We start from the raw sequence: 60,948 nt of genomic DNA on the forward strand, positions 1-60,948 counted from the left end.
CAAGAGACAGAATAGATGTTATACTGCAGAGAAGGATCATTCTGTGGCTACTAAAGCAAATAAAGTTCTTGTATAAAAAAGAGCATTAACTCAAGGGATGAAAACATAATTGTGTCTCTTTATAGGTCCCTGGTGAGGCCTCATCTGGAGTATGGGGGCAGTTTTGGACTCCAGTCCTTAAGAGGGATATAAATGAGCTGGAGAGAGTGCAGAGACTAAGTGCAACTAAACTGGTTAGAGGGAGGGAAGAGTTAAATTATGAGGGGAGACTGACAAGGTTGGGGTTGTTTTCTCTGGGGGAAAAAAGGTGCTTGTGAGGGGACATGATTAGACTTTACAAGTACATTAGAGGACATTATAGACAAATAGCAGGGGACCTTTTTACCCATAAAGAGAATCACGTACCAGAGGCCTCCCCTTCAGACTAGAGGAAAAGAAGTTTCATTTAAAGGAACAGAGTAGGGGGTTCATCACAGTGAGGACAGTGAGGTTGGGGAATGCACTGCCGGGTGATGATTCAGTTAATGACTATAAGAGGGACTTGGATGATTTCTTGGACAGACATAATACAAAGGCTATTGTGATACTAAACTCTATAGTTAGTATAGATATGGGTATATATCATTTATGTGACAGTAGGGAGGGTGTGTGTATGGATGCTGGTAGTGATGGTCCAATTAATTTGTCTGGCGCGAATTTGCATATAATTTGCACGTTTCAGCGCCGGTGAATGAATGCGCAAATTTGCAGGGGAAATTTGCGATGGTTCCGGTGCCAACTTTAATGCCGGCGCTGATTAACAGACGCCTATTGATTTTAATGGGCACCGGCGTAAGTTTTGACACCAGCTCCCATTTTGACGCAGAATTTTGCACGTTTCCCACGAAATTCGTGAAACTGGGGAAAAATTACCGAAATGTCTGAACCTTCCCACACGAACTTGCAAAATTTGCGGCAAAGTGAAACGGGACAAATTTGCCTATTACTAGATGTTGGGTTTCATTTGGAGGGGTTGAACTTGATGGACTTTGTCTTTTTTCAACCCAATTCAACTATGTAACTATGTAACTATGTAACTATGTAACTATGTAACTATGTAACTATGTAAAAGCAATGATCTACAGACAAATCTCCAGCCTCAGCTTCAGGTTAATATTACTTTACAACAGGTAGGATCATCCACTGAATGGCTTTAACAAACACTCTAAGGGGGGGTTATTTATCAAAATCCAAATTTATCTCATTATTTTCTGAAATATACTCCGACCACATCCGCACGGGTTATTTCCCCTTATTGATCAATACATTTTCCCGAAAAATTAAATTTCAGTAGAAAAGTTGAAAAAAATTTAGGGAAATTCTAATTGCACAAACTTTTTGGATTTTCCACCCAAAAAATCTGATTTTGTTGAATCTTTTCCTGAAAAACGCGAAATCTTTGGATTATTGCACAAAACCCAGCGCAGATCAGAATATCTGGAGGTTTATTTTATTCAGATGAACTGGGACCATATACCAATGCACCAAGAACTTTGCATGAGGTTTCTAAATTCTGCCTTTTTTTAAAAAAAAAAACAAAAAAAAACTTATACCTTATTTCCAGTTTCAACATTTTATAGGTAAACCACAAAGCCTAATAAATAACCCCCTAAGTGGCAGATTTATCAATGTTTTAATTTAAAAAAAATTGTGCTAAAATGTGGGTTTCCAAATGGTTGATATTTGTGAAGTGCAAAAAATTGGAAAACTCAGATATAAATGTTCAGCATCTAAAAGCTTGCAAGTTCATGGAGAAGTCAAACGATTGCAGCCCATCGTGTTCTCTGGCTGGAATATGTTCAAAGGAAAAACAAATCTATACTAAAGTCAACCACAAACTCAATCATCATTCTGGCTTTCCGTGGAAGGTTCGGAGATACCAATCATCCAAGAATCTGCTTTCAAAGCTTTTTGTTTTATCTTTCAATATAACTGCCCCTGCCCAAGCGAGGGATCATTCTCTAAATAACCTGAATAATTGTGGGTAGATATGACCTACTACACTGACAGAAGATAAAGAAGCAGGGCTGACCGGCACTCAAACGGATCCACAAGACCAAAGATGCTCAGTTAAAAGATAAATTTATTGGTAGAAAAATTAAAAATATAGCTTCATCTCCATCCACCCTACGCGTTTCACAACCTTCAGGGTGCTTAGTCATGGGCTGACAACTGACAACCTTCTGCTTTAGTGAGTAATCTGGATTGTTACATGGATTCTCTCATCTCTCCAAACTTCTTCACCCTGTGGGATTTCTATTATTGTTTCCTTATCCAGGGGAAGGGAAAGGGAAGGGAAAGGGAAGGAGAAGTTCTAGCTGATTACTGTGGAGCATTTCCTTACCTTTAGTGACCTCTTCATCTCACCCTGAGGAATGGGCAGCTGTCTCTTTTGGCTCCTTTGTGGAACATTATTGGCAGTCCTTCAGATCATGAGGATTAACAATTCTGTGGAATTTCCAGTTGCTTCTGCACCTGCTGTAATTGTTATGCAACGCTATGAATACTTATCCATTGTGTTCTTAGGAGATTTTAGCTCTGTGTGAACTTATCCTGTACCACCTGCCCGATGGATCAGTGATTAACCAAGTAAGATTCATGAACATGTACGTGACTGAAGGGTTTAATATGTTATTCTATAGATTTTTTTATATTCAATTTTAAAATCTGACGTGGGGCTAGACATATTGTCAATTTCCCAGCTGCCCCAAGTCATGTGACTTGTGTCTGCACTTTAGGAGAGAAATGCTTTCTGGCAGGCTGCTGTTTTTCCTTCTCAATGTAACTGAATGTGTCTCAGTGGGACCTGGATTTTGCTATTGAGTGCTGTTCTTAGATCTACCAGGCAGCTGTTATCTTGTGTTAGGGAGCTGCTATCTGGTTACCTTCCCATTGTTCTTTTGTTTGTTTGCTGGGGTGATAAAGGGAGGGGGGGTTGATATCACTCCAACTTGCAGTACAGCAGTAAAGAGTGATTGAAGTTTATCAGAGTACAAGTCACAGGGCCGGAACTAGGGGTAGGCAGAAGAGGCAGCTGCCTAGGGTGCAACGATTGAGGGGCGCAGGGCAGCTACCTCTTCTGCCTACCCCTAGACCTGGCCCATGACAGTATCCCTTTAAATATATCCATTGCTAATTTCTTGTGTGTGAGTCACATTTCACTCAGCATATTTCAAATATTATTATTCTTATGAATAAGTCAATGTTTGAACAATTTGAGAAGTGCTCTTGAAATTCATACAAATATGAGTACTCGCCAATTCATGTAAGTGATCTAGGTGACTAAGCCGAGAACCTGTATCTAAGGGTTGTATATCCGAAAACCAAAATCACTGAACCTTCCCACTCTTGTGTTTTATACAAGATTTCTACAAGGTTTGGTGGATTTGACAGTGCTCTAAACCTTAAGATATATTAAATTATCATTTGAATGGCGCACACAACGGGCCAGAACGTCGAGGTGAATTTTCAAATGAAAAAAATTTCAATTTCTAGCTATTTTTTATGTACTTCGACTAGGGAATAGTCCAAATCCAATTTGAATTTGAAATGTGAAAATTCGAATATCGAAATTGATCATGTACTGTGTCTTTAAAAATTCTACTTCGACCATTCACCATCTAAAACCTGCCAAATTGCTGTTTTAGCCTATGAGGGACCTCCTAGAACCACTATGGAGTCAACTGGTGGACTTTGAAAAATCAAAGGTTTTTCTTGGGAAAAAGTTTGATTCGAATTCGATCAAATGCCCTATTCCTTCGATTTGGCTGAATACGGACCTAATTTCAGTTGGTCTTTTTCAATTCGAAATTCGACCCTTGATAAATATGCCCCAACAAGTAAATTATATCCATTTAACAAGTGAAATCTAACAGCAGTATTATTTGTTTTTACCTGAAAATATAGTTTCTACCATATCACCTATTTATCACAAACAATATTCAAATCAAAATGTTGTGTTTTTTAGACTAAGGGGCAGATTAATTAAGGTTTTAAATAGTAAATTCAAATTCAAATTTTTGAATTTTGTTTTTGATCAAAACTCACAAATTCTAATTTTAAATCACCAACTTAAATTGAATGTTAGATTTATTACACCTTGACCCCGGAAAGTTTTATTAGAATATTCGCCACCTCAAACCTGCCGAGTTCATGTAGAAATCAATGGCAGAGGTCCGTTGAACCATTTGAAGATGTCAATTGCCTTCCTGACGTTCCAGTTTTTTCAGCGGAAACTCGATTTGAATTTTTGATCATTCGTATTTGATCGAATATTAGATGCTCGAGTTTTTCCATAAATAACCTCCCATTCGAATTGTGAGTACATTCAAATTTATTAGAGTTAAAAAATCAGCCCCTAAATGTTTTTGGAAGTGATTTTTTTCCCCCACTGGTTGAAACTTTTTTCCAATATACTATCGTCCAAAAAAGTTAATCTTTGTGTTACAACCCATTGTTTTTCCATGAAAAAAAATATTTTTTAAATCTAATTCTTCAGCACTGGTGAATCAATCAATTATATTTATCACCTAATTTAAATTTAAACAAATTTGCAGAGGATGCCTGGCCAGTAGAGTTCAAGCTGTTTTAAACTACAAATGCCAGCGACAAAAATTAGGGACATTAATCAAGAGGTAGAAGGTTGAACTCAACTATTACCATTCTACGTATAACACAGGGAGCTGATTTATTAAAAGTTGTATTAGAGGTTACATCATATTGGCTATACCTAGGGGCAGATTTACAAAATTCGAGTGAAGAAGTCGAATGTAAAAAACTTTGAATTTCGAAGTATTTTTTGGGTACTTCGACTATCGAATTGGTTAAATTCGTTCGAATTCGAACGATTCGAACGATTCGAAGTAAAAATCGTTCGACTATTCGACCATTCGATAATCGAAGTACTGTCTCTTTAAAAAATACTTCGACCACCTACTTCGGTAGATAAAACCTACCGAAGTCAATGTTAGCCTATGGGGAAGGTCCCCATAGGCTTGCCTGTGATTTTTTGATCGAAGGATTTTCCTTCGATCGTTGGATTCAAATCCTTCGAATCGTTCTATTCGAAGGATTTAATCGTTCGATCGAACGAAAAATCCTTCGATCAATCGATCGCAGGATTTGCGCAAAATCGTTCGACTTCGATATTCGAAGTCGAACGATTTTAGTTCCCAGTCGAATATCGAGGGTTAATTAACCCTCGATATTCGACAATTGATGAATCGGCCCCCTAAACTACAAAACAAAAATAAGGTTTTTTTTTGGATATTTGAGGGAAGGAAAGGATAAATACATAGCTCAAGAAATTAAAAAACACATGGAATTTCCCTGAACAAAACAACAGGGAAAACATATTTTCAGAAACTATTCAGTCTCATTCAGAATCTATTCAGAATGTATTCATTGCACTAATGTTGAACAAGAGGGTATGCTGAATCTTTAAGTGAGAAAGATAAATGACAACATTTTCAGATGAAATTTTGAATATTGACTGTTAAAAATAAAAAAAAACTTTTTAGATTAAGCAGTTTAGAAACATTGGTTAGTAGGAAGTCAGAAACCCCCTCAGGAAATTCTGCTGATAAATTGGCTAAATAATTTATTATTTCTACATCCCTTCTAACGAATTGCAATTCAACACTATGTAAAAAGCAGGAACTTGAAATTAACTGTTTTTGCCCAAAATGCAAGGAGACTAATATAAACTTGTTTCTTTAGCTTTCATCCCTGGATCCACGATTCATGGTTTGAATTAATAGAGATTTCTTCCAGATTAATTAGATACTACTGTAAAATTCTTACATCTCTTGCCCTGTTGGGTGTTCATTGTAGGAACACAATCCCAATTTATATATCCAAAAGACTGAAAGAAAGATTCTTAAATTGACTTTAATTATGGTGGTGTCTAGAAAGGAATATATATTCTTCTAAATGGAGGATTCTCCTGCTTTTATCGATATTTTAATCCTTCTTCACCAACTGAGTTGGCAAAAAAAACATGAAAGTAAAGGTGGACAAAGTAAACTTTTATTTATCATTATATTTATTTATGGATACCAGGTATTTCTATTTTAATAGACTTGACCCTGCAGACAAAGCAAGCATTTATAAATGATTAAACATCTAAGACACAAATTACCTTTCTAATCATTTCATTTAATGAGTAAGTAATTGTACACCAGTAAATTTCTGTTCAGAACTCTGTATTGTTCCACGGGGTGAGTCAAGGTTTATTGATGGTTGTATGTTACTCACTTTCTGCTCTTGTTAGTGCTTGTATCTACAATGTTGCTTCAGTTTAAGCTAAGCAACGTCAGCCTACTTATAAAACTGTCATCAAATGTGATTGAAGTCTAATTGCAAATATTCAATAAAAACGTATTGCTGAATAAAATGGATGGAAGTACTTTGGAAGATGACATTTCAGCATCTGCAAAATAATGGGCAATTTTGTTCTTTGGATTTGGCTTGAGTTCAGCACACTCATTTATATGTTTTGAGGATTATCCAAATACCGTTCTTGATTTATTTCTTTCTTGTTCATATTCCTATTTGGGTTTGGGTGGGGTGCAACAGTTGTTCCTCTTGCAGGAGTGTGAGTATGTGATACAGAATGTCTGGGAGGGATTAGCTGCTTCTTCTTAAAAGCAAACTCTCTGTTAGACTTTCTGCATTGTTGGAGAAGACAACTGAGCAGGGAGCTGTTGCCATTGGCGGCTGCTCGCCCTTGGGAACTGAATTGGATAAAAGGTGCAATACGCCAGGTAATTAAAACAATAAAATAAGCAATAAAATGTTTTATGTTGGTGATTTGATTCAGCAATGGAATTTGCTAGCCTCATGTTTATTAGTGATCAGTATGGCAATAACAATAACAATAATGTCCTGTTTCTCAGGAAGGTACAGAATGGAATGCCATTGCAGAAAAACACAGTCTATAAATAACTAAAGAACATTGTAGTGGGTATGTGCTCTGACACAATTAGCTGGACAACGAACAATATAATTACATATTTATAATGGTTCAAGTACAGCACCCAATAGTGCAAACAAAAATATGTTTTTTTTTAATTAAACGTACGAACAAAACCCATTGCATATTTATAAATATCCACAGTGCTGCACAATGGCTGGGTATGTACTGTATTCCTAAGATATAGAAGACATACAACTATTAATCAGTACAAGAGGTAAAGAAGTCCTTGCTCAATGGAGCTTACAGTCTAGAAGAAGAAGGGGTAAAGTGATATATGGTGGAAAGTTTGTACAGATTTAGGAACTCAGTTAAATTGCTATGGATTACTTGATAGCAAATATGCAACTTTTGCTTTTCAAAAATTATTTCATAATTAAAGCCATTTCTTTTCTACTATTATGGTAAAAAAACCATAAAACAGCAATGCTATTTATATGTAGGGATGGGCGAATTTTTTCGCCTTGTTTCATCGCGGAAATGACGCCCATAGGCTTGTATGGTGGTGTGCATCAAAAAAAAAAGACGCACGTCAACAAAATTTCGCCCATAGTCTAAGGGCGTCGGCAACAATTCGCCGTCGGAGAATTTTTAACAAAACCAAACGGCTCAGATTCGCCCATCCCTATTTATATGCTGTATACACAATACTCATAAGCAGACATGTACAAATGTAGGAGTTTCCTAAATCCATTTGAATTTATTTTTATTCTAGCACGGCATGTTGGTACAAAATACATACAGTATTGTCAATGACCCAACTCAATGCATTCTCTGGGAAGAACTAGAATGAGCCCATAGATACAAGAAGTATTTATGGCAAATTCTTCCTATTAATCTACTTGCAGGTTCAGTTTCTGGTAGAGTCGTCTACTTCTGAAATCTGATTCATGTTACAGATGTTTGAGCAGTGAAATTATATTTTATTAAATAGAAATGTATTTGCTTTTTAAAAGATATGTATTGATTTACTTCTGCCATCATTATCACTGGGATACTTAATTTACCTAGTACAGAGGCATTATAGAGCTTTTCATAATTCAGATCAGTCTCAACAGAATTGGGCATAAACACAAACTCCCAACTATTTAGATCAATTACAATCTTGTTAACACTCCATAATAGTCAGAATAATCCATCAAATTATTAATCCGAATAATAATAAATTACTAATCCAAAATAGTCATCATATCTACACGGAGAGTGAACACTTAGGGGCCGATTCACTAACTTCGAGTGAAGGATTCGAAGGTAAAAAACTTCGAATTTCTAAGTTTTTTTTTGGCTACCTTGACCATCGAATGGGCTACTTCGACCTTCGACTACGACTTCGAATCAAAGGATTCGAAGTAAAAATCGTTCGACTATTCGACCATTCGATAGTCGAAGTACTGTCTCTTTAAAAAAACTTCGACCCCCTAGTTCAGCATCTAAAAGCTACCAAAGTCAATGTTAGCCTATGGGGAAGGTCCCCCATAGGCTTGGCTAACTTTTTTTGATCGAAGGATATTCCTTCGATCGTTGGATTAAAATCCAAATTAAGATTGAATTAATCGTACGATCTCAGTATATACGCTAAATCCTTCGACTTCGATATTCGAAGTCGAAGGATTTTAATTCCCAGTCGAATAGCGAGGGTTAATTAACCTTCGATATTCGACCCTTGATGAATCGGCCCCTTAATAAAGAATGAAATCCTAAAACACTTGGGGTGCCAATGTCGTAGTCTCTATAAGAACTGGCAGCCTACAGAAGCTCCTGGTTGGAAGTACACCTGGTTTGTATACAACCAGAACTTGCCTCCAAACCAGCAATTCAAAAATAAGCTCTTGCTTTGAGGCCACTAGGAGCAACATCCAAGGGGTTGGTGAGCAAAATGTTGCTAGTGATCCACTGGTTGGGGAAAGAAACTGCGGTATTGTGCCCAGATAGATATACATGAATGGATACATGGGATCAAATGGTGGGTGACAGTCTGATGGAAAGTTCAAGAAGAGGTTAGCTGGTTCAGGGTCAAAAATAGTTTACATTTTACTCATAATAATAATTCGATAATGCCCGAATAAAGAAGATCTTCTTCATTCAGGGTATTTGCGCAATTTATTCATGTATTAGAAGCAGGAGCACTTTAACAGGTAGCTGTGTTTCATTTTGTCTCTGAACTGAGAGAGAGAATCTCAAACCACAAGAAACCATCTTGGAGGAGACCATTTCACAACTTATACTTAGTTTAATATGGAACTATTTCTGTAATGTGATTCAATTTCCAGTTGTGAATTGATATTTTCAGTTGAACATCTTTGCATTGAGATCTATATCTCATTATACAGTCTGCATTGAGATTGGGCTTTGAATAAAAGTTTTTGAATTTATAAAAAAGACCTGATAAGTGCTATACTTCAATCACCTACAGACTAGCATTTGCATTTTTATTAGCATTAATGTAATATATAATAGCAATTCCCCTGTTTGTGTTGTTTCCATCTTGCAAACAACTGTGATCTTTTGTTTGGCTGAATCAATAAATACGATACAAATTATAGGGTGGTGCATCATTCATACAAGTGAGTCCCTGTTTTAATTGATTTTAATTGAATCATCAAGTTAATAATCAATGAAATAGTTCCTAGCCTGTTTCAAAGTCCTACTCAGTTCTTTCAAAGACCTTTGTTTATTAGATCTCCTGTAATAGGATGGGGAATATATTCATCATCCAGAGTCATGAAATTGAACCCTAAAACACTGGGGTGCCTATACTGTATGTTAGCACCACCAGTGTCTAATATTTCTACCATTTTAAACAGGGTTGGAATACCTTTTATTCAAATATGCACTTTCCCTGGGAATTTCTCCAGGATCTCTTGATGCTCAAATTCTTCTAAAACAAATTCTTTCATGTTTCAGTTAACAAGATGTTGACAATCAAGCCCATGGCTATAATCTGCTTCTCCACATTGTGTTTACTTCTCGTGGACTGCATCATTTCTGAGGATCATATCGTCATTACCAAACACGGAAAAGTAAAAGGGGTGCAGATATCAGTACCCTCTGGTACAGTTACAGCTTTTCTTGGAATTCCATACGCAGAGCCCCCAGTTGGCGAATTAAGATTTAAAAAACCTGAGCCTCCAAAGTCATGGTCAGATGTGCTGCATGCTTTAAACTATAGAAATTCCTGCTTTCAAATAGCAGATGAAACATTTCCAGGCTTTTCTGGTTCTGAGATGTGGAATCCAAACACAGAAGTGAGTGAAGATTGCCTGTATCTTAATATATGGGTTCCAGATCCACAACCAAAAGGTGCAAGTGTCATGGTTTGGATATATGGTGGTTCCTTTGAAACCGGGACATCTTCTCTTGATGTGTATGATGGCAAGTTTCTGGCACAATCTGAACAGGTCATTGTGGTATCAATGAACTACAGATTAGGTGCCCTGGGATTTTTGTCATTTCCTGGAAATTCTGACGCTCCAGGAAATGTTGGCCTCTTTGACCAGAGATTGGCTCTTCAATGGGTTTATGAGAATATTGCAGCATTTGGTGGGAATCCTCAAAGCATAACCATTTTTGGAGAAAGTGCTGGAGCAGCCTCAGTAAGTTATCATTTGCTTTCTCCAAAAAGCCACACATATTTTACAAGAGCCATTATGCAAAGTGGTTCTGCTAACGCTCCTTGGGGTGCTGTAAATAAAACAGCAGCCAGGCACAGAGCTTTGATATTAGCCAATCAGCTGGGTTGTTCTTACAAGACTGATAACAAAATCATTGCCTGCCTTCGTACCAAAACTCCCAATGAGATATCTGAGAAAGCTTATTCTGTTATTCCATCCAATGAGAGATCAATAATAGAAATTACTTTTCCTCCTGTCGTTGATGAAGATTTTCTCACAGAAATGCCAGAAAAGTTGTTAAAACTTGGTCAACTTAAAAAGAACACAGATATTTTAACTGGAGTTAATAAGGATGAGGGATCATATTTCCTTGTATATGGAATTCCGGGATTCAGTAAAGATCATGAGAGTTATATAAATAGAGCACAGTTTGAAGAAAGTGTCAGATTATCTTTCCCAAAAGCAACAAAACTTGCAGTAGACTCCATCCTGTTCCATTATACAAACTGGGAAGATGAAGAGGATCCGGCTCTTTATCATGATGCCATGGATGACATTGTTGGAGATTCCAATTTTATATGTCCTCTACTGGAATTTACAAGGAGAAATGCGGACCTTGGGAACAATGTTTATCTGTACTACTTTCAACACAGATCTTCCCAGCTTGCTTGGCCTGAATGGATGGGAGTCATGCATGGCTATGAGATTGAGTTTGTATTTGGAAAGCCATTGGAGAAGAAACTTAATTATACCAAAAAAGAGGAAACACTGAGCCGTACAGTAATGAGACAATGGGCTAATTTTGCAAAAACAGGGTGAGTGCTTTGTTTTTATTATCATCATTAATATTTGTATCCTTATAGCCAAGCCTACAATTAAAAAATAAATTAGAGTTTAAAAATGAATGGCAACAGTGGCTTAAATACACATTATAGTTAATATCTAAATTCTGTGCAAATGAGCATATATTTTAATTTGTGGGGGCTTTGGGGGATGCTTCTAATAAAAATAGGGCAAAATGAAAAACAGACTGCAAAATGGCAATACATTGTATGGAATCCTAGAGATGTGTGTACTTTGCATCTTTTGCCATTCAGATTTTCTGGTTAAATCCAGAGTTGCAACTCTCTGTGCTTCTATACCAAGCACAACATTTGTACCCCAATCTATATCAGGAATTCCCTATGTATGTGCTGCTCTAAGGACTACATCCCAGGCAATGCATCTACTAATCAGGTACAGGCATTTGTGATCTATGTATGGGTCCTAAAGTGATTATTTTTTTGACCCAGTAACGTTCAAGCACTTGCACCAGGAGTATATAGTGTATATTTATCCAGTTTGTTATATGTTCATAGCATTGTTTCACTTAAGTAATTATTCGGATATATATAGAGATTTATACCAGGGGATATCTCATAGTTTGGCAAGTCAGATATTGAAAATGTAAAGAATCAGAGCATGGTACTCAGTTATCATGGGTGAAAAGCTGCAAAATGCCAAAAACAGGTTCAACATACCATGTTATTGCCTACATTGAACCTTTACGCTTGGGTGGTTGTGTCTTCCATTGACATGCAGAACTCTTTGGTGGCCCAGACTGGAGCTCCACCACTTGAACCTGTTTGTCTATGTACAGCTACATTTGCATGCCCGAACTGCATACAGATGACATAGTATATGGGCAGAATGTGGACATCTTCTCATTTAAGGGGACAAGAAAGGAACATGAGGCAATGATAGGGGTTTGAGGCCTTTTTCAAGTGTTACGTAGTGTGCTCACTTGTGCCTGTGATACTATGTCTCATAACATAATCTTAGAGTCAAGGTGAATAACTATTTTCCAGCCTAAGCTATTTCTACATACTGTATAAGAGTTGGCTTTGGACTTGGTCTTCAGATACTCAGATCATGTGTTACTGCACGATAATCCAGAGACTCCCAATGATGAAAGAAATGGAGCAAAATGTAAAACTTTGAAAAGGAGTCAGAAAGATCATAGCTAGGTGTAGTTGGATGGACTGGGTCAGAACCAGATAAACTACCATAGAAAGAATGGTTATGCAAACTTTAAACAGGAACCAAGACCAGGAGATCAAATACAAATGGCTGGACTAGGGTAAAGGAGGCATCAGGAACCAATAAACAGAACACAGAACACCCAGGTACCAGCAGACAAAGACAAATGACAAAGAATGAGCTCAGAGCTAGGCATTAATGATGGGCGAATTTGCGAAACGGCGAAAAATTCGCGAAACCTCGCCGGCGTCTCGTTTTTGACGCCGGCGCCTGTTTTTTTATGCCCCCGGACGTTTTTGATGCCGGTGCCCGTTTTTGATGCCGGCGAATTTTTGCTGCGAATTTATTCGCTGCCGGCGAATCGCGCAAATTCACCGCGAATTCGCGCCTGGCGAATAAATTCTCCCATCACTACTAGGGATTAATGGTAAAATTGGTTTACAGGGTCTCATGGTAAAATTAGAGAACCTAAAGAGAGATTATTTACAGCTGAGCAGACTATGATGACATGAAAATTCAAGGACAAAAAAGAAATGATCCAGGTACCTATTGGTATGTGCCATTAAAGCACAGGTATTGCAAACTGCATAGTGAGCTACTTTCTGAACCTTCTGATTGGTTTTTAAACCAGGTCAAGGCACAAATTACAATTTATTTGCACCGCGCTCATAGTAAGTCAGATTTTACAGCTCCTTTGATGCTCTAAACTTTGAAGTTTTCTTGGTGGGTAGTTTATTTAACTCCAGTTTCCAGCTGGTGGATGCAAAAAGTTTAGTTACCTCTGGTCTGGTCACCTCTGGTAGGACTGATATCATCTTCAAAGTGTTCATGCTCAAACATGATATTTATAATGATATGTAGTTGTTTACAGTTGTCAGAGTAAGATAATAAGGATTCCATGTATTGTCAAACAGTGTTTTCTTTTCAAATACTTTGGCACAAATTACAATTTTCAAATATTTGTTGACTCAAGTCATTCTAATTTCTCCCACTTACTTTCTGATCTCTACGAGTTAATAATTAATTCAATGTTTTATATGCATGGCAGGTTTTTAATCTTCGGACAGATTTCATCCAAAGAGTTCAATTTTGTTCTCATCTGACCAGACTATATTCTCCCAGAATTTCATTTGTTTGTCCAAATGTTATGCAACTTTCAATTTAAGCTTCAACATGCTTTTTTTCCAGCAATGGAGTCTTGTGCATAGGGCCATGTCAGTTGAGTGCATTACTTAGGGGCAAATGTATCAAGGGTCGAATATCGAGGGTTAATTAACCCTCGATATTCGACTGGGGAATTAAAATCCTTCGACTTCGAATATAGAAGTTGAAGGATTTTGCGCAAATAGTTCAATCGAACGATCGAAGGAATAATCGTTCAATCGAACGATTAAATCCTTCGAATCTAACGATGAAGGATTTTAATCCATCGATCGAAGGATTATTCTTTGATCAAAAAAAGTTAGCCAAGCCTATGGGGACCTTCCCCATAGGTTAACATTGACTTCGGTAGCTTTTAGGTGGCGAACTAGGGGGTCAAAGTTTTTTCTTAAAGAGACAGTACTTCGGCTATCGAATGGTCGAATCGAATAATGATTTTTAGTTCGAATCGTTCGTTTCGAAGTCAAAGTCGTAATCGAAGGTTGAAGTAGCCCATTCGATGGTCGAAGTAGCCAAAAAAAAAACGCTTCGAAATTCGAAGTTTTTTTTCTTCTATTCCTTCACTCGAAGTTAATGAATTGGCCCCTTGGTGTCTTGGCTTTCCATGCCTTTTTGCACCTCATTTTCTTCATTTGTTCAATACTTATTCCCTGTGTCATTCCACAATTAAGTTACAGATAATGTAATCGATGGACTTATTTGTTTTGAGTTCTGGTGTAAATTTCATGTAAATGTCAGTAGTCCTAATAGAAACATATTTACTTAGAAAAGCATCGATGTGTTCAGTACTTATTTTTCCTACTGTATATGATTACATAGAAGTACTTTAATAGTCAACTAAAAGTATTGAATTTAAGTGCATGCAGTAGTGATGGGCGAATTGCGCCGTTTCGATTTGTTTCGATGGGCGAAACTGCGCCGGCATCTCGTTTTTGACGCCGGTGCCCGTTTTTGACGCCGGCGTCTGTTTTTTCGATTTTTTGCCGCAAATTTTCACGGGCGTTTTGCGAATCGCGCAAATTCGCTGCGAATTCGCGCATGGCGAATAAATTCGTCCATCACTAGCATGCAGCCCCATCTTCTGAAAGTGGGATCAGATGGTAGCAGATGTTCTATGTTCTAATATTTTTCCTCTCTCTTATTTGTCTCATTTTTTAGGAACCCAAATGGGGCGGAACCGTTGCAAAACCAATGGCCTGCTTTTACTCTTGATGATCAACATTACACAGTGATAGACACGGAGGACGTATTGACAAAACAGAAAATGCGAATCAAACAATGTAAATTCTGGAATGAATTCTACCCCAAAGTCTTGCAAATCAGAGGTATAATCTTGAATGAACATGTCCTGAATTAACATCCATACGGGAAAAGCTGATAATTAGAAAAAATAATGTTATTCATAATTGATTTTAAAAAACGCATCATTTACAGTATAAATATCTCAGAAAGGATTGTTTAGATACAGTATCTATATCTTGATTTTTTGACTAAATTTTGATTTTTTTTCTATTTCCTTTGCTTATAGATCCTGTTCACTGCTCTGCCATTGGTATCACTGTTACCAGAAGTTTGTCCTTGGTTACTATGATACATTTGCTGATAATTAATATGATGTGAGTTGACCAATGCTTTGCTTGTTGGCTACTCTTCTCCATGGACAGGCCATCCTCTGCTTCATGAAGCCCTTATAGAGACTGTTAATACATTTTGCTGCACATTTCAGTATGGAAGACTTCCCTAGTATATGGTTTGACTTTGCGTTCATTGTCCGACTTGTGGCAACACAATGGTTTGATGGGCTTAACTTTATACTATAATTATTTTGTTTATACTAACATACTGTATGTACAGGAATATGAGAAAGTAGGTACAACTCCATGTAAAGTTTCTTCTTCTTTTGTAATATGTGGACATCAATATTTTATCTTCATCCAAACAGTATATAAAGATAAAGATGATGTAACTGTTCAAAAAAAAACCAAGACGCATTTGCAATAATTCAATAAAAAATTTCCAGCTATGACATTTCATTGGCAGAAACCACAACCTCAAGTAAGCATCTCATATAACTGTCTATCAGTCTCTGACATGAACTAGGTGAAGACTCGTGTCTTTCCTCCATGCAAAATGCTTTCAGCTGTGTGTTGGAGAATGTCTTGCATATACAGTCAGCCTATTTCAAACCCTTCCTCAACATCTCAATGGAGTTATATCCAGGGTTACAGAACCCTTCATTTCTCTTTTTTTCAACTATTCATTGGTGGGTTTACTGGAATCTTCAGGGTCATTGTCATATGCAAGGTTCACTTTTGTTTAAGCCTCTATCTTCTGACTGATGGTCTCACATTATCTGGTACAATTAATACTGTACAGTGCAGTTAATGATGGTGAGTTGTCCAGGACCTGATGCAGCCCCAAACTATACAACACCAGGCTTTACTGTTGGTATCAGGTTCTTCTGATGTTCAAGTAGTCTTGAATGTTTCCTAGATGTTAATGGGCAAATTTAACCTTGTTCTGATGTTCTTTCTGGACAGCACAGATTCCTTTCCGGAACACTTCCCACGTAGCTCTGTGCTGCCCCTTTATAAGGGTAGACCCATTCACTTGGATACTAAGGGGGTTATTTATTATTTATTAAAGTCCAAATGCCAAAAACCCGAAAGTTTTTTTACTATAAAATCAGAATTTTCCTGGAAAAAAAAACCCTCTACATTTTCAAGATTTATTATACCCCAAGGATGAAAAAAGTCCAAATCCGAAAATCCGGTATCTCAGACCTACTGAGATGTATATAAGTCAATGGGAGATGTCCCCATCCTATTTGGAATTTTCTGTGGTTTGTGCTGGAATTTGCCTAAAAAAATTGAGTGATTCAGGATAAACACCCAAAAAAATAGTATGATTCGGATTTTTGCTCAATATTTTCAGGTTGCTCCCCAATCTGTGCTTTTTTAATGATAGATAAGGTTCAGTCATGGATTCTACATTGGTCTGACTTTTTAAATTAAAATACTCAGAAAAATTTATATTTTGATAAATAAGGCCCTGATCGCGGGACCCTGTCAATGAACAGATGTGGTCTGTGATCCGACGAGATTTTCAGACCTGCCCATTCAACATCTCGTCAACTTTTGTCCAGATATCGATCAGAGAAGCCCGTCGGAGGGCCCCATACACGGGCCAATAAGCTGCCAACTCAGAACGGTGGACATTTAGTAATACACTAGGCTGGTTCTGCTTCCAATAAGGATTAATTATATCTTAGTTGGGATCAAGTACAAGCCACTGTTTTATTATTACATAGAAAAAGATAATCATCTTTACAACAGGTATGGGACCTGTTACCCAGAATGCACATGACCTGGATAATGGATTGTTCTGTAATTTGGATCTTCATACCTTAAGACTATTAGAAAATCATGTCAACAATAAATAAACCCAATAGGCTGGTTTTGCTTCCAATAAGGATTAATTATATCTTAGTTGGGATCAAGTACAAGTTACTGTTTTATTTTTACACAGAAAATGGAAATAAGTTTAAAACATTTTGATTATTTGGATAAAATGGAGTCTAAGGGGCAGATTTATCAAGGGTCAAAGTGAACTAGAGGGAATTTTCAAAGTAAAAAAATTCGAAATTCAAAGTAATTTTTTGGATACTTCGACCATCGAATAGGATACTACGGGGCACATTTACTAAGCTCGAGTGAAGGATACGAAGTAAAAAAACTTTGAATTTCGAAGTTTCTTTTTGGGTACTTCGACCATCGAATAGGCTCCTTCGACCTTCGACTACGACTTTGAATCGAACGATTCAAACTAAAAATCGTTCGACTATTCGACCATTCGATAGTCGAAGTACTGTCTCTTTAAAAAAAACTTTGACTACCTACTTTGCCACTTTAAACCTACCGAGCACCAATGTTAGCCTATGGGGACCTTCCCCATAAGGTTTCTAAGCTTTTTCTGATCGAAGGAAAATCCTTCAATCGATGGATTAAACGATTTTTCCTTCGATCGATCTAAGTATTTGCTGTAAATCCTTCAACTTCGATATTCAAAGTCGAAGGATTTTACTTCGAAGGTCGAATATCGAGGATTAATTAACCCTCGATATTCAACCCTTAGTAAATGTGCCCCCAAGACTTAGAATTTACTTCAACTTCGAAAGTAAAAATCGTTCGAATATTCAACCATTCGATAATCTAAGTACTGTCTCTTTAAAAAAAACTTAGACTTCGAAACTTCGCCAAATGAAACCTGCCGAAGTGCTACGTTAGCCCATGGGGACCTTCTACAACCATTTTCTAAGCCTTTAGCGGTCGAAGTAAAATCCTTCGATCGATCGAGCAATTTTTATTCGACCGCAGGATTGCCGAATTTGTTGAAAAAACTTCAAATTTGATATTCCATGGTCGAATTTCGAAGTTTTTTGTACTTCGAAATTCGACCCTTGATAAATCTTCCCCTAAGTGAGATGGCCTTTCCATAATTCAGAGCTTTTTGGATAAGGGGTTTCCGGATAATGAATCCCATGCTGTAGATATAGATAATTCACATAAATTTTCACAAGGTAGATATTACAATATCTTTCTGTTGGAGATTTTTCATGCAGAATGTACTTTCTTTTCTGTAGCGTGTTCTCCTATTGGAAAGCATTACCTCCTCACATACTGCACCCCTCCTCTGGAATTCTCTCCCACAGTTGTGCGACTTTCTCCCAACCTTTCTGCTTTCACGAAATCTCCTACAACGCACTTCTTTCGAGAAGCCTCCCCTCACTCTTCTTAACTACCAAATACAACACCACATACAATACCACATTTCTCACCCACTTAATTCTGATCCTGCCCACTCCCACACCTTGGGGCAAATTCACTAAGATTCGTAGTTGCACCAGGCGTAACTTCGCCGCACTTCGCCGCGCTTCGCCAGGCGTAGTTTCGCCAGCGCTCCGCAAATTCACTAAAATCCGAAGTTGCGCTCAGGGGTGGCGTAAGGTTGCGAAGTTGCGCTAGCGTTGATTCGCTAAGTGAAGTGAAGTTACGCTAGCGAAGGTTAATTTGCATACGGCGCCAAATTCAAATTTCAATGGAGGAATACGTAGAATCACTACAAATGCCTGGGAAACCTTCAAAACATTTTTTACCCTACACATGTGCCCACTGTATAGTTAAGTTGCCATGAGTCAGGAAATGTAGGGGGGAAGGAGGGGAGCCCCAAAAAAATTCTCGATCTTTTTCAGCCTATCACCCATAATATAGAAAAAAAAAAACAGCGTTTTTTGGGACTTAGAAAAAATTGTAACTTTTTTTGAAGCAATCCCTATCTACTCTATTGCGCTTCGCCTGGTCTGAGGTGGCGAAGGAAGTCTGGCGTAAAAGGAATTTTCGTAGTTACGTCCGTAGCGAAAATTCGCCAGGCGTAAGGGTGCGAAGTAACACTAGCGAATCTACGCCAGCGTTCGTTAGTGAAATTTGCGAAGTAACGAAAATGCCCAACGCTAGCGAATTGACGCTAGAGTTCGGCGCTTAGTGAATTTGCCCCCAAGTGTCTTATTCCCTTCCATTTAGATTGTAAGCTCTTTTGCACAGGACCTTTCTCACCTTTTGTACCGGTATTGGTTGTGATGTACGTAACTCCATATGTTCCATGTATGTAATTCGTGTGATTTAGTTGTATAAACACATTTACTTTACAGCGCTGTGAAATATGTTGGCGCTATATAAATACATGTTAATAATAATAAATTTAAAAAGAGATAAATGCAAGAAATATGCATGGATCTAGGTTAGGAATTCCTGTTCTTGAAGAAGATGTATAATACAACTCAGATGTTTGGATTGTAATGAATATTGGTAGCTATTCATTTTTGAACTACATCCAAACACCTGAATATGATCAGATGATGTGATTCTGAAGGCATGTGTGGCACAAATATTCAGAGGAAAGTGGAATATAGTCAAACAAAAACACATATTAAGTAGTGATGGGCGAATTAATTCGCCAGACGCGAATTCGAGCGTTTCGCCGCCAGCGAATAAAATCGTGAAACGCCCGCGAAAATGCGCGGCAAAAATTCGCCGGCGTCAAAATTTTTTTTAAAAAAAAATTCGCCGGCGTAGAAAAAACGGGCGCCGGCGTCAAAAACGAGACGCCGGCGCCGTTTTGCGAATTTTTCGCTGTTTCGCAAATTTCGTGCGAAATTCGCGAATTTTTCGACGAAGCTAAACGGCACAAATTCGCCAATCACTGATATTAAGCCTCTAGGTGAACCTTTAACTATACACTTCTGGCAAGAGATACAAGCCACAAATCTCTTATTAAAATATATATATATATTTGTATGTGCCTGGCAGTGAGAGATTGTTGAGAAAATATTCAAACTTACACTGAGCTGAAATAACAATATAAAGTCAAATGGACTCATAAACATTTCCTCTGTGATGTCACTTCCTTTGGGCCTCTGGCATGTGCCAAATAAACTCAGAGAATGAGAATAAAAATGAGAAAATGGAAGAAAGAAACATTTTTTATAAAGAAGTGAAGAAAAAAGAAAAAAACAGAGGTAGGAAGATGGGACTTGATTTGAGATGATTTGTGTCCCAGACTCCAAGACAGTGGGGACCTCCTTTCTCCATAGGTTTGCCTATCGCCTGGCATGGTCAATGATTTCCCAGCTGCCCCTGGTCATGTGACTTGTGCCTGCACTTTAGGAGAAAAATGCAGCAAAAAAAAATTGGGGGAATGCGTCAGAACAGTCACGCGGATAAACATTGTTGTGCATCACAATTATTTGACGCCCATTGACTTTAGAGAGATTATTATATGATCCCCTTATATATTTATACACAGTTATCATATCACCCCTTAAGCGCCTCTTCTCCAGAGTGAACATCCCCAATTTGGCCAGTCTTTCCTCATAGCTAAGATTTTCCCTTTACCAGCTTAGTTGCCCTTCTCTGTCCCCTCTCTAATACAATAATGTCCTGTTTGAGTGATGGAGACCAAAACTGTACGGCATATTCTAGATGGGGCCTTACAAGTGCTTTTGAATGTTCATGAATTCATGTGATGCAACAACATCCCAGAGAGCTTTCTAAGTGTGCTAATCTGTGGAGTCTAGTGAAGGATCACTGCTTGTTGTGCAAGTATTCTATAGGCCACTGCAATTTCACAGTATCCAGTAGAATTGTCCTCAGTACATACCCATACCCATGGCTTCACAGTTTTATGGGATCTCTCTGTACAGACTATGAGCAAACTTAGGGGCTGTTCCTGCTGAATTGTGCTTAGTACAGGGAATACCTATGCTGCCATAGTTTTATGGGATCTCTCTGTACAGACTATGAGCAAACTTAGGGACTGTTCCTGCTGAATTGTGCTTAGTACAGGGAATACCTATGCTGCCATAGTTTTATGGGATCTCTCTGTACAGACTATGAACAAACTTAGGGGACTGTTCCTGCTGAATTGTGCTTAGTACAGGGAATACCTATGCTGCTATAGTTTTATGGGATCTCTCTGTACAGACTATGAGCAAACTTAGGGACTGTTCCTGCTGAATTGTGCTTAGTACAGGGAATACCTATGCTGCCATAGTTTTATGGGATCTCTCTGTACAGACTATGAGCAAACTTAGGGGACTGTTCCTGCTGAATTGTGCTTAGTACAGGGAATACCTATGCTGCCATAGTTTTATGGGATCTCTCTGTACAGACTATGAACAAACTTAGGGGACTGTTCCTGCTGAATTGTGCTTAGTACAGGGGAATACCTATGTGCCATAGTTTTATGGGATCTCTCTGTACAGACTATGAACAAACTTAGGGGACTGTTCCTGCTGAATTATGCTTAGTACAGGGAATACCTATGCTGCCATAGTTTTATGGGATCTCTCTGTACAGACTACCAGTTTATATGTTATGAAGGTAAATGTAAAAAAGAAAGTAATTACACTTTCACATTGTGTTCGGATAAGTTAAATACAATTGGAACAGAAAACATTAGCTAAGTAGATGTGGGAGTGTGTATTTATGCACAGTTTGTGGACTTATAGAAGAATGTGAACTTTCGGACAGCGACCCACTAAATCATTTCTAATTGCTTATTTAGGGTTTACACTCCCTCACTGCTGCTCTTTGGGAACATCAGGCATCCAGCAACCATCAATGATGAACGACTGTGACTGCCAACAGACTGGATAAATAGGAATCTTCGAAAGTGGATTCTTACCTGATTTTCCCATAAAAATGCTGCTCATTTAGTAATTAAAGCTGTACAACTAAAGTGGTTGTTCACTTTTGAGTTAACTGTTAGTATGATGTAGAGAGGGATATTCTGAGACAATTTCCTATTGGTTTTCATTTTTTATTATTTGTGGTTTTTGACTTATTTAGCTTTTTATTCAGCAGCTCTCCAGTTTGTAATTGCAGCCATCTGATTGCTAGTAACCATGCATTGATCATCATCATCATCATTTATTTATAATGCCGATAAGTTACGCAGTGCTTTTGAATAAGAGACTGGAATATGAATAGGCAAGGCCTGAATAGAAAGACGAGGAGTAAAAAGTATCTTAAACTACAGTTCAGTTGTACAACCTCAGTTGTGTGTCCCTCTCTCATTCCTCCCTATACCCTTTAGGCAGAGATTTCTGGGCTTCTGTACCAGTGAAATAAGATTCCTCAGTGGCTTCTTCCTCCTCTCTTCCCATTGCCACACGGCACATAAACATGACATGGAGACATACAGTTCTATTCACACTATTCATAAACGTATTCACTCCATGTCCTTCTTTCTCCCTCACTAACACCCAGACCCCCAAATATCTGCTCCCTACCCCTATCAACCCGCCTTCTCATGTCATTAATATTCACATGTGAGCAGCTCTCTGAGTTATTTTCTGCCCAAATAGAATAAATTATAACAGGAGCAGACAGGGTCAGACTGGGGGGGCCAGGGGCCCACCGGGACTACTGTCCAGGGCCCCCCTCGCCCCCTACTGTGACATGCTGAGAGGGCGCACATGAAGGCGCGCACCTGTGTGAAGGCGCCTGGGTGTTTGGTGCCAAGCGCATGCGCAGAAGGCGCTGCGCGGCACCTAAGAAAAACTTTTCCCCGAAGATCTGAAGAGGGGTCTGGCCCGGCGGGGGCCCATTAAGGGTTGGGGCCCACCAGGTATTTTCCCGGTGTCCTGCCGGGCCAGTCCGACACTGGGAGCAGGAGTTACTCCACATTATACCACAAACCACTGATTGGACCAATGTGAAGATATTCCAAATTTTCTCCATCTACTATAGAGCGAGGTATCTGAGTGTGATATGAAATGGTAATAAATAGGTTCCCCCAGCTGCCAGTTATTTGCAGTATCTCCTGCTCTATCCTTACATGTGTCTGGGATCCCTTATACTGGAGAAATAAATCATTATAGGAACATATTGTGGTACATTCAGCTGATAAGAGACTAATAGAATAAATGGTACTTACAGAGTAAAGGCATCAGTACGAGGGCTCCCATTGTGTTTGTTACCAACACAGACTGACCACTGTCTTATTATTAAATAAGGAGAAGTTGATATTGAGTTTCCTGTTATATTTCTTATTAAAATGAAACAAAATATTTTTTAATTCTATATATTTTATATTTTCAGAATTTTCTTCCTCCAGTTTGGATTTTTTTTTCTACAATTTATTTTTTGCAGTTTTTTGTGTGCTGGCTGGTGTGTGCGCTGCCTGCCGCAGAGAGGGAGCCCGGAAGAGGACAATGGCGGGCTGGTGGCGTAACTACGGGGAGCAGAGAAGTTGCCCTAGGGTCTGTAAGTCATAATACTCCTCTCATCCATCAAATTATGTTCTTCTCAGTCACAAATCAACAGGCACTCATTTGTAGAACTTTAAGGGCTGGTTCACCTTTAAAGGGCATGTAAAGGCAAAAAAATAAAATCCCATTTTTACTTTCTTTAATGAAAAAGAAACCTATATCCAATATACTTTAATTAAAAAATGTGTACAGTTTTTATAAGAAACCTGACTGTATTCAGTGAAATTCTCCCTTCATTTACTGCTGTGGATAGGAATTGTCAGACGGTCCCTAACTGCTCTGCAGGGAAACAATCATACTTATGAACAGCAGGGGGAGCCCCCGCCTTACTTCCCAGGGGAGGTCTTAAGGCTTTAAATGTATTGTTACTGTTGTTGTTCTGGGACTTCTTTTTTTTTATTTTCAGGCCCATTACTTCAAAAATGCCAAATTGGGAGCTGCTGAAAAAAAGCTAAACCATCCACAGAATATAAAAATGAAGACCACTTATAATAATATAATATAACATTATAGTACTCGAGTATTGATCATAGTAAAAGAGTGAGCGAGTATATAAATATATATGTATATAGACATGACAACAGAAAGAAGCTAGTATGAGGTTCTTTCCTTAGTTATACCCAGATAATTTATTCAAGTATAAACTCTATGTACTGCAGACAATTTATATTTAAACAAGTGCATAAGACGCAGCCTGGCTGGGAACAATCTAGTTTAATGTCTATATAAAGAAACTTCTTTAGCAAACCTGACTGTCACCTACACGGCATCTCTCTCCTGCTATACAGTTACTAGTGACAAGCTCTTATCCCTTGTCTCAATCAAAAGTCTGACCAGAAACCTTGTCCATATTCTTCTTGATTTGAGGCAAAAAAAAACCTCTTAACATTTGATAAATCTCTGTAACTAGCTTTCTAACAACCATCGTCAACTCTCTATTTGTATCTCCCATCCCTTCTCTCCTCAAGCCTCTCCAGGGCATTAGCAACTACTCCAGCCATTAAATCAATGCAATAAACATTTATTTTGAACAACCTTTATGACAACTTCTCTACCACAACTGCCTGATCATTGATCCCGTGTGAACAAAATAGAATGTAGAATTATAATTATTACTATATTTCTTAGTATTATATACTTCACAGCCGTCTTGGTTAGTGATGGGCAAATTTGCGAATTTCGCTCGAAATTCGCAAAACGGCAAAAAATTAGAAAAATGGCGCCGGCGTCTCGTTTTTGATGCCGGCACCCGTTTTTTTGCGAATTTATTTGCTGGCGGCAAATCGCGCAAATTCGCTGCGAATTCACGCCTGGCGAATAAATTCGCCCATCACTAGTCTTGGTACAATTCTTCCTGTTCCTGATAATCTTGACATTTTTGCTTCTCTAAAAGAATCTTTTAGAGAAGCAAAAGGATTGAGATTCTAACCCTGACATTCTATTCTTAATAGTTCTGAGTGTGAGGTAATTTTTTACATTTTTGTCTTACACGTTGTTACAACTAATCTCAAAAGCTAAAATAAGATATAAAAATATTTGCAATCTGAGTACATCAGTCTCTTATAGTAAACCCTTCCAGCTTGACATCATGTGCCCAAAAGGCCTTATTCAAAAATGTTTAGGTTTAGCATTAAAAAATTGGATAATTTCGTTGCAAGTTCCCATGTCTGTTGGCTTCTCAGACTAAACTTACATTTCAGATTTCACATGGTCAGTATTTCATGGAGCTACTTGGTGCCAAAGTTCTGATAAATAGAGAAAGCGCTGTCTACTTCTGAGTTGGGTTGTCTCTCGTGATTATTTACGTTGTTGTCCCTCTGAATCACAGCATAGGTGACACACAGTGTATCCTGAAAAAAAATGAAAACAAAAACAATATTTTTGTCAGTATTATGGCTTATTATTCTGTTGTGACTAAAATAAACAAACATTTCAAGTGCTGCTCTCATCCTCTGAAACTCCCTCCCCTGTTCCCCTCCTGTCTTGGCAACTTGATCAGCCACTTAAACCCCTTACTCCTCACTCACATACACTAACTACTGGTTTTCTAACAAAGGCTTCAATAATTAATTCATTCTCCATGTATTTACCATTGATATCTTAGCCAACAGGAACTCTATAATCCACACTGTATCTTCCACTTCTTCACTTTTTCCTTGTAAGATTCCTCTCCCAATTTTTCTTCTCTATAACTGGCCACCAAGCTTCTTCCACCAGACAAGAATATGGACTTTTTTTTTTTACTAGGGATGCACCGAATCCACTATTTTGTATTAGCCCAAACCCCCGAATCCTTCGCAAAAAATCGTCCGAATACCGAACCAAAACGGAATCCTAATTTGCATATGCAAACTAGGGGTGGAAAGGGGAAGACGTTTTTTACTACCTTGTTTTTTGACAAAAATTCACGAGATTTCCCTCCCCTAATTTGCATATGCAAATTAGGATTCCGATTCGGTTCAGATGGGCAGAATGATTCAGCCGAATCAGAATCCTGCTAAAAAAGGTTGAATCCTGTCCGAATCCCGAACCGAATCCTGGATTTAGTGCATCCATATTTTTTACCAAAGTTATTTAGAACTGAATAATCTGCTCAATTATCCAAGTACTCCCCAGCTTCACCCATTCACCATATAGGGGGCCCATTTACTTAGCGCGAGTGAAGGAATGAATAAAAAAAACGTCGAATTTCGAAAGGTTTTTTTGGCTACTTCGACCATCGAATGGGCTACTTCGACCTTCAACATCGACTTCGAATCGAACGTTTCTAACTAAAAATCGTTCGACTATTTGACCATTCGATAGTCGAAGTACTGTCTCTTTAGGAAAAAACTTCGACCCCCTAGTTCGCCGCCTAAAAGCTACCGAAGTCAATGTAAGCCTATGGGGAAGGTCCCCATACTTAGCTAGCTTTTTTTTAATCGAAGAAAAATCGTTCGATCGATGGATTAAAATCCTTGAATCGAACGATTTTTCGTTCAATCGAACAAATAGCGCTAAATCCTTCGACTTTGATATTCGAAGTCGAAGGATTTAACTTCGACAGTCGAATATCGAGGGTTAATTAACCCTCGATATTCGACCTTAAGTAAATTTGCCCCGTAGTGTTCTTAGCAAAAAGCCTTCTATCCTACAGGCCACAATGCTGAGTTGGCCAATGCCACATTTCTTTGAGCTCTGATAACATTTTGTGCAAACCACAGAAAACTTGGCAACACAACTTTTCGTAAATCTTTTCACTTGTGAGAATATGCTAGAAAGTTTTTGGTCACGTTTCTCAGATGGATTTTGTTAGTATTTTATTTTCCGACTGGTTGCAATGTTACATCAATATTAATGGAAAGGTACTTACATTTTGGGTATTCTTTATAAGAGAAACTGAGAAAAACAGGAAAATAAATGTAATTTATTATTTAACAATTCTGGAGAATTACAAAGAAACACCAAAACCCTACGTAACTGACCTTTCGGAGTATGGCAGATCCCAGTATATAAGACTTCATTGGCCTCTGGAGGACTTGAGTCAACTACAGAAAGAAAGACAGAAAATGACTTAATAATATAATTTCTTAACTTGCACTGAGGAGTTGGACTTTATCTTTACCAAGGCCAGTGTGTTGTAACTCTCTTGGCTCCAGAACATCTATCCCTCTAATAGAGAGAGGCCTGGAAGGAACACTCTGCACTAAACGTCAAATGCCTGGGTGCTAATAAGGAAAAATGTTAAGGTAATTGAAGTATATGGTAGTACTCACCGGACCCTAGGGCTTGGAAAAAAAAGCAAGAAAGGTGACATTGACAGAAATGTTGGGCTTTAAATAATGTTTTAAATGTTGGTCTTATTTTCCAAGACCTGATGAGTGCTATAGTTCAATTACCTTTATATATATATATAGATGGACCCACACTCCTTTTATCGTGAAAATGAATGTGTTTTATTCATAATGCCTATCCAACTTTCACTAAATTGGACACATGGACATGGTATTTTTCAGTAAGGCTTTCACTGCCTATGACGTCACACTTGGCGCCAATTTTGAAGGGTATTTATGTATGCACCTATACACATGCAACTTGTCCTTAATAATGGCCCTAATGTGGGCCGAAACGTTGGATATGCATTATGAATAAAACACATTGATTTTCATGATAAAAGGATTGCGGGTCCATTTGTAAAACTGTATGACTTGACCAACGCACCTTCGTAATTTTGATCCGGTAAGAGTGCGGACATTGAACATACATAAATATATATATATATATATATATATATAAACGCGTAGATGTTTATATGTTTCGGTAAAGGACTTCTAACAACCTTTATGCAGTGAGTGCTTCCTTATATTTTTATATTTTTGGACTTTTTATTGAATTGGGTTAGCACCCGGCGAAATGATCGAATGGCGGAGGTGAGTGCCGGCAACCAATGGCTTTATATATATATATATATATATATATATATATATATATATATATATATATATATATATATATATATATATATATATATTTCTGTATTTCTGTTCTAAAAAAAGAAACTAATTTCCAGGGAGAAATGCAGATGTATTAGACTGAGCCAATCAACTGGTTGGAGTAGCATGTACCCCAGATGTAACTAACTGCACTCTAAATAATCCATATTTTATTTCCTTACCCATGCTAAACTTGGATGGATCCTGGTAAGGCATTACCTCATCTTCATTGGTTCCTCTCTGGGTCATTCTAGAATTTGAACATTTCAAAATTTACTTAGTTTAGTCACAAGTAAGGCTATGAACCCCAAATTTCTCACTATTTTCTTAAAACCTCTCCAGCCAAAGTCCTGTGCACATTTTAACTTTATTTATCAGTAAATGAACTAAAAAAAAATTCAGTGAGGGAAAAGACTTGATAAATTAATCATCAAAAATATTTTTTTACGACTTTTTTCAGATTTGACACCCAAGAACTATTTTTTCAGATTATCGGCCGGAAATTACAAAATCTTCAGATTATTGAAAGAAACCCAGCATATATCATATTGTAAATGGGACATCTGCCATTGATTTCTACATGAACTCGGCAGGTTTGAGTTGGAGTACTTTTTTATTCTGACTTTTAGCAGCATTGGGGTTTATTAAGTCACAAATTTTTTTTTTTGGTTTTTCTTCATCCAAAAAAATTGTGTTTTTCCCTTTAAGACCAGAAAAATTGGACTGTAATAAATAACCTCCATAATGTTGCAGAGGAAAGTTTTCCATAGCTAAATATTTCAGACTTGTCTTATTAATCAGTGTTTATGAATATCTTGTAGGAACCTCTCACTCATTGGATACATTTTGTCATTAAATTGCATTACTGGTGAACCACGGTTCTAGTATAATGGATCAGGAAGACAATTGAAAACAACATTTTCTACCCAGCATGCCTCAGTTTAGTGGTGTTTAGGATTTTTACCTTCTCGATCTCCAATGAGAATGGGAAGGGTCTACTCCAGATGGTTATGTCTCCCTGTTTCCCCTAGAGAACAGCAAGCCTTGGTCTTTGCAAGTAGGTGGTGTTAGTGTTAGGGTGCATATAGCAATATTATCTCATAGAAGAATGTGATAGTTAGAAGAATAAGTAAGTTGCATGGGGTAGTTAAAGTGCTATAAAAGACAGAAGAAATATTTAGGGTATATTTTCCCTCAAATCTGATGACAAGGCATCTAAGCAAGTCACTGAAGGCATCTAAAACTAATCGCTGAAGGCTAGTACTTACCTATTATGTGGTTTATTTAATTCACTGTCTAAAAGAACAAGAAAAAACAGAAAAAAAGGATTAGTTCATATTTTTTGGTCTGAGTTAGTTACTTTCCTTAGAGTGCAAATTTATAATATATCCAAGAACAATGAGAAGAAAGAGAGCCATCAAAACAGTTTCTAAATATACAGAATTACGTTTTTGTTGTGTAAGTAACGTAGATGGAGGCTCCTCATACTCTATTTGGTTTTTGTAATTTTTTTAATTAAACATATTTTCTATGCTTTTTGCCTGGGTTATTATATGTGTAATGATTTACACATATGGAGGTGAGCTGTATAAACTTTATAACTTCATGGTATCCCCTATCAACTAAGGGTGATACTAAGTTTTTTGAGAAACATTTAATTGAGTTTATTTTTCTGAACTGTGAATCATTGATGGACCTACCAGAGACTATTCTTGTGGGTTACCAAGGGTCAGGGTTACTAACACCGCATATAAGGCTTCCTCATTGGAACCAAACTGTAGTTTCACCGCTTCTCTAATTTACCCTATTGAACATTACAGAATTTATGTCACGGTCGGCACCCTACACCAGAACAGAAACCAAGCACCCTGGTCTCGGCTCGACTTCACCAGTTAAATGACCGCCTTTGGCCTCGGGAGGAGCCCTCAGCTTACTCAGATGCCACCTGGACTTAACGAGAGGTGCAATGTGTAAGTTCTGGCAGGCAATGGGGCACGACTGTTTACAAGGATACTAGAAGATAGGAAGCCACCAGGAACCGGCAGGCCGGGCCAGCACAAGCAGGTAGAATAATCAGACAGGCCAAAATCAGGATAGAGATAGCGTAGAATGGTCAATGGACAGGCAGAGGTCAGGATTGGAGATGTCAGAATAGTCACAGACTAGCAGGATCAAGATTGGAGAGTTCAGAGTTAACAGACAGGCAAAGGTCAGGATTAGAGAGATCAGCGTAGTAAATCAGGCAGGCAAGGGTCAAACACGGTAGATAAATCAGGAATCACAAGGAATAGCACCCAAGAACAAGCTAATTTGAACCTAACAACGGGCAACTTGCTGAAACCTAAATTCCCCTTAAATACATTTGAATTTGGCGCCATTGCGCGCTGACGTCACACGCCAGCGTCACTGCGCCTTTAAGAACCGAGCGTGCGCGCACGCCTTAGGGGAAACCGGCACCAGGAAGAGAGCAGGAGCTGCGCAGCGGGTGTCCACGCCGAAGAAGTGTCGGTGGACCCGCTGCCCACTAGACCACCAGGGTAAGTCCTGACAATTTATTGTGGCTTGGCTCAAAATACAATACACTGTAGAAACTGATCCTTGAGCTTATCAACTGAAATAAGATGTGAGAAGGAAATTGAACTGCTCCCCCCATGGGAACCCTGAGTAGTCCTCCATCACTGCAGACTACGGGAATCTTGATTTATTGTTAATTTTGTTTTGTTATTTGAATTTTCTTTCACCCCATCCCTGATTACCTGCCCATTTCAGCTCTTCTGCATGCTGACAACACTCTATAACCTCCAGACCACATTTGTGATTAACCAACGGGCCCCTCCGGCTCCCACTCCTTTGATTTAAAGGTAGGTTTGCATAATATCAATGGCCTAAATGTGCCACAAAAGCACACCATAGCCTTCTCTGATTATCTTAAACAAAGATTACACATGTTGCTGCTGCAGGAGACACACTTTAGCAGAACATCTACACCCAAATTCATATCGAAACACTACCCTAAACTCTTCAAACAGGTTAAGTCTCAACTCAAATAGAAATATGCAGACCCTGAAGGCCGTTGCATGATAATAACTGGCCTCCTCCAGAATCATCTGGCTATACATAAGTTTATGTCCCTAATACCTCCAAAAAGAAACTTACAGAACTCTCAGAGAGCAGACTCATTCACCAAGAGCAGGTGGGTTTTCCCCAGGCCATAACAAATTTTTCTGGGAGTAAAAAAGACCCAGAATTAAGGCGGCAATCATGACATCAAAGAGTAGTCATATACAGTAGTATACAGGTAGTATATAGCCAGTAGACTAGAGGCAATGATTCATATACATGCCCCAACAGGAGAATCATGGAAAGAAATGGAAAATCACTTCAGAGCCCCACTACAATTAGCTCATTTATTTTGGATACCCAAGGCATCCAGTTATTGAGTTTTTAACCAACCCAAATGAATAGAGCATTTCTAATAATAAATAAGGTCAAATCGTGGATTCTAGTTTGGTCTGAGTGTTTTTTTAAAAAAAAAATCTGAAAAATGTGGGTTTTGATAAATAACCCCCTTAATGTCATTATATACATGTCTCACGTCAGACAACACTAACATACACCGGCTATGACAAAATGAGAAGAAGATCTAGACATTGCAATATGTGAAAAGTCCTGGTCATACGTGAGGGACAAGTCTTTAGCGAGAGAGCATATAAAATGATATTGCGTTGGTACTACACTACTACACATATCAGCAGACTTAAGGCAGCCCAGACCTCCCCACCTGTTTCAGATGGTGTGAAGAACAAGGATCATACTTTCTCAGTAGAACAGGAGTTCTAGAAGATGGTAGCAATGCTACTCTCCGAGGTTCTTCAATACACCATACAGGTGGCCCCTCATATATTCCTATTAGGCATGAAAATCAGAGCCATACACTCTAAGCAATCCTGCAAACTATCTACACACATCCTGACAGCAGCAAGATCTCTACTAGAGGCAAATGATCACAACTCGCAGGTCGACAAACAATGTTAACGAAGGTCATGTGGATCCTGGAGATGGAATCTATCAGGAACAAACTCCTAGACAGGAGCTAAGAAGGGGAGCTGGAGTGGTAACAGTGGGCCTAGCATCTGGAGAGCCATCAGTCTGGGACTACTACAGACACATATGGTATCTCATATAGAAAGTGATAAGAGCTGAACCCCTCAATAGCACTATACTAACGCCTGAACAACTTTCTATACTCCCCCACCCTCTCTCTTTTCTTCCCTTACCTCTTTTTCCTCTTTCTCTTTCTCCTTCTTCCCTCTATTTCCCTATACCACTTCCCTTGTTTCAGTGTGACACAGTTGCACTTTAATAACTACAGATATAACTAGTTAATCTTGACTGGGCCATAACACATGATATGGTTTATTGAATGTTTTATTTGTTATTACAGAAAACCAATAATCTTAAATATTAAATAAATGTGAAAAAGAAAGATTAATCTACCTGTTTTTGGACGTTGACATTGGCCGAACAGTAACAAAGCAAGTTTGTGTCGGAATAGGAACACAAGGACAGCAGCAGTGATAAGAAATACCACTAGTAGCACCAGAGCAAGTACTAGGATCATGAATGTCCCACTTCTGTCTATAGAAACACAAACATGGAGTACAAGTATCATTATATTAATATACACTCACTGTAGATTATCTGAAGAGTTTGTCCTTGCACTTCTTATATTATTTTCTGGATGTATAGAAATCCACACAACAGCACAGAATGGGATCCGTTTTTTTTTAAACCCATTATCCAGAAATCAAATAATCCCAATTTTTAAAACTGATTTCCTTTTTCTGTGTAATAATAAAACAGTGGCTTGTACTTGATCCCAACTAAGATATAATTAATCCTTATTGGAAGCAAACCCAGCCTATTGGCTTTATATAATGTTTACATGATTTTCTAGTAGACTTAAGATATGAAGATCCAAATGTCACCCAATACCCAATACCAGAACAAGTGCCAAGCACCCTGGTCTCGGCTCGGCTTCACCAGTAGTGTGACCACCGTTGGGATTCGAGAGGAGCCCTCAGCTAACTTGGGTGCCACCTGGACTTAACGAGGGGTACAAGGTTGAGATGTTCTGGCTGGCAAAGGGGCACGGCTGTTAGCAGAGTCTTTTGGGCCGAAGGTCACGGTACAAAAGGATTAGGCAGAAGGATGGTCAGAAAGGCTGGGTCGAGGCAGGCGGATATCAGAATTGTCAGCCAGGCAAGGGTCAAACTGGGTTGTCAATCAAGGGGTTAAGCTGGAAGAGTTGTCGTAGGCGGGCAAGGGTCAGGATACAGAATGCAGAGTAGTCAGGGAAGAGGCAGGAGTCAAACCGGATAATCAGGACAAACAGATACAGGTTCAGATGCACAAGGCTCAGGAAACCACTAGAAACCAAGTTCTATCTGTCAGCAGTCAGAATGGGCCTTTTATAGGGGAAGAATTTCCCGCCCAAGAATGTGTGTTTTCGCACCGCGCACACTCTAAGAACACTAAGGGCGCCAGGAGGAAGAAGGAGCGCGGCGGTGTGGCTGCCGTCCACGCCGCTGCACCACTAGACCACCAGGTATTTTTATTACACCAAATTACAGAAAGAACCGTTATCCAGAAATTTCCAGGTACCGAGCATTCTGGATGACAGGTCCCATACCTGTACTATTGTTAATGTTGTATAAACAAAAGATCAAGCTGTGAGAGTATGATATAAGAAAAGAAATTCATACCACTGCCATGGTTTTTATGTGATGTGACTAAGGATCATTTGGAACAAAACATCAACCAGAGTTGGGATAACAAACAAGGGGTTGGGTGAAGTTTAACAGGTTTTGTAGCTAAACAGGCCACTTCATCAGCAGAAGCTATGAGGGTGAGGGTGATTGATACATATTTTGAATTCAAGTTTTTTTCTGAAACTTGAATTGAAAAAAACTTGATAACATATCTGAAAACCATTCATTTCATTTTTAAAACTCAAATTCTAAAATAGCTGAGGTCTCATGTGACCATATGATTCTCTATCAATACAATATACTTTATTGAGAGAGAAAAGAGTTATGGTACTTTATAATATAGACAAAAAAATCCCTTTTTTCAGTACTCTTTCCTTTAAATCATTATCCTTAAGACATACACAATACAGTAAACATGAATTCTTTACTCACCCAATATCTGGATATGTATCACATTACTCCTCTTCCTCACACTGCCGGTTGGAGTTTGTACCTCACAGGTATAATTCCCAGAATGCTCCAGCTGAGCTGAGGGGACTCCATATTGATTGAATGAACTGAATCCCTGCACATTGTGCCCATTTCTGTAGAAAACAAACTGTAGCTCTGTAGTCTCTCTGTGTGGGCTGAGCTTTGTGTCACATGTTATGGTCATGTTTTCTCCTGGTGTGACTGGATCTGGGAAATGTTTAATTTGGGGCCGAGAGAAGAATTCTGCAACAGAGAAAATCCAGGACATTGGACTGAACCTTCAGCACATCAACCATCTATTTTATCCTTTTCAGTTGGGTTTCCTCACACGTCCTCCACTAAAATGGCTCTAACCAAAGTCATCAATGATATCCATGTTGCTAAGGACCAGGGACACTATTTAAAGCTCATACTCCTGGATCTCTCTTCAACATTAGATACAGGTGACCAATGTCTACTTTTAAAACATTTCCAAATGCTCAGTGGTTCTACTTTATTACGGCTGTCAGTCTATCTCTCTAATCATGCCTTTAGTGTAACAGTTTCTGACCTCTCCACCTGTTGATCTTGGTTTGCCCCAAGTGTCTGTCCTAGATTTATCTATTTAACTTATAATAACTATACTCCTGTTTTCATTTACAAAGCATTGTGTATATTTGTGGTTGTATATAAATGAATACATATCTACAGTACATAAATATATTCTCATTAAACGATATCTATTATTGGTGATATGATTGTGTGTCACTGTTTCTCTAAGAGCTTCTGGAGTTTATCATGATTATGTAGCACTGGTATGACTTGTGTTGGGAGCTCACTGACACTTCTCTCTCTTTCTGAATGGAAAATACTGAAAAATACCTTTCTAAGTGTCCCTACTAGGAGTAAATGCCAGTCAGTGGGTGCCCTTTCACATGGTAGGAGGATTATTATGATAAAACAAGAGAATTAAATGCATTTAATATAAAATCCACTATTAGTAAGCCACAAACACAAATTGCCACCCATTTTAACGAGACTTGTACAAGTTGTGAAGCACATTTTTTTGTAGTGGGAAAGGCCTCAGTTCAGGCACGCGCATACACATGAATCCTACAGTTCCTTTAGCAGTTAGGAAGCACCACTTATACAAGTCTTCAAGAAATCAAATCAACCTGAGGAAGACCACTAGTCTTTTACTACAGGTATGGGATCCGGAAACCAGTCATCCAGAAAGCTCTGAATTATGGAAAGGTCATCTCCCGTAGACTCCATTTTATCCAAATATTCCAAAACTTTAACAATCTCTGTAATAATAAAACAGTCGCTTGTACTTGATCCCAACTAAGATACAATTAATCCCTATTAGAGACAAAACCAGCCTATTGGGTTTATTTAATGTTTACATGATTTTCTAATACACTTATACAGTAGAATGGAGATCCAAATTACAGAAAGATCCATTATTCAGAAAGCCCCAGACCCCAAGAATTCTGGATAAGAGGTTACACACCTGTACTGTCCTTTAATACTTAGTCACTGGCTGAGGGTCTAAAGGGTCATTTATGAATGCAATACAATGAAGCACAATGGAGAGGGCTTATTAATACTGTCTATTGAGGCACTTATGTACGTATGATGAAATGTATTGGAAATGTAGAATTATATATGTTGCACTTTGTTAACTTGATTAATGGATAAATATCATTTTTGCTCACCCTGTATGTGGATATGTATCACGTTGCTCGTCTTCCTCACACTGCCGGATGGAGTTTGTACCTCACAGGCATAATTCCCAGAATCCTTCAGCTGAGCTGAGGGGACTCCATATTGGTTGGATGAATTGAATCCCTGCACATTGTGCCCATTTCTGTAGAAAACAAACTGCAGCTCTGTAGTCTCTCTGTGTGGGCTGAGCTTTGTGTCACATGTTATGGTCATGTGATCTCCTTCTGTCACCTGATCTGGATTCACTTTTATTTGTGGAGAACTGAAGAGTTCTGGCATAAAAAAGTTAATGATATTTAATGATAAAATAAATGCAAAACAACCACTGATGGTGAGAAGCCATCCCTATGATATTTATTGCTTAAAAAGAGCTGATCCATCATAGTGAGAAGAGGCTGGTATTATGTAAGTGTGGGAGAAGTAGTGTAGCCCCAATGTTTCCTGTAGATCACGACACAATGTACCAAAGGGTCAATAGAATATTGGATAATATCAGGTAGTTCTTCCAGAAAGTATGAAGGGCTGGTGAGGCTATAGTTTTTTACTTTGGATCCCCCTTAGGAAGAGGGAAAATGTGTGTTCTTATACTCAGGTAGAGTAGGTCCCACTATGATGTATTTCATGATGAGGACTCACTAAGGACATGAAGACTCCTGAATCAGGATTTGACTCCATAGATAAATATGAGAGTTAATCCAGAGTTACAGTAGATATTTTCTATAAAATATCAAAATTGTATTATTTGTAGTGATGGGCGACTTCTCGACGTTTCGCCGAAAAATTCACGAATTTCGCGCGGAATGGCAAAAAAATCGCCGGCACCCGGTTTTGACGCCGGCATCCGTTTTTTAGAAAAAAAATTTTTTTGACGCCGGCGAATCGCCGCAAATTCGCGCCTGGCGAATAAATCCGCCCATCACTAATAATTTGATTTGTCCTTGGAGCCAATTAACTAATGTGTTTCTAGGATGTAATTCCACATTTCTAGAGTAACATGGTGGAATGTCTTATAAGTATCTATCAAATTATTTTTTAGTATAGGGTCACTCAGTCTATTCATTAACTGGTTTACATAGATTAGATTAATTAGATAATTCATTGGAGACAGAGAGTATGCCGCATTTGTTTTAGGTTGGGCTCATGTCCAGGACATTAGAGGATCTCTTTTGTCTTTATTTTGCTTCCTTGGACATGTGTAATAATAAGTGGCCACTTCAATCATTTGCACCAACATCTCTAATAACTAATAAATATATATGTTTATATGACCTATGTGTAGTAATGGGGAAATCTGGGCCAAAAGGGCTCAAAATTCTCGAAACGCATTGAAGTCAACGGGCGTTCTATATAATTTTGATGCACATGAATTGACACGAGTGACAATTTTTATACGAACGACTATTTGCACAAAGAACATGTGTATGGCAGGGGGATGAGAAAGAAGCCCTTTCTGCACTCACTGAAAACGGAGTCCCTTGTTGTATGGAAAAGCTCATTTAGATAAATCACACAAGTCATTAATCGCACTCTGACAGCCTGCCAGTTCCGTTGGATATATGTAGACAAGTGTAGGTTTGAAACCAATTTTAATCGAAAAATGAAGTTAAAATCATGACATGAACACTGGATGTTGGCAGGCAGGGGGGAGCATGGCTTGACGCGTTTCGTGACTGCTAGTCACTTCCTCAAGAAGCCTCCCACAGTCATTTTGGAACAAAGTGCTTTGGACTGATGAGACAAAAATTGAGTCATTTGGTCACAACAAAAAGCGCTTTGCATGGCGGGAGAAGAACACGGCATTCCAAGAAAAACACCTGCTACCGACTGTCACATTTGGTGGAGGTCCCATCATGCTGTGGGGCTGTGTGACTAGTTCAGGGGCTGTGAGGCTAGTTCAGGGGCTGTGTGACTAGTTCAGGGACTCCTGGGGCCCTTGTTAAAGTAGAGGGTTGGATTAATTCAACCCAATATCAACAAATTCTTCAGGATAATGTTCAAGCATCAGTCACAAAGTTGAAGTTCCGCTGCAGGGGTCGGATATTCCAACAAGACAATGACCCTAAACACACTTGGGAATCTACAAAGACATTTATGCAGAGGGACAAGTACAATATTCTGGAGTCCCCCGACTTGAATATCATGGAAAATCTATGGGATGATTTGAAGCAGACTGTCCATGCTCGGCAGCCATCACATTTAACTGAACTGGAGAGATTTTATATGGACCAATGGTCACAAATAGCCACATCCACAATCCAGACACTCATCTAAGGCTATAGGAGGCGTCTAGAGGCTGTTACATTTGTAACTAAGTAATGATGGAATATCTCTGTTGGGGTGCCCAAATTTATGCACCTGTCTAATTTTGTTATGATCCATATTTTCTGTTAATCCAATCAACTTTAAGTCACTTTTTAAATACTACTGTTCCCATAAGGCAAGTTATATATTAAAAGGAAGTTGCTAGTTTGAAAGCTCAGCCAATGATAAACAAAACTCCAAAGAATGAATAGGGGTTCCTAAACTTTTTACTATGACTATAACTACTGAGCCCCAACATGTACCAACTTTTTGGGACTGTGAAAGGGGAATTAAGTTAATACAGTCAGTGAGTGTGTTGGAGTTACATATATACATATTAGTCTCAATGAAGGGTGTGCTACACACTCAACTTACTAGAGGATTTCTAGCAAAGGAGGTTGCTGGAGGCCTGACCATTGCACATGCATGTTTTCTGTGATATTGTCTGACTGTACAACTGGATATATTATTTGATGGTACAGGCTGATGGCCCTGGAGTGCTCGCTCAGCATCAATTTATAATTTCCATGGATTGCAGACAATTTCTGGTTATTGGAGGTTCCGTTTTTAAAGGGGTTATTCTTTTAAAGAGGTCAAAATTCACATAATCTTCTCTTATAAAATAGGACATTTGCTACTAAGGAATCATTTACAGGAAATAAATAAGAAGATACACACTTTATATGTAAAAAAAGTCTTACTTTATGCCATTACTGGTTGTTTAAAACCACTGTGCCTTTTATATTGCCATTGTACCTGTCAATAAGTCATGAATCATTTTGTTTATGGCCACTGACCCCCATCTGAATGATTTATAGCCATACTGAGCTCATATCATTCACCCAGTGTAAGTGGAAAACTGTACGTGTTATCTGCAGCCATATTATAGGAAAGGAGTGGAGCTTGATTAGTGCACAAATAATATAATATTTATCATTACTCACCCTGTATCTCAACAGTCTCAACATTGCTCCTCTTCCTCACACTGCCGGTTGGAGTTTGTACCTCACAAGTATAATTCCCAGAATCCTCCAGCTGAGCTGAGGGGACTCCATATTGGTTGGATGAACGGAATCTCTGCACATTGTGCCCATTTCTGTAGAAAGCAAACTGTAGCTCTGTAGTCGCTCTGCGTGGGCTGAGCTTTGTGTCACATGTTAAGGTCATGGGATCTCCCTCTCTCCAAGGATATTGGTTCACACTTACTTGTGGGGTATTGAACAGCTCTGTAACATTAAGAAGGAGATAGAAAAATTAAATAAAAATAACTTTGTGTATATATTCATTTGTCTGACACTAATGAGCATTAGAATAACATCTTGCACATGCCCTAGTAAATATGTAGTAGCATATCTGACTTTGTTACATAGGATGTTTTATCGGCCATGTTTAATCTCCTCTAGTGCAGGCGGAAATGTCGGAAGTTCCCTTCACAGTGGCATCAATATAAATCCCAATTTCAGGTTACTATGAGATGCATTTGTTTTTCCAACCAATAATTTACATGAATGTAAAGGGATCACACTCTGAAGGAGATTAAATGCAGGTGACAGAATGCCCATGTGCCACAGCCCTTAGGAAAATCGAATAAATATAAAAAAGGTATAAATGTGCTGAATGGAATTATACTGAGCTATTAAACGCATTTAATATCAAATTCATTGTTTTCCTTTGACAGCGGTTTCATTGAGGACCACCATGGAAGGGCAGATATACAAACACAATTAAGGGGTTCACTCATTTCCTCTGCTACAGTTACACTAGTAGGGGACTGGAAATGTCTCCCAGAGACACACAAGGTTAGACATTTTACTGCAACTCTCAGTGCGACTCCTTTAGAAGCAAATAAAAATGAGCGCATTGAGTCTCAGCTCAATTATCAACCTATTTATATTTATTATAGGCACGTTTGCTTAATGGTATGTAATTAAATAATCCCCAGTGTTACTGCCATGGATACAAACTGCAGATTATCTTGGTACTACCATGAGTTCACTGACTGAATGATAACACTTCATCCACACATTTGTTTTTTTCTGTGTCCATGGGAATCTCAAATGGGTAAAGTCCACCATATTGCAGTATTAGGTAGGAAAATACCCCTAGTAATCCTGTTATCTTTCTTCCCCATATAAATATATTTGCACCAAGTACCATTGTTGGTCTGATGATATATTTATCAGAAAAGTAAACTCCCCCTACTGTGTAAAGTGTAACCTATGCCCAAAGGGAGGGATGCGTTCCTATTGGCCCAAGTGTGTTATGGGGATGGAGATCCTCAGTATCATGTTCATTATCCCAGGATAATTAGGGGCCATGATTTGACCCAGGAAATGCAGTCTAGCTCCTGTATAAACTAAGGAGCCTTAAGGGAATGCAATATAAATGGAGAATATATTTATCAGCCGCCTACATTAATATTAGTTTATATACAAAACTAGAAGAAGTCACACTGTGATTGCTGGAGGCCTGACCATTGCACATGCATGTTTTCTGTGATATTGTATGATTGTACAATTGGATATGTTATTTTATGGTACAGGCTGATAGTCAATGGCCCTGGAGTGCTAGCTCAGCATCAATTTATAATTTCCAAAGGTTCCATTTTTAAAGGTCTAATTCACATAAAATATCATCAATCATTTTACTCCACGGCTCTAACCCCTAACAATCAACCTACAGTGATCTCTGACTGGACAACTAGGCTCAATTGTTTGCCAGGTTTCACCTGGTTTTGCTGCATAACAAAAGATTCCCATATGGGTGGGGAAAATTGTTGTGCTGCGAAAAAAAAAAAAAATGTCACTCATAGACTTCAATGCATTTGCCAAAAGTGGTGATATTGATCCAAAATAAAAGTGGAGACAAAATTGTTGGATTTCTTGCCATATTCACCAACCTCTGTCTCCGCATCTGTGAATTTTTCTTTTAAACAGAACAGTTTCCAGATTTTTTTGCACATTTTAAATGACATTTTATTGATATTTTTTCAGCGAATGTTTCTTTAGCTCTTCCTAAACGCTTTAGTCAACAGGTGATTCTTAGCTGTACATTTGCCTTATACCAATGGTTGTGTCGTTCAGAGAAGAGATTCCCTACCATGGCAGAACACTCACTTTATTATATATCCTTTCCTATTATTTATCTCACATAGGAACATGCCCAGTAGCCCAAGGTCCCAGTTTAGATGCCAGTTTGTATGTGCCGCTCACTGATCAGCAAGATGAATGCTGGGAACAGAAGCATGTGGGGCCAATACTGCTGGGCAGCTCTGTAGTTCTGGGCATGAGGGGGGGTCCTGTACTGGTTAAAAACTAACATTTCCCAAGGTTCCTTTACTTCACCTTTAAATAAAGATCAATAATATATTTACTTACTCAAAATGCCAACATTGCCTCATTCAATTAACAAAGAAATAGCAACTAATGCAAATGTGAATTAAAAAACATATTTTTATCACCTATTTTATGTTGACAATAAACTACTTTTATATATAACAATAATATACATTGTTTATCTTGTTTATAAAGCTATTGTTATTCATTTGTGATTATACAGAAAATAGGGCTTTTACCCTGACAATTGTCTGCTGATCCCCATGAATATGCTAATTAGTTGCCCCCCATACTGCACCTACAAGTGGGGTGAATAGAGACTGAAGGAAACAATGCAGAGTGCAGAGTTACACTGAGATTTACTTCATTTTCAAAATGCCGGGAGAAAATGTCATTAAAAATGTCTCCATATTTGTCATTTTAATGGTATATTTACAAAACTGTCTGTAAACTGTCCTTCTTCCGCCAGAATATGAATAGCGGCAGATGAGTCGGTATTTTGGAGGATTTCTGCTTGTACATATGGAGATTGTATTTACACCCCTTTTAACACCACTTATACACCCAAAAAATGCTTCCTCTACTTTTGTGAATTCCCCCCATTGTGGATTTTCTCTTATTATGAGAATGAATGGGATCATGTTGTACCTTCTGTCCCTCACTCATGTCCAACTCACTCCCCATTCTGTTCCACCAGATCTTACCTGAGACTGAGATGGTACGATAGGATGTGTAAAGAGATAAAGTTCTGTAGCAGTTATAACATATTTCTTTTTGACACTTGTATGTACCAGATGCAGTAATATTCACTGGTCCTATGTGTAACACAGACTCACTGACTGGAGACTCAATGATCTTATTGTCCCTGTAAAATACTTGATTCCTTGTAAAAAATCCAGACCGACTGTGACACCTGAGAGACAGGGAGTCCCCTTCATATAAATCCCCTTCATAAACAGTAGGGGGCACCTGCAGGATGAGCGGATAATCTGAAATAAAAAAAACACTGAATGAATTAAAGAAAACGTTAAAGAGAAAATAAAGTGCTTTTTTGACATAAACTCATTCAATTGGGCTTATATAGAAAAGATACACTATCTAAGCCTCCGATATAAATACAAATGTATGTTTTACACAAATATACTTAAAGGAAAACTATACCCCCCAAACAATGTAGGTCTCTATTAAAAGATACTGGGGGTCATTTATCAACACTGGGCAAATTTGCCCATGGGCAGTAACCCATGGCAACCAATCAAATTGCTGCAATCAGTGTTCTACTTGCAGCTGGCTTCAAAAAGCTAATCACTGATTGGTTGCTATAGGTAACTGCCCATGGGCAAATTTGCCCAGTGTTGATAAATGAGCCCCACTGAGTAAAACAGCTCATATGTAAAACCCTGCTTCATGTAAATAAACCATTATCATAATAATATACTTTTCTAGTAGTATGTGCCATTGGGTAATCATAAATAGAAAATTGCCATTTTAAAAAATAAGGGCCGCCCCCTGGGATCGTAAGATTCACTGTGCACACATACAAACCACATGTAAGGTCACATGAGCCAATTAACAGACAGAGTTCTGCCTTTTGCTTCCTCACTTCTTCCTGTTACAGTTAGTGTTGTAGTATTTCTGGTCAGGTGATCTCTGAGGCAGCACAGATAGAGTCACGAAATGGTGGTTCAAGGCAAGAGATGTAAAAGGGCAATATTTATGTAAATATATATTCCAGTTTGGTAAGATTCTTTAATTTGTCATTCAATTTGATATAAACTATCTGTTGCTTAAGTATTCATTTTGGGGGTATAGTTTTCCTTTAACTGCACATATAATTATATTGTCTCCAAAGATGCCCCAGTAGCTCCCCATCTTCTTTTCTGCTGATTCACTGCACATGCTCTGTGCTGCTGTCACTTACTGAGCTGAGGGAGCCACTCACAATATACAGTACACATAGAATAGAAATGTCACAATATAAGGCTGATTAGTCATTAATACACATAATTACTACAATTGTCCAAATGTGGGGCGGTATGATGATTCTATAATTTTGTTATAAACACACAAGCAGTTTAGGGTGGTTGAAAAGATGTGACCGATCCTCCCCTTTCCTATGGGCACATGACCTACCCCTCCCCAATCTGGATATCAAGGGTCTATAAAAAATATTTGCCTTTGGTGACTGAGCTGCATCAGGAGGTTTATATCTTTATTTCTTCAGGATTCACATAAGATCATTCTGTAGGTTTCTGTATTTTTATCCATTTTTATTGTGTAACTGTTACATACCCTGTATATTATTTTGTTATATTAGCCAATCTTTTTTGTATCATTTATGTGCTGTCCAATGATTAAATATAAAATTAAATACGTTTTTCTTTGATGCTCCAAATGATCCTTTTAGCTGAAGGGAAGTGTTTGTTAGTGATGGGCGAATTTGCACCGTTTCGCTTCGCCAAAAAATTCACAAATTTTTACGCCGTTGCCCGTTTTTGACACCGGCGCCTGTTTTTTACGACGGCGTCCGTTTTTTACGACGCCGGCAACATTTTTTTTTTACGCCGGTGAATTTTTGCCGCGAATTTGCGTGGGCGTTTTGCAAATTTATTTATGGGCGTTTTGCGAATTTATTCGCTGGCGGCGAATCGCGCAAATTCGCCGCAAATTCGTGCCTGGCGAATAAATTCGCCCATCACTAGTGTTTGTGTTAAATGTGTCTGAAGCCCTTTTGCTGGTTAGAAGGAAAGGTGAGTCTGGTTAGTCCTTTACCTGCTTGTGGGGACATTGTGTGTCTGTTGAATTGACCTGAGTGCTGGAGTGACTGTTAGAGTGCTGGAGTGACTGTTAGAGTGCTGGAGTGACTGTTAGAGTGCTGAGCTAGAAAGCATTGAGTGACTTGCCTCAGGGAAACATCATTGTGCAACAGAGAGTCAAGACTCAGGTGCTCACTCAGGGGGGGTTGGAGCGTTTATGTTTTGGGGTGTTGGGGCAGCTGTGGGGGTGACTCTGGTAAGTGAGGAACTGCAGGGTGACATGTTATCCTTTACAGCTTTATGCTTTGTCACATGAATCAGTGGTGTGTATGATAGAGACTGTGGGAATAGTTCACATCTGATTAACTCACCATAACTCACATCCAGTCTAAAATATTCACTTCTCTCATTGGCACCAGCCTGACACTGGTAATTCCCTCTGTCTGACCAACTAGCAGCCTGAATGACACGATCCTGATCCCCAGATATCCAGTGTTCACCCCTGTACCAGGAATATTCCAGGTTCCCTTGGGCAGTAGGAGTCACATTACAGGTCAGAGTTACAGACTCTCCTGAGAATATTGGGTTCCAGTTTGGAGAGAAGGAAATCACAGGTCTCACAGCAGCTCCTACAGACACAATAGTTACACAGATTTATATGTAGAGACCTGGTATAGACACCATCTGGAGCACAGCATATTTATATAACAATGTGTGTATAGTGATGAGCGAATATTTTCAACAGACATGTCTTTGCAGCGATATTTCACACTTCAAAATCTGCATCGTTTTTTTGCAAAACTATGGCAAAGATCAGCCTTGAAAAATTTCACAGCAACAAAAAAGTCGCCAAGACAAAATTGTAGCTGAGACCAAAAAATCACCAAAAGAAAACGCCCATTGATTTGAATGCATTTGGGCAAAAAAGTTGCTACAAGAAAAAACTCCCATTCACTTATGATATTTGTCACATTATTGTCCCATTCCAGGGTGAGACTGAAAGTTCTGAACATCACCTTAAATACAAACTTAAATTCAATCTGCAAGAGTTTTATCATAAAAACCTCAGACTCCACATACACAGTCCCTAACCCCATATAGCTGCATGGAACATTATAGATGTGTCAGACCCTGGTGAGACATCACTGGTTACCATGGAAATACATTTATTCTATGTACTTACTATAATGTTAAATCATCTGCTTCATCCCTGTAACAGGGGCAGGGACTGATGTGAATGATTAAATCAGATAAAATTCTGCATCATAGTTACATAGTTACATAGTTACATAGTTACATAGTTAAATTGGGTTGAAAAAAGACAAAGTCCATCAAGTTCAACCCCTCCAAATGAAAACCCAGCCCCATACACACACCCCTCCCTACTTTTAATTAAAATTCTATATACCCATATCTATACTAACTATAGAGTTTAGTATCACAATAGCCTTTGTATTATGTCTGTCCAAGAAATCATCCAAGTCCCTCTTATAGTCATTAACTGAATCATCACCCGGCAGTGCATTCCCCAACCTCACTGTCCTCACTGTGATGAACCCCCTACTCTGTTCCTTTAAATGAAACTTCTTTTCCTCTAGTCTGAAGGGGAGGCCTCTGGTACGTGATTCTCTTTATGGGTAAAAAGGTCCCCTGCTATTTGTCTATAATGTCCTCTAATGTACTTGTAAAGTCTAATCATGTCCCCTCACAAGCGCCTTTTTTCCAGAGAAAACAACCCCAACCTTGACAGTCTCCCCTCATAATTTAACTCTTCCCTCCCTCTAACCAGTTTAGTTGCACTTAGTCTCTGCACTCTCTCCAGCTCATTTATATCCCTCTTAAGGACTGGAGTCCAAAACTGCCCCCATACTCCAGATGAGGCCTCACCAGGGACCTATAAAGAGACACAATTATGTTTCATCCCTTGAGTTAATGCCCTTTTTTATGCAAGACAGAACTTTATTTGCTTTAGTAGCCACAGAATGACACTGCCCAGAATTAGACAACGTGTTATCTACAAAGACCCCTAGATCCTTTTCATTTAAGGAAACTCCCAACACACTGCCATATAGTGTATAACTTGCATTTATATTATTTTTGCCAAAGTGCATAATCTGCATTTATCAACATTGAACCTCATTTTCCAGTTTGCTGCCCAGTTTTCCAGTTTAGACAAATCACTGTGCAAAGTGGCAGCATCCTGCATGGAACCTATAGTTCTGCACAATTTAGTATCATCTGCACAAATAGAAACAGTACTTTCAATGGCCACCTCCAGGTCATTAATAAACAAGTTGAAAAGCAAGGGACCTAGTACAGAGCCCTGCGGTACTCCACTAACAACACTGGTCCAATTAGAAAATGTTCCATTTACCACCACTCTTTGTAGTCTATCTTTTAGCCAGTTCTCTATCCAGGTACAAATACTATGTTCCAGGCCAACATTCCTTCATTTAACCAGTAACCTTCTGTGTGGCACTGTATCAAATGCTTTAGCAAAGTCTAAGTAAATCACATCCACTGCCATCCCAGAATCGAGGTCTCTACTTACATTCTCGTAAAAAGAAATTAAGTTAGTCTGGCAAGATCTATTACGCATAAAACCATGCTGGCACAAACTCATAGTATTATGATTTGCTATGAAGTCCAGTATCTTATCCTTTATTAACCCTTCGAAAAGCTTTCCTACCACTGACGTCAGACTAACTGGCCTATAGTTTTGAGGCTGAGAACGGGATCCTTTTTTGAATAGAGGCACCACATTAGCAATTCGCCAGTCTCTCGGCACTATGCCAGATCTCAATGAATCCTGAAAAATTAAGTAAAGAGGTTTGGCAATCACAGAGCTAAGCTCGCTAATTACCCTGGGATGAATACCATCTGGCCCTGGACCTTTGTTAATCTTAACATGTTCAAGTCTCTTTTGAATTTCTTCATGTGTGAACCATGCATCATATGTTAGTACCATAATAATAACATGCTAAAACCAACAACTTCTACTTTAGACTTGGTGTTTAGCATCATTTCTATACATTTCTCCATATTCTGTTGGCAGGTTACAAAAAACTAATGATACAGTAACAATCCTTACCTGCAGTGTCCATGCCAATAACTGGAAATAAAAAGAGAGAGAATATTAGAAGGTTTCTGAATTGTGAACTTTATATAAAAACAAACTATTCTAGATTCTTCTATAACAATGGCAGGGGATTAGCTGTAATTATTAATGATACATTTACTAGCAACCCCCCAAATATAAATCAAGGCTGAATTCATTAATTCTTCTAATGATAGAAAAGGTTCCAGAAAGGTTCATGAGCACATTCATCTTTAAAATGCTATTCTAAGACATAAACATAAAATAGAAACTCCTTTTTTCTGGAGTTGTATTTACATCATGTAGGGTCCATAGGGTTAACTTCCCCGATGTTCTAAAAATCCCCTATTAGTTGGAAATTCCCTGGTTATGGCAGTTTCAGATATGGCCAGGAGGTGTTAGAATTACTAAAGTCTTTATAAAAGAGATGTGCCATTGTGCTCTTCTGCTTTGGCTTCCACATGCTGAGGAAGGTGGATGTCTGCCTGGAACTTTGGCCTCAAAAAAGGTAAACTTTGGAGAAGTTGGGGAACAGGGCCCCATGAGTGAGGTATGAGATAGTGATAGATGTAGCTCTTGACATAGTTCCACTCTAGTAGTGTAAGTCAGATAGGCTGAGCTACAAAGAGCAGTTCTGTGTTCCAACATAGGAGGATAGATTGGAGGTATCTTGGTGGCAGGAGGCAAGAGGATGGGGATCGTCTCTGGGCCCCTCTGAAGGTTTTTTTGCAGGGGTGCTCAGTGCACTCTAGTTACGCCACTGAGACCAGAACTTTATTCTGTGACAAATTACCATTAGACTTATCTGGGGCTTGGGGACCATAGTACATAGTGGAGGTGTGCCTGGGGTTGAGCAGGGCATAGCAAGATCACATCAGGACAAGAACAGGGGTTAGAAGCAGAGGCAAAGAGAGGCTGAACTTGGGACTTTCATGAAGCCTCTTGTTTTGTGTTACTGGCACATACAGATATATTGTTTTGGTGTATTCCTTTAAGTGTATTATTTTTATTTCATATTTATAAATATTATACAAATATTTATAAGTTGAACAGTTTGTAGCCAGTCTACAAGTCACTAATAACACCGTTCCAATGATAATTTATAGAAATAATTGCACTTCTGTGTCTTTGGCTGATGCTAAAAAATACTGAACCAGCTGATGAGTATTCACCAGAGCTCTCAATAGAATTGTCTATAACAACTGAAATGCATGTGAGTACCATTACTGTTGTTTCTCAGTTACAGTTATGGGAGCTATTATTCACTTGAGAATCTTTTCATAATTTGGATGCCGTACCTTAACATTCATTTAAACGTCAAAGGAGAACTCAAGGTTAACTGAAGAAGTATTGGACACTATCAAACTTGGCTGCAGAGCAATGGTTAAATACATTGTTGCATGAGAAGCTTCTAGCTCTTGCCAACTAAAGAAAATGAGTTCTCATGCTGCTAAAAGTTAAAAAATCTCATTTAATGTTACAAGTTAAAAAACATTTGTAGGGACCCGTGGGGTTAATTCCCTACAGAGCCACATGTATGAAAATCCCCTGTTGGCCTGAGCTTTGGGGTTTCCCAGGGGCTGGACAAGGGGCCAGAGCCCTTGTGCTGGTGCAGCATGGCAGATAATGGAGGATACCACAAGGAGTCGCTGCTGCACCACTTTACTATAAAAGGGAGAGCCATGTGCTCAGACAGACATTATTTATTAAGATGCTGCTGACTGTTATTTCACTGAGGAGAAAGTGAATCTAAACCGGCAAAATGTAGGCTAAAGTGGAGTTCAATAAGCCTGTCAAGGCCTGGAAGCTCAACCATGCGGGTTTTGAGTTTGGAAATGCTGGTTTGTGTGCTCACACTACGGAGAGTGTTGGGAGTTGTAGTTTAGCAGTGGAAGTCTTAAGTGTGGTTCATGGAATGGATTTCATCACTGTGGATGCCTGCTCCAGCTCTGGAGGAGCCTACCCATCTGAGTGAATCCCCAGGGTAAGGTGTGCCCAGGGGAGGGTAGAAAAAGAGAGGATCCAACATATTTTCATTTGTGATATGGTCTTTGTTTATGCCTGTCATGAGGGAGCCAATACTAAATCCGGAGGGAGAGGTATTTGGGCTTCTAGTGCTACTTGGGACCTATTGTACTCATTGGGGATAAGGGACTGAGACTCTGATTCTTCCAATGGAGTAGTGTGGGACTTTGCCTGGCAGGGAGGACCAGGAAATGGACTGCCACATGTTCCCAGGGGATTGGGTAATTTATGTATGATGTAAATGCCGTTTTACTTACCCTTGAATTTACACTTTCTTTATATAAAGTTGATGTTTTTATAAAAGCAAAGTGTGTGTTGCATGTTATTCCTAATGGGCCACCCGCAGGTGTATTCACAGATCCCATTATGTGGAGGCACTGCCAGAGGAGTTTTCCAATTCCCTTTACTTAGCAAAGGGAACTCAGGAGCTGCATCGGTAAGAATTATGTGATGTACAACCTTGGTGCCAGGGGGGTGGCCAAAAACGGTTCTCAACCACTTTCATTAATTGAACTTTTATCAAGTTGAGCGCTGCTGTGCCTATTGATGCAGGGAACCCTGGAGCTATTGCTTCCTCCAAACCAGACAATAGTTTTAGGGTTCCCTCAGAGCCCTGTGTCAATTGCTGCAGTTGAGTGAAGCTGAAAGTATATGACAAACATGTCTCTCGTACACCAAACACCAGAAACACCAAACACCAAACACCAAACCAAACACCAAACACCAGGTTTCAAACACTTTTGGCACAATTACTCCCAGTTTGCAATGATGTCCATGCTCAATTGCATCAAGAACATTACCCCTTTGTGACTGCAACTGCACTTGTGCTCAAACTATATAGATCTCCACAAGTTAACTATCAGATTTTTCTCTTGAAGAAATACATAGATTAGAATTGTCAAAACGGATGTCAATTTTCACCAAGAAAGGACATGATCATTTTAATATGATCTGAGAAACTGTCACTTCATGATGGTGTAATTAACAGATTAGGAATAATCCTATTGAGACAGTTCAGGAGCATTTGCAGCATATCCATTGTGCAGCATTGGAAGATAAATTGATCAATATGATAAATATTCATCTCAAACAATGGTGCCTGTATTTTATGTAATATCAAAACTGCATAAGAACTCAGTCTCCCATCCAGGTCACCCAACAATCTTGGGCTTATTATGCCCAACAGAGAATGTGGAATATATATTTTTGAAAAATGCCCTTTTTACATACCCGTAAGGGCAGTAAAGTCACAGACATCCAATCACAATGGTTCCATTGAACTTATTCAGTCCAGTTGCTTTTGACTTAACTTTACTAGATACTACTGTATGTTGTGACTTGGATTAATAAGAATCACCATATGCATCCGTCTTCTTGGTCCAAAATGTGCAAATTCTTGTCCTCAATTAAGTGTCTCTTTTCCTTGAGCTGTAGATAAACTACTGAGTCCTGTCCTAAGAAATTAGCCCTTCTATGTTGTGCAATTCTCTAACTAGTTAAAGTAGTTATTTGGTTTTCCCCAAGTATAGATCTGTGCAATCTTCACGACACCTGCCTCAATGAGAAACATGGTACCAATGTGACTGGATCACACCTCTGTGAGTTTCAGTTAATATCTGCCTGAACAGTTCAATGAAACCATTGTGATTGGATATTGAAGGGTTTAAATGTATAGGAATTAACTCACTTAAACTGATGAAGCCACTCATCTACTGACCTTGATAAATGAAAATCCTCATATAAACAATATATAGTTTTTTTTATCTGTAAGTAAAGTTTTAGACATTTAATCTTAAGATTAGAGTTTCTTAGTTGTCCATGTTTTTCTTATAACCTGAATGGAACCTGTCTTCAGATGGATTCTCATGACGGTTATAGAGAGGCTTGAATAGTGTCATGACAGGTTTTTAATAAGATTCAGAATTCCTTTTTTTTTCAAATTGTATTTTTTTTTCTCTAAAAATTCGTGTTTTTCTAATATTAGATGTAAATAAATACACAACTATAACACTAAACTTCACCAAATTCGAGCAGTTGAGGTCCAATAGAAGTCAACAGGATCTGTGCTGATCATATTGAATATCTTTTTAACCATCCAGACTTATTTGCTAGTAATTGTCCAATAAACTATAATTTTTAGGAGTTCTGTTCTAACTTTTTTTATTCAGAGCTTTTAATAACTTTCATGCAATTTGATGTTTTAGAGAAATAAGGGGGAAGTAATTAAAATTGCAAGTGTTGATTAACATCACCTGCTCTGGAGTTTCATGAAATATTTTGGTGCAGAATTTTGCGATTGTGACAATTTTTTTTATAGACTGCGCATGTTTGCAAAAGCCATTTGCTCGCAAACTTTGAAAGAAAGGTAACAATAGCAACGGTCTATGCAAACATGCTAAAGAAACATATTATATCCCCCCCCCAAAGCTCTAATACCACTAAAATTTGACATTTAGGGGCCCATTCACTTAGCTCGAGTGAAGGAATAGAGGAAAAATACTTCGAATTTCTAAGTGTTTTTTTGGCTACTTTGACCATCGAATGGGCTACTTCGACCTTCGACTTCGACCTTCAACTTCAAATCGAACGATTCAAACTAAAAATCGTTCGACTATTTGACCATTCGATAGGCGAAGTACTGTCTCTTTAAAAAAAACTTCGACCCCCTAGTTCGCCACCTAAAACCTACCTAGGCCAATTTTTAGATAGAAAGAGGTATAATTAATTTATACCAATACCGCGCCAATACACTATTGACAAAAAAAAAAAAAGGGGGGGGGCTGCTTCCTTGAATATCACCGTTTCCCATAGGCTTCCTATCAATTTTTTGATCGAAGGATAATCCTTCGATCGATGGATTAAAATCCTTTGAATCGTTCGATCGAACGAATTGCGCTAAATCCTTCGACTTCGATATTTTAATTCGGCAGTCGAATATCGAGGGTTAATTAACCCTCGATATTCGACCCTAGATAAATTTGCCCCTTAATAAACGGGTCTCTGAAAGACCCATCAAACAGACTGTATCTGACCAACTTGACTTGGTTCATTGCATTCATGTTTAATCTCACAAAGCAAGTTAATCGCAAACAAAAAATTATAAAAATATAAGTCGTCTTGCAGCTTTCAGTGGCTGAAGTTTTTCATTCAAATGTTTGAATGTTTTTGCTTGATAAAGCTGGAAAATTTGTGTTTGAAAAATATGAAATAACATTCATAGGTTAGAGATGTCTGCCCAAATCAGTCATATCATTTCTAAAGATGTCCCCTGGTTTAATCAAAGGCAGTTTTTTTATGTTCCTTCAGAAACTGTGCCTTGTGCTGTCAGATCTCTAGAACTAGTTGCACATTGTGTAAGAGTTTTGCACAATTAACCAGAGATTCAGTCTTACAGGCTCTCAGCTCAGTTCTCGGAAAGAGAAGTAAATAAACTTCAGCTGCAACAGCTCACATTCTGCAAAAGTCTAAATGTCAGATAAGACAAGTGTCAAGATTACAAGATTCTGCAAGTGCATTTTTATTTTCTGCTAAATTGGGTGGGGGGGTTACTGTAGGAATACATGTAGGGAGACATATTGGAACATATCCGGAGTTAGTGCAAATGACAGTGACTAGATATTGTTTTGTTCTTGTTATCACATAGAATAGAGCAGCAAACCATACACAGGGGAATTGAGAGGGGTAAATACTGTAGGAATGAATGTCAGTACTCACACTCACAGTGATAAAGTCTATATTTTGTGTTAATAATGCTCATGTATTCTTGTATAAATCTATATTCATCCACCCAGTGACATCACGGCAGCAGTCTCCTCTCTACTGTATCTGGGTGTGTTCCTGCTGTCACAGTGTGAGTGTAGGGGGCCGATTCACCAAGGGTCAAATATCGAGGGTTAATTAACCCTCGATATTCGACTGGGAATTAAAATCCTTCGACTTCGAATATCGAAGTCGAAGGATTTTAGCGCAAATAGCTCGATTGAACGATCGAAGGAATAATCCTTCAATCGAACGATTAAATCCTTTGAATCGAACGATTTGAAGGATTTTAATCCAACGATCGAAGGAATATCCTTCGACCAAAAAAACTTAGGAAAGCCTATGGGGACCTTCCCCATAGGCTAACATTGACTTCGGTAGCTTTTAGATGGCGAACTAGGGGGTCGAAAGTTTTTTCTTAAAGAGACAGTACTTCGACTATCGAATAGTCGAATAGTTGAACCATTTTTAGTTCGAAGTCATAGTCAAGGGCGAAGTAGCCCATTCGATGGTCGAAGTAGCCCAAAAAAAACTTTGAAATTCGAAGTTTTTTTTACTTCGAATCCTTCACTCGAAGTAAGTGAATTGGCCCCTTAGTAAGGATGGGCCAGGGGGTCTGAGGACGGAAAAGAAGACGTGTGATTGGTGATTCCCTCCCTGTTAATTCTCAGGGTTGATATGTGATGTTCACTGCTGGGCCCCCAGGCAGAGCCCCAAGGAAATACAATATTATATAGAAAATTTAAAAGTACTCAAAAATACTTTGATACAAAATGGCCTGCTTTTTTTTTACTGTGTCCCTGACGAAGAGCCCCCAATTTAGTGGGGGTGGACACATGTTGCTTTTTCATGTAAATAAATAATTTTGTATCAAAGTATTTTTGTGTGCCCTGTTGTCTCTATATAATATTATAGTGCACAGGAATAGCTCAGAGATCCTCAGTTGTGTGTCCCTCTCTCATACCTCCCCATCCCCTTACCCACCATCTAATGCTTTAGGCAGAGATTTTTGGGCTCCTGTACCAGTGAGATAAGATTCCTCAGTGGCTTCTGACTCATCTCTTCCCATTGCCACACGGCACATAAACATGACATGGAGACATACAGTTCTATTCATACTATTCCTAAACTCATTCACTCCATGTCCTTCTTCTTTCTCTCACTTATGCCAAGTCCCAGGGCCGCTCCGGCCATGAGGCAAGGTGAGAATCTTGCCTCAGGCGGCACGGAGCGGCCAGTTATCAGGGGCGGCAAAAAGCCGCCTCTGGTAACTTTAAGAGCCGAATTTCCGTTTTTTAAAACGGAAATTCGGCTCTTCTAGCGCAGCGAGCGCAATAGCGCTCACTGCACTAGCAATGCGGCCCCTCCTCCAGCCGCTCCGACGCTGGTAGTTAGAAGAGCGGAGCAGGAGGAGGGGCGGCTTTGGGGCTGCTGCCTCAGGCGGCAGCAGCCCCTGAAACGTGCCTGCCAAGTCCCCCTAAATATTTGCTCCCAACCCCTATCTACTTGCCTTCCCTCATCATTAATAGATACACATGGGCAGCTTTCTGCTTCAATAGAGTAAATTATAACAGGAGCAGGAGTTACTCCATAATATCCCACAATCCAATGTGCAGATATTGCCAATTTTACATCCCTACAATGGAGGGAGGTATCTCAGTTTGATATGAAATAATAATAAATAGGTTCCCCCAGCTGCCGGTTATATACAGAAGCTCCTGTTCTATCAGTACATGTGTCTGGGATCCCTTATACTGGAGAAATAAATCATTATAGGAACATATTGTGGTACATTCAGCTGATAAGAGACTAATGGAATAAATGGTACTTACAGAGTAAAGGCATCAGTACGAGGGCTGTCATGGTGTTTGTTACCAGCATAGACTGACCACTGTCTTATTATTAAAAAATGAGAAGTTGATATTGAACTTCCTGTTTTTTTTATTAAAATGAAACGAAATATTTTTAAATTCCATATTTAAAGTGACACCAACACATTCCTATTAAAATCATAGGAACGTGTCAGAATCAAGTAGTCGCTGCACCCAGAATAGTTCCCCTCAAAGCCTCCCCCAGCCCCACGGACCTCCATTGACCCGACCCTCTGACGCTGCTAAAAGATCTGCTGTGCTGTTTCAGTGACGCTAGGCTGGGGGTGGCAAGATCCTTCCATAGGTTAATTACGAATGAAAACAGGACTCCAGCCTATGAAAGGATCGCTCCGCCCCCAGCGTCACAGGCAGAATATTAGTAACTGTGTCAGAGAGTTGGCTGTGCAAAGGTTCACGGGGCTGGGGGCGGCTTTGATGGAGGCTTTGAGGGAAACTATTCCAGGTGCAGCAACTACTTGATATTGACACGTTCCTATGATTTTTATAGGATTGTGTCGATATCGCTTAAAGGGGGAAATTTACTAAAGGGCGAAAATTCACCAGCGTTACTTCATTTTGACACTTCGCCGATTTACTAAGGGGCGTAAATTCGCTAGTGAAGGAGATAGACTCTGGTGCAACTTCGCACTCTAACGCCAGGTGAATTTTCTCACTGGCGAATGGACGTAACTACTAATTCACGAAGTTTTTGATTTTACTGACCGTTACCTCTATCGCCAGACTTGCCTTCACCACCTCAGACCAGACGAAGTGCAATAGAGTAGAAAGGACTTGGTCCAAAAAAAGTTGAAAATTTTTCTAAGTCCCAAAAAACGCTGGTGTCTCATTTACAGGGTGATAGGCTGGAAAAGATCGTAAATTTTTTTTTGGGTACCCTCCGTCCCCCCTATATTTGCACCTAAACTATACACTGGGAACATGTGTAGGGCAATATAACAACTTTATATAATTTTATTAAGGTTCCCTGGACTTGTGTAGTGTAATGTATTTGCTGCAGCATATACGCCATTGTACTTTAACTGCACGCCGTATGCTAATTAGGCATTGCTAATGTAACTTCAAACTGCTTATCGTATTTTCGCTAACGCAACTTCGCAAGCGTTCGGAACCCTGTGCTCAACTTCGGATCTTCGTGAATTACCGTTGCCCAGGCGAATTTATGCCTGGCAAAGTGTTGCGATCTGCGCGAAGCCAGCGCTGGCGAATTTTAGTGAATTTGCCCCCTAAGTGTAATAACCTCTGTAAAGTGCAAAATAACATGTTTCTGTTTTTTCACACTTTGGTTTTTGTTTTTCCTAGAACTCCAGCGTAGTTAAGGTTTTTAGGAATAAACTAGAGTGCTGATTAGTAAATGGAATACAATTGTTTGACTTTATCAGAAATAAATAAAGAAATATTTGGGTTCAATGCTCAATATCCATAGATCCTTGATTCCATTAATAGGTACAATTGTCTCTTTGGGTGTCTCTAATGGGACCTCTACTGAATGTCCAGTGACAGTGGGTGGCTTTTCTTGTGAGAACCTTCTAACACAATAATATAGTGAATAAAGTACCCCCTCTTGTAAAATATAAGGATATTATAAGTTACCGAGGAGTTTCATGACCATATAAAAGTACGAGGCCGAAGGCCGAGTGTTTTTATACAGGTCATGGAACTCCGAGGTAACTTATAATATCCTCATATTTTGCAACTGGGGGTACTTTATTTATTATAATACACAAATTTTAGTGAGTCATGTGACAGAAATGACATCACTACTCACCGTTTATAACTGATGACATCACTACTCACCGTTTATAAGGATATAATTTACAAGATATTCATGGCTTTTGTGTATTATAACACAATAATGTTGTCACAAAGTGCTGGTTGAGTAAAAAGACCCAGAGCAACAATATTTCACACTAATAACATGTAACACACTGATCACACAATTGGTAACAGTAAATACTGACAAGACAGAACATAAGTAACACTGAATATTGAGTGTGACATCTGAGCTGGAATACACACATCATTCAACATTAAGATGGATATACAATACATGAAAAACCTGAATGAACTGGAACTATGTGTTCGGCCTTCACTGCTTCACCCTGTGAACAAACTCATATACTGCAGAATTATTTGCACCCTGTTGGGGCCTAAAAGAAGTTTATATGATCCTCACATCTTGGGACCCACACCTAAATGCTATACACTGTATGTGTCTTCCTTTCAGTATAGTTTTGTTTCCTCTTACACAGTTTGGTGTTTCTTTTAAAAACTTGTAATGAAAAAACACTTGCTATGCCACATCTGATTGCTTGAAGGCTCTTCTTCTTCTAGACCGTTCAGATATGGCTAGGGCCTACCTCAGCTCTACCTTTGCTGAAAAAAAGGGTTACACACATGGGAAATATGGCTGTAATATATAGAGCAGTATAGTTCCACTAACATCTTAAAAACATCAACCATCTCCAAATCCACCCACTTGACTTCTGTAGACGCCAAAACAATTAAAGTGAAATCCAGGATATCATTTAAAGAGAATTGGTGCTTGTGAAGACTTACCCTGGTGGTCTAGTGGGCCGCCAGGGATGCCCGCTCCTCTTCGGTGCAAATGGCAGTTCCTTAGGGCGCGCGTGGCGCAAATCTCCGCTTCTTATAGGCGCATTGACGCTGGCGTGATGAAGTCAGCGCACAATAGTGGGAAATTCAAACACTCTTTAATGGGACTTGCCGTTTGATTCTTTGCCCGTTATTGGTTCATCCTAGTGAGTTCCTGGGTGCTATTCCTGTATTATTCTGATTTCTGTCGTAACCCCTGCCTGATTGACTACGCCAACTTCTGTGATCCTGAACCCTGCCTGGTAATCCAACTATTCTACTCTATGTAACCTGACCTGTGCCTATTTGGACAAACTCTTGATTGATCTCCCAGCTTTGACCCTTGCCTGTCTGACTCCGCTAGAATTCTGCCCACACCGACCCGGCCTGTTTGACTACGATTTTGTCTCAGCCTTGAACTGTGACCTTCTGCCCAAAGACTTTGCTTTACAATCGTGCCCCACTGCTCGTCCAGAACCTTCGCTTGGCTCCTCTCTTAATAAGACCTGCCGGCATCCGATTAGCCGAGGGCTCCTCCCGAAGGTGAAAGGCAGAAGCAAGAGCCAAGACCAGAGAGCTTAGCATTGGTTCTGGATTCTGGGTGCCGATTCGTGACAGTGCTATTGTTCCATTGCTCTCTGCACAGATCACCACCAGGCCAAAGTCAAGCAGCAAATATTGGATCCCAATGCTTCTTGTGCCTCCTTCTGTTCCCTAACCTGCATGTACAAATCATGGGATGCGTGAAGTATGTGGCTGCTAATCATATGAGTACACATGAAACCTCCATCTAAGCAGACTGATATATAGTATATATATTTAATGATTTCATCAATTGTGGACTTGTGAAGTTATATTTTGCAAGATTTAAAGACATGGATATTGGGCTGTGATAAAGTAACATACAACTTGATTAAATGAGAAATAAATAACACACCCCACTTACCCTGAATCCAAAAGTTCACCATATTGCTCCTCTTCCTCACGCTGCCGGTTGGAGTTTGTACCTCACAGGTATAATTCCCAGAATCCTCCAGCTGAGCTGAGGGGACTCCATATTGGTTGGATGAACTGAATCCCTGCACATTGTGCCCATTTCTGTTGAAAACAAACTGTAGCTCTGTAGTCTCTCTGTGTGGGCTGAGCTTTGTGTCACATGTTGTAGTCATGTGATCTCCTACTGTCACCTGATCTGGACTCACTTTTATTTGTGGAGAACTGAACATCTCTGTTACATGAACAAAATATTAATCCATCATTAAATAATTATGAAACAATTCAAAACAAAGTTTCTTTCTGAAGGCACTAAATGGCAGTGTGTTGGGAGTTTTCCTTATCTGCGAAGGTTTTTTTTGTAGATAACACTGTTCTGGGCAGTGTCATTCTGTGGCTACTAAAGCAAATAAAGTTCTTGTATAAAAAAGGGCATTAACTCAAGGGATGAAACATAATTGTGTCTCTTTATAGGTCCCTGGTGAGGCCTCATCTGGAGTATGGGGGCAGTTTTGGACTCCAGTCCTTAAGAGGGATATAAATGAGCTGGAGAGAGTGCAGAGACTAAGTGCAACTAAACTGGTTAGAGGGAGGGAAGAGTTAAATTATGAGGGGAGACTGACAAGGTTGGGGTTGTTTTCTCTGGAAAAAAGGTGCTTGTGAGGGGACACAGGGCCGCCATCAGGGGGCGACAGGGGGGACAAGTGTCCCGGGCCCGGGCTTGAAGGGGGGCCCGCAGTGCTGCACTTTTCCGCCTACCCGTTGTGTTATTTGCGCTTACCAGCTGCCATATATAATCCCACAGCTCAGCGCCAAAAGAGTCCTTCCATTCCGTTATGTATTATCAACCCGCCTACTTCCAAGCTATGCACACGCCCCTCTAACCTTTTGCAATAATAAGAAAGACCTCTTGATTCCGCCCATTTAGTGTAGCCTTCCATCTTTGTGTTTCCTATAGGCCGCTTTGCTCTGTCTGTCAGTGAAGCTCCGCCCTACTACTGAGGTAGCGCCACCCCCTGTCATAGTCGTCAAATCCTATTAGACGTAATTCTGACCCGCCGTTGGCGTGTTACTCACACCAATCTCCCGGTGATTGATTGACAGTTTACTAAATGTCACTGTGGGAAGACAATGAATTTCTCTGAAGTGTTTAAGCTTTCTAATCAGCTCTGCAAGTTCTACCCCAACGGGAAGTATCTGGTAAGTGAGCCCACTGCGGGGTTGTTTTGTCTGCGAGAGGCTTTCACTAAAACTTATTTTATCTTCTTGGGGGACAGGGGATTCTGGGAGTTGCAGTACAGACAGAAGAAGACAGAGGGGTTCACTCTGTGGTTACCATGACCACAGGGTCCCCTGTAAAAAAGTGTAGTTTAACAACACCTCAATTCACAGATTTGACCCTTCCCAATTTTTTTTAACTTGTAAGGGGGGCCTTGGCGCCAATGTTTTTTTAAAAAATATTTTTTGGGGCCCAATTTTTTTAACTTGTACAGGGGGCCCTTGCGCCAATGTTTTTTCAAAAACTATTCTTTGGGGTCCCAATTTTTTTTAACTTTTATGGGGGCCCTGGCACACATGTTTTTTTTTTTAACTTATCAGGGGGCCCTGACCATCAATAGCTTTTTATAACTTGTGTGTGGGGGGGTTACTTTTTTAGCGCTGATTAAAAAATTAATACTCTGGTTCTAAAGAACAACAAGAACATTTGAAATTCACTGATAATTTGAATCAAAAAGTCGATGAAATGGAAAAATAATCAATGGACATAAAAACCAATATATTTAAACAACATAAAATTGAGTTAAATACAGTTTATTATTGGTCTAGAATAGGTTAAAAATATAGGAAATCATATAACAGATCAAAAAAGATTCAATTCTCAGAAATATATATTAAAGACCCCCAAAGATAAACATGTCAGCTTTTCTGGTGCTGACTATGATAGTTTTGAAGAAATGGGTAATGGTGGCTGCTCCTCCTCTCCTTTGTCTTCATAGGGAAAATGAAATACATACACCCGAGACGTTTTCTCAGAACGCGAGATGTCCTCTGAATCCTTTTATCCTGCAAAAAACATGTATGGAAAAAAGAACAAATGGAGGAACAAAAGAAATTTCCTTTCCAGCAATTCAGCAATTCAGGAGA

At 39.0% G+C, this 60,948-nt stretch overlaps 2 protein-coding genes across 3 annotated transcripts; one reads left to right on the plus strand and one right to left on the minus strand.

Annotated features, from left to right (window-relative positions):
* The first annotated feature begins 6,526 nt into the window (after positions 1 to 6,526).
* On the plus strand, positions 6,527 to 15,826 carry LOC108700455 (cholinesterase). The gene is made up of 4 exons (XM_018233663.2): positions 6,527 to 6,803; positions 9,917 to 11,438; positions 14,962 to 15,128; positions 15,332 to 15,826. Exons 2-4 carry the CDS (start codon positions 9,925 to 9,927, stop codon positions 15,421 to 15,423), a joined length of 1,773 nt encoding a protein of 590 aa, XP_018089152.2. The 5' UTR covers positions 6,527 to 6,803; positions 9,917 to 9,924; the 3' UTR covers positions 15,424 to 15,826.
* Positions 15,827 to 23,473: 7,647 nt separating this feature from the next.
* LOC121397582 (Fc receptor-like protein 5) lies at positions 23,474 to 55,209 on the minus strand. 2 transcript variants are annotated; one of them, XM_041574522.1, is made up of 14 exons: positions 55,159 to 55,209; positions 47,537 to 47,557; positions 44,817 to 45,074; positions 42,394 to 42,678; positions 39,299 to 39,580; positions 36,044 to 36,325; positions 34,308 to 34,589; positions 32,602 to 32,742; positions 29,373 to 29,400; positions 28,287 to 28,354; positions 27,097 to 27,159; positions 26,985 to 27,010; positions 25,326 to 25,482; positions 23,474 to 23,721 (listed from the first exon to the last, which is right to left on the minus strand). In XM_041574522.1, the coding sequence occupies exons 1-13, from the start codon at positions 55,205 to 55,207 to the stop codon at positions 25,360 to 25,362; spliced, it is 1,908 nt and encodes a 635-aa protein (XP_041430456.1). In that variant the 5' UTR covers positions 55,208 to 55,209; the 3' UTR covers positions 23,474 to 23,721; positions 25,326 to 25,359. The 2 variants fall into 2 exon arrangements, with proteins under 2 accessions (XP_041430456.1, XP_041430455.1); XM_041574521.1 differs by lacking the exon at positions 23,474 to 23,721 and having other exon boundaries at positions 24,916 to 25,482.
* Positions 55,210 to 60,948: the final 5,739 nt, after the last annotated feature.

The sequence above is a fragment of the Xenopus laevis genome, chromosome 8S, assembly GCF_017654675.1.
Source record: "Xenopus laevis strain J_2021 chromosome 8S, Xenopus_laevis_v10.1, whole genome shotgun sequence".
Taxonomy (NCBI): domain Eukaryota; kingdom Metazoa; phylum Chordata; class Amphibia; order Anura; family Pipidae; genus Xenopus; species Xenopus laevis.

Bases quoted from the DNA above. Each gene is read 5' to 3' on its own strand.
- LOC108700455 (XM_018233663.2), top strand. From the start codon at position 9,925: ATGTTGACAATCAAGCCCATGGCTATAATCTGCTTCTCCACATTGTGT. The intron at 11,439-14,961 runs GTGAGTGCTTTG...CTCATTTTTTAG, and splicing joins GCTAATTTTGCAAAAACAGG to GAACCCAAATGGGGCGGAAC. The intron at 15,129-15,331 runs GTATAATCTTGA...CTTTGCTTATAG, and splicing joins CAAAGTCTTGCAAATCAGAG to ATCCTGTTCACTGCTCTGCC.
- LOC121397582 (XM_041574522.1), bottom strand. From the start codon at position 55,207: ATGCTGGTAACAAACACCATGACAGCCCTCGTACTGATGCCTTTACTC. The intron at 36,326-39,298 runs GTGAGTAATGAT...TTTTTATGCCAG, and splicing joins TGAGACTGTTGAGATACAGG to AACTCTTCAGTTCTCCACAA. The intron at 34,590-36,043 runs GTGAGCAAAAAT...TCTCTGTTGCAG, and splicing joins GATACATATCCACATACAGG to AATTCTTCTCTCGGCCCCAA.